Here is a 68,991-nt window from a genome sequence, read left to right on the forward strand (position 1 = left end):
ATGTTGCACCCAGAGCACTGGGGCCACCACTGCAGGCAGGTTGAAGAGCTGGACTAATTCCATCCATCAGAGGGGTCCATGATACATGACCAAGGATGGGACCTGCTGTACCCTGGCCAGAGCCTCCCCGCAGGTCTGAGAGGGGCATTTCTCTGCAGGAGCTGTGTGTGCCCAGACCCAGCATCCAAAATGAGGATCACCACGAGGTTTAGCTCCAGCTCCTTCCTGCTCCCTCCACAGCAGAGATGGACACTCCTCACCAGTGAAGAATAATGATCCCCCTTGTTGCTTTGCCAAGGGGACTCCATGGACAGCAAGAGGTGGTGAAGGAGCAGGTTGCAGTAAATGTGATTTGGGACAGCAAGCTCAGGAGCAGGGGAGCACTGCAGAGACAAGGGCACCACAGGAGCTCTGTGAGATACAACTGGCCTCTCCTTGCCATGGTCTCCACTGTGAGCGGTGCATTCCCAACTGCAAAGGTTAAATGAGGAGGACAGATACGGCTGGGGGTGTAGAAGGGCATCCCCGTGGCTCTGGCCACAGTAACCAAACAGCATCCAAGTTTTCCAGCAGAGGAACATGGGCTGGACATGACACCAGTAGCTCAGCTCCGGGGATGAACAAGGAACCGGGAACCCAACCCCAGCCCAGGCTGCCTCTCTTGGCCCCCAGCTGGGCCAGGAGCATGTGAGGCCAACCCAGCAGGGCCAGGAGCATTGACAGCTCCCTGGGATTTGTCCAGAAGTGTGGAAGGGGTTTGGGTTGAGGAAAGGAGGGATACAAACTGCTGACAGCAAGGAAGGCCACGGGAGCTATGGGCTGAGCCAGGCACAACAGGTTCAGGTAACTGGGAGGAAGAGGAAGAGCGCTGGGAAGAGCTGCACCATCACAACCAAGCTCCTGCCTTTGTCCCCCTGCGTATCAAGAATGCTTTTGATGGCAGGCACAGAGCAGCAGGCAAAGGAGAGAGGCTTGAATAATAAAGCTGTGCAGAAGCATGAATTGAGCAGAGTGAAGCAGCATCCTCATGTCTGAGACCCAGCTCACACCTCGGGCTACTCACAGTGACAGTACTTAGCACCTGTGCACCTCAGCCATGGTGTCACCAAACTGTGCGTGTGGGGAGGAACCTTCTTCCAGTTTTAACACGTTGATTCCAAATGGAATCAGAGAGAGGGCAGGGGCAGGTGGTGTCCAGCCCCTCCAGCCAGACCCTGGCTGCTCCATCTCCATCCTCCTGAAGGGAGAGCCAGTGCTCCCATCCCTCTCCTGTTGGACAGCAAAGAGAAGTGCCCAAGAGGGCCACTTGGACAAACCATGGCTTTGGGACACTGGACAGGCTGCACTGTGCTGGGTGTCAGCAGAAGTCAGCATCTCCTGTGGCCAGAGTAAAAACGTGCTTCACTTTGTCACACCCCAGCACGGTGCATCCCTGGGTTTGGCATGAAGAGGCACATGGATAAGCATCAGCAATGGATGAAAAAGCACAGCGTTTCTCTTAGAATAATTTATTAAATACAGCATTAAAATTTGTATTTCTGAATTCAATCATTAAAAACAAAACTTCATCTCATATATATATATATATATTCGGGGACAATGACAATCATTCTATCGCCAGCGGTGCGTGTTGTGCCAGCACTGCTCAGAACGGCACCTTCTCTATCCTTAAAGCAGTTCAACACTTAAAATGAACCAAACTAAAAGCATTTGCAAAGGAAGAGTGCAAAGCAGGCTTGTCCCCAGCTGCAGCGGGTGTGCGGGGCGGAGGGGAGGCTGTGCTGCTCCCCAGAGCTTTGTCCCATACTGCCCGGAGTGAGACCAGTGCTCAGAGGGGCCCAAGCTCTGCACCAGCCGTGCCCTGGGGTTGTGGTTTCCTCAGCCTGGGCAGTTGATACTAAAAAAGCTTAAAAAAGGAGGTGAGGAGAGAGAAGCATGGAAGAAAAAGGTTTCCATCCATCAGCTTCAGCCCTGACCTGCCGGGTCCAGGAGCGCAGCGCTTTCTGTTCCCTCTCCTCATCTAGCTCAGGAGGCAAGTGGTCAACCAGCACCCAGAGAGCAGTGCCAGGCCAAGCACCCTGGTGCCCTGGCTTGGCTGTGCTGGGTGCTCCTGTGAGACACCAGGCTGAGCCTCCAGGGAGGGTCATCCCAAAGGAAAGGGCTTCCATGGGCAGGGACTCAGAGGTAGCATCAGACAGGACTTTTCTAACTTGATCGTCATGGAGTTCTGGCCTGCTGAAGGCAGCTGGGATGGAGCAGGCACCCTGCAGGGTGGGAGATGGGACACGGGGATCTGGGGTGTCCCATCACTGCAGCCTGACGAGTGCTGCTCATCCCAAGTGATGCAGCCTGCAGCGAGCCAGGATGGATTGTCTCTTACAGGGCTTTCCAGAGGAGTCACCCTTTGCTGAGAAAGGCCAGAGGCTGGGTGATGGGCACCCAGGGTAACACTGGGCTCCCTCCACAGCTCCGCAGGGCCTCCTGGGTTAGGAGTGAGTGCCCCAGCCTGCTCTCCTCCCCTCACAGACTGTGAGAGGACCAAAGGCTGCAGGTCCCTCACCCCACAGCACAGGTACAGGGAGGACTTTTGGCTCTTGAAGAGTCCCTGACCTTCCAAACCTGCTCACTCCAAGAAACCTCCTGTTTCAGCTACCCTTAGGCCCTATGAGGACAGGGTTCTCAAAACCACTTCTGGAGAGCACACGGCCCCTAAAGACAAGAGGAAAGTCCACCCAGCCCAGCCTTCACCTACAGTGGAGACATGCCAAGTCAGGAGCATTTCAGATAAGGCATCGCAGGTGCTTTGATAGTAAAGCAGTTAGTGTTGACTACAGTACTTTAAACACAGGCTGCTGCAGAGGCCACCCCTGGGGCTAAACCAGTCCTCCAGCCCTTAGTGTAGCAGCAGGTGAGTTTCCCAGACCTCTCCTATGCACACACAGGCTGCTCCAGCTGCGCTTTTTGGTTTTCCTACCCCCCTCCCTAGAAAGAGACTTAAAAAGCCCAGGCTGGGCCCTGCCATTTACCCCACCAAGCAGCCAGAGAGATAGAGACGCCTCGTGCTGTACCAGACCTCGGTGTAGGCAGCTGAACCGTGGCACTGGGGTGGGCAGCACCAGCAGGACTCAGAGCAGGGGAGGTCAGTTGCCGTTGCTGATGCTGGAGTTGGCACTGCTGCAGCTCTGCTCATAGGATGGAGGTGCCTCTGCAGGGAGAAGAAGGAATAAAGTGGTTGTGGTGGGTGTTCGGGAGGTTCCCTTCACCCCGTGTGTGCTAACACGTGGCACAGGACTCTCTGACAGTAACTTCAAAGCTGTTAAATTCTGCCCTGTGAGGGTGCTGCGGCGCTGGCACAGGATGCCCAGAGAAGCTGTGGCTGCCCCATCCCTGGCAGTGTTCAAGGCCAGGTTGGACACAGGGGCTTGGAGCAAGCTGCTCTAGTGGAAGGTGTCCCTGCCCGTGGCAGGGGTTGGAACTTCATGAGCTTTAAGGTCCCTGCCAACCCAAACCACTCTGTGATTCTATGTAGTGCACAGGCAGGGTTTGAGTGAGGCAGCCCCATCCCTGTCCCGATGCCTGCAGGGGTTAAAAGCACCTCCAAGTCCTGTCTCTTCCCTCTTCTTCACAAGCATCCTCGCGTACCTCCATTACCTCCAGACCACAAGTGCCTCGTGCTCCCTGCACCCTGAGCCAGGGCTGAGGTGACCCATCTCATTCCCCCAGTGCTAACAGATGGGTTTATTCAGGTAGGACTGTGCTAACAGACACCGCCGGTCTCTTCCACCCCAGCTGCCTGGAGAAGCACAGCTCCAGGAATCCATCACGCTGGGATTTCCCAAGCTTTTCCAGCCTGGACAGTCTCGCAGCTCCCACCCTCACAGCTGCAGGCCCACTCCAGCTCAGACTGAAGATTCCAGTTACATCACTTTCCTGGCTCGGCTCCCACCAGCCTCACCACAAGCCAAGGAGTTTTTCTCTCAGTGGGAGGCTGGAAGCTCAGTTAAGAACAGGGAGATCCTCTCACAACAACGAGCCCAGGGCAGGCATGGGTACACATGTGGGAATGGACAGCAGTTTGACAGCTGTGAGAGGGGATTTCTCCAGAGGCTAAAGCAGGCAGAGAGATCCAGTGATCCCCTCTGCCATGACTGCAGGCTGACTGACATCCCTGTATCCCCCCCCAGCTCACAGCTAGCAGAGACTCTTGTGGCAGGAGATGTTTCCTAGCACACTGCCAGGCTGTCTGGATCCTCACCATAGGGGTAACCCCACGTGCTGTACTCCGGAGGCAAAATGAGGGAGCTGGCGGTGGGGACAGGCACCACGTTCCCCTCGGCATAGTAAGGGACAGTGGCCCCCGTTGACAGGCAGAGCGTGGGGTGGTTTGGGGAGCCCGTCTGCTCTGAGTCCACCCGTATCTCCTGGAAGCTCAGTCCTGGGGCGTAGCTAAAGGGCTGCTGCTGAGAATGGCTTTTGGTGGGGATGGAGACATTGTCCATGGAGTGGTAACCGCTGGCAGCCTCCTCTTCCTCCGGGGGGGCACTGGGTACCACTGCAGATGGGACATGCTGGATGGGCCGGGAGGGGCTCAGGGGCACCCTGTTCACAGCAATGTTACCGATGTAAATGGGGAGCGTGACTGAAACCTCTGGAGACTTGAGGGACACCTGGAAGAGAAGGAAAAACAGTGGTGTCCTCTTCATCATACATTGCACTGAGAAGGTTCACCTGGTGCAAGGGCCACCCACATCATCCACAGAGTTCAGCAGCTGAGCTCAACCCAGCCCACTGGGGCTCCCAGGAGCACCGATGGACTCACCTGGATGTAGTAATCGATATGGATGAGGCTACAGCCCTGCAGAATGGACTGGGGCAGCGCTGGAACGAGGATCTGCTCCTTCCACTCTGCACATTTCCAGGCTTTCACTCCTGAGCCTTCCACCTCTGCAATGGTCCTGAGGTCGTAAATCCAGCGCTTGGATTTATAAGCCACTTTCTGTACAGACAGGAGAAAACAGCAGAAAGATTGCAGGTGGTCTCAAGACAGACTGACAGCTGGGCTGGGTCAGCCTGGAGAAGAGAAGGCTCCTGAAGGGGAGACCTTAGAGCAGCTCCAGTGCCTAAAGGGGCTGCAGGAAACCTGGAGAGGGGCTTGGGACAAGGGCCTGTAGGGACAGGCCAAGGGGAATGGCTTTAACCTGCCAGGGCGGAGACTGAGCTGAGCTCTTAGGCAGAAGCTCTTCCCTGTGAGGGTGCTGAGGCGCTGGCACAGGGTGCCCAGAGAAGCTGTGGCTGCCCCATCCCTGGCAGTGTTCAAGGCCAGGTTGGACACAGGGGCTTGGAGCAAGCTGCTCTAGTGGAAGGGGTCCCTGCCCGTGGCAGGGGTTGGAGCTGGAGGAGCTTCAAGGTCCCTTCCAACACAAACCAGGCTGGGATTCTGTCTCCCACAAAAGTCAGGAAACAAAACCACCCAACTGCTGTCTAAAGCAGGAGCACAAACCTCACGTGCGTATTAGAGCAGAAATACCCATCATTACCTGACAGACTGAGTCGGTACAAGCAAGACAAGTTCTACCACCTCTTTCCTCAGTAAGGCAGGGAGAATCAGATGTAGCCAGGGGCCTGAACTCCTCACTGTCCCCTCCCAGCCACACGCAGCAGAGATGCACAGGGGTGAGGGTGAGAACTGCCCCAGTTTCCTAGAGACCTCGGGGCGTGCAGTGCCAGCACAAGCCCAGAACCAGCCTTTAGATGCTCACCTGGAGCAGACTGGCTACCACAGCCCCTGTGTCCCGGCCCGACTTGTTCTCGATGTCGGTGCGGAGCTGGATAGCCTGGCCCACGATGTACCCTTTCAGATCCGAGGTGGCAGTCAGGATGATGTTACCACTTTTCACAAGCTTGTAGTTGAACTTCTTGGTGATTGACATCGTGTTGGGCTGCTGCAGGACAGCGAAACAGAGATGTTGGCTCAAGAGACTCAGAGAGCCCCCAGAAAACAAGAGGTTGAAAACACACAAGCAGAAATATCTGGTCTAAAAGGATGCAAAGAACCACCACTACCACAGACAACAGCTCTCACTCCTCCATCTCCCCAGTTTTGCTATTAGTCCTATTAGTTGCTCTTCCCTCCAAAGCAAGTTCCCCAAAGAGGGTTCTTCACAAGCACCTGGTGCTGTTGGCCAACACCTCCCTCTGCGTGCTGAAAATTCACCTAAAGCTTTTAAAACAACAGATGGAAGACTGAAAAATCCCTTGGAGCAGGGACTGACATCAAGGTAGGAGGGATCAGGAGTCCCTGTCCTGCTCTTGCACAGTCAGGGAGTTGTCCAACCCCACAATTACTCTCCAGACAGCACACAGGACACACGACAAGTGCCGAAGCCTCGGCACGTCCCAGCCATGCTCCTTGTTCTTACCTCAATGTCAGGGATGTCATTCAAGTTCAGAGGGCAGAGAATGTAGAAAATCTTGCTGCACTTGTAGTCCTTGGAGAAGCGAGGTGTGTCTATCACAGCCTTCACCTGATGGAGGACCTTGCCGAAAGGCCCTTCAAAGGATGTAGGAGCAGAGGCTGGAGTCGAGAGGGAAAGAAGAGGATCATAAGGCTGAGCCAGGCCAAGTGTTTCTGGGCTGGAAGCACAGTCCCTTTAAGCAGCTTTTGTCCTCTCCTGAGCAGTTCTGCAAGGACCCAAGAGACAGAGCCCATGGGAAATCCCCCCAAAAGACTGGGGCTGAATGCTTGAGGTCACTTGGAGACCTTGATGCAACCTCCTTGCAAGAAGAGATCCTCTGCAAGTACAGGTGCCAGAGCACAGATCCTCTCTTCAAGCCACAGGCCAGGGCCCCAGTGCACAGCAGAGAGCCCACAGGGTCACGCTTGGAGAGGCATCAGCCACAGCTCAGACCTGGCTTTGCACCAACACAGAAGGTACCTGCTTGTCCAAGCTCCCTCTCGTGTCCCTGGGCCAAGCCACCTCTGCCATGCCCCCAGTCCTGCTCAGCACACCCCGAGAGGCTGCACAAGACAAGGCTCCCATGGAAGTGCCTTCAGCCCTTTATCTACATCATACCTGGCAGCAGGAACTGGAAGGGAAAGTTGTGCTCTCCAGCTGTCAGGACCCCTGTGGGAAACAAGAGTAGGAGGTCAGTGGGGCAGGCTGTGGCCATGGGATGGTGTCACCTGGTGAGGGAGGCCACCAGACAGGGACCACCACACAACTTGTTCTGCCTGCACCCACTGGGCAACTCCAGATCCAATGAGAGAGCCTGAGCCAACATGAGCCTCTGCGGCCACACACCCCTCCTGGGGATGGGAGATGTCTCCATTCCCAACGACTGATCTCCATTGATATCCTATAAATAAGGTAGTTTGGGGCAGGGTTTGAGGGATCCCAGCACCGTAGCACATGATTAGCCCACACTGCTGACACAGGGCATGGAGAAGGGATGCTGTGTGCTTATCTACCCTCAAGCAGGCTAAAGCCAGCTGGGAGAAAGGCAAGAAAGCACAGGCACTGTCTGAGGGTGGAAGGGAGGTCTGGTGGGCATCGAGCTGCCTTAGCCACCCACCCAGCTCTGTGCAGACTGCAGAGTGCTCAGGAGCTGGAACCAGAGGTCCATCTCCCAGAGCTAAACCCACTCCTGGTCCCAAGAAAGGACCTGCAATACCTCAGCCCAACAGAATCAGAGAATCCCAGCCTGGTTTGTGTTGGAAGGGACCTTAAAGCTCCTCCAGCTCCAACCCCTGCCACGGGCAGGGACACCTTCCACTGGAGCAGCTTGCTCCAAGCCCCTGTGTCCAACCTGGCCTTGAACACTGCCAGGGATGGGGCAGCCACAGCTTCTCTGGGCACCCTGTGCCAGCGCCTCAGCACCCTCACAGGGAAGAGCTTCTTTATCTCTAAGGACCTGAGGAGAAGATTTCCACAGCGTTAAAACCTCAGCACTGGTTTTCTTCAACCATACCCTGCTCTGCAATGGCAGCCTCAAGGGTGCAGACCATGCACCCCCAAGCCTCAGCCCATGGCTAAAACGACAGCTACAGACTCAGACACCCCAACCCCATCCACCCTCCAGCACTCCCATCTGGATTCCGATTCCCTCCCAGGGCAGTGTGATGGCTGAACTGGACCTGCACTGTGATCTGGTGACATCAGGCACCTCCCAGGGTTGCCTTCAGTAAGAAAAGCACCAAAGTTCACCCACATGTTTACGTGCAAAGAGGAATGGCAGTGCTGAGAGCAGACCTGGGCTCCCAGCCAGCCAGCCTGCGTTTATGCTGCTTTGTAAGACTATTGCTGGGGGAACCAAGACTCAATCCGGCCAGCTCTTGTGTAGAGGAGGCAGCTTGCTCCTCGGCAGCACTGGCACCACAGAGCTGACAGCACGTCCTGTTGTCAGGGGATAAAGTGACATGGGAAGGTGGGGGAAAAAGGAAGGTAAAGCCGTCCCATTGACACTGCTGCCCGGGGGAGCTGGTGTGTGACTCAGTGCATCCTTCACGTTATGGAGAGCTGCAGCTCTGCCCCTTGCTCGCTCAGCCATTCCTCAGGGACACCCCCGGCAGTGAGCACCCTGTCTGCAGGGCAAGGGCAAGGGCAGGCAAAGTATAAGCTTCAGGGCAGGGCTGCAGTCACCGTCCCTGCAAGTGTTCACACAGCGTGGAGACGAGGCCTCAGTGCCATGGGTTAGTGGTGGCCTTGGCAGTGCTGGGAACGGTTGGAGTGGATGGGCTTAAAGGGCTCCTCCAGCCTGGCTGGTTCTGGGCCAGGACAGACATCCCGCCGGGTACCGCTGCAAAGGCAACACAGGAGAGACCCGAGGCGCGCCTTCACGTGCTTTGTCCTGCCGGGAGGAGCGGGCTGCTCCCTGCACCCCCGCACCGCGCCCACCTCCCGCCCACCCCGGCCCCCAGGTAAACCCGGATTGCGGCGCCCACGCTGCAACGCCCGCTCTTGTCACCAGGTGGAGACACAGAGCCACCGCTGCCGCCCTGCCGGCGGCGCTGGGGACCTGCTCCCGGCCCCCGGCGGAAGCCCCGCTCCGTTAACGGCCTTCGCGTGTTGGGGACAGGGTAAAGCCTGGCCGCGATGCCTCAAGGGCACCTGCCTTTTATTGGGCACCATTCAGCGTTATCCTTACTGTTGGAAAGCGGACTGACACATCGGAGTGCACCAACTCTCCTGCGCAGCTTCTGCACTGCAGCGAGGGGACTCGCTCCATCTGGGAGGGAGAGGGAGCAAGTGCTGGTATTTGGGTGCAGAAGGGAGATGGGAGTCTCTGAGGGCAGGGGCCACTGAGTTTCCACTGACAGCTGGAGGCTTTCCAGCTCTCTGACCCGCAGATGGACACACAAACAGTGATTTCAAGCCTCCTGCTACGAGCATGAAACCTCACAGCCTTTCCAGGACCCTTAGGGTAAGTCCAGACTCCACAAAGTAGAATTCCCCCTTCTGCACTATAGACAGCACGATCCAAGAAGTCATTTTGGTTGAGATCCTGCCCAGCTCATGTGCACCAACAAAACCAGCTGGAAGTGAACCTGTGAGCACCTGGCATTCACGGTTTCTAACACCCTGCAGAAACCCAGGGGTTCTCAAGGTCTCTCCCAGCTGCAGCAAGCAAGGCACTCGATACGCTCTCCCAGCAATACATATGGCCAGCATCACTCACAGAGAATCCCAGCCTGGTTTGTGTTGGAAAGGACCTTAAAGCTCATCCAGTTCCAGCCCCTGCCACGGGCAGGGACCCCTTCCACTAGAGCAGCTTGCTCCAAGCCCCTGTGTCCAACCTGCCCTTGAACACTGCCAGGGATGGGGCAGCCACAGCTTCTCTGGGCACCCTGTGCCAGCGCCTCAGCACCCTCACAGGGAAGAGCTTCTGCCTCAGAGCTCATCTCAGTCTCCCCTCGGGCAGGTTAAAGCCATTCCCCTTGGCCTGTCCCTACAGGCCCTTGTCCCAAGCCCCTCTCCAGGTTTCCTGCAGCCCCTTCAGGCACTGGAGCTGCTCTAAGGTCTCCCCTTCAGGAGCCTTCTCTTCTCCAGGCTGACCCGGCCCAGCTCTCAGCCTGTTGGATGCAGTCTGACTGTTGGAGCCACCGTGTGACTCAGTGGCACTGATGCAGTTTCCACGCAGGTAGCCCAGCCTCTGACTAAGTCACCAGATGAGAACTGCCCACAGGACAGCACAGAGCACCCTAATAGCTCAGACCAAGCCTGAGCACCCCAAGACCATGCTCAGACCTGCTCTGACCCCATCTGCAGCCTACATATCCCTCCTGCAGCTCCTGCCTGCAACAAGCTGCCCACGAGGGCTGGAAAAGCCCATTCCTGCTCTTCACAGCCAGTGAGGAGTACCAAGAGCAGCTACTCCAGACTGCAGCCGTGCCCTCTCACAGCTCACACAGACCGAGGGTGCAGGAACAATGGCACTCAGCCCATGGCCATCAGAGCCCAGACTGCAGCCCTGTGCTGAGCCAGGGGAACGCAGCATGCTCTTGCTCTGTTCTTCACTCCATTGAGCAAAGAGATGCTGCAGGCAATAAGCAATAGCTCTTGTTTTCAGACCTACTCCTTCCAGCCCACAGTCTCATCCCAAAGGGAGAGAAGCATCTTTATGCCTCAAGATCCTCCACATACAGGGATTCTCCAGGAGGCTGGACCAAGCACCCAGATCCTACACACCGGTACAGATACCACTGCATAGGGGTTCGTTTGCTAGACAGCGGGCAAACAGGTTGGACTTGATGATCTTAAAGGTCTTTTCCAACCTGGTTGATTCTATGGTAACTCCCAGCTGAGCCCCTGCACTTCCTGCCCTTACTGCAAGCACAGAAGCTGTTGGGGAGGTCACTGGTGAAGGGGCTATCATGGGTGGCAGCATGCTCAGCCTGTGTCTGGCTGGGGACACCCTCAGCAGCCTGGAGTGGGCATTTCCAGAAGTCACTGGTGTGGAAGCAGAAAGCACCGGAGCTATTTATCACAGAATGGTTTGGGTTGGAAAGGACCTGAAGTTCCAACTCCCTGCCACAGAACAGGACATTTAATGTACCAACTGCACAAGCAAGTTGACTTTGCAACAGACAGTGGCTGGCAGCGGGCAGAGGTGAGATGGTTTCCTTTGATGGACACCCCAGCATGCCCAGGAGGAGCAGCCTTTGTGACAGCTCCTTTCCAAGCTGCTCCTCAACCAGCAGCTTTGCCAAACCAAGCCAGAGACTGCACGGGTGTGAGCAGGTCAGCATCACTCACGGGGGTCTCTACAGCCCCATGGACCAGGCTGGAAGGCTCCTGAGCCGTTTGTGAGCAACCACACTGTGAGGGGAATGGGCTGTGCCAGCCACTGCAGCCGCTCTGAGCCATTACCTCCCCATTCCCAGAAACCTGAACAAAGGCCACAGTGTGCTTGGCTGCAGAAAAGCTTTTCCTGAAGTTTACGTGCAGCTAAAAATACCTTGGGAAAGTCATTAGGCAGCAGAGGCGGCTGCACCAGCAGAGCGCTGCGGCGGGGCCGTACCTGCTGCAGCCTTTCCTCCGATAGGAGCCGAGCCAGCAGCCACCAGCGGCCCCCGCACGGCCTCTGGAAACATCCTCCCTACACGCTCCTGGAGGGAAAGGAGCTGCTGCCCTGGACAGGCTGGGAAACAAACCAAGCCAGGCAGCAGGAGCAGCAGCAGCAGCCAGCAGTGTGGAAAGAGCAGTCCTCGAGTGCACAGCGGAGAGAGTGACCTTGGAGATGTCCCTAAATCCGGTGGGGAAATCCAGCCTGGAAGCAAACAGACTCTCTCTTTCACAGCTCAGCTGCTCCCCTCCACACCGGGATGAGGGGTGGTTCTAGAGGGTACTAGAGGACATGAAAGAGGTCTGATCATGTACAGAAGAAACACCTTGATCCAGAGGGGTAACCCCAAGTCCTCTGCTGGGTCCCCAGGAGGTGAGCTGGTGATGCCAGGCCCAGGGGTGCTCTGCTCTGCAATCAGAGCCTGTAGAACGTCACCAGTAACGGGGAGCACAGCCCAGCCCAGCAAGAAACACCAGACCCCAGCAGTGCAGCACCATCCTGCAGCACTCGGGGCATCTGTGGTCACCCTCGTGTGCGGTGCAGGGACAGAAACACAGGGGTTTTCCCTAGGGTTTATGGGGTTTCTAGGCAAAGCTCAAGCTGGCCTTGCCCCTGAGCCCACCCAGGGCTGGATGCACCATCCTCTCCCTGCAGACAGCTCTGCTGCAACCCACAAAGGTTTCCCTGTGCTCATCTCACTGCAAACCGGCACACCACTGCTCAACCACAGGGAAAACATGACACCATCGTAACCCTGTGTGGGCGAGATGACCACGTCCCTGTTTACACTGTTAAATCCAAGTCGAGCTTACTCCACCACAGCTCAGGTGCTGAAAGACTTGGTTCTGAGCAGCACAGGCAGAGGAAGTGGCCAGCCCTTCAAAGCCATCATCTCTCCAAGAGCAAGGAGAAGCAGCTGAGGCTGGGCAAGGCCCTCTGGCAGCCTCTGCCCTGGCATGAGAGCAGGAACCTCCTGGGGCTCAGGAGGAACCAACCACACACGCACAAGGACGCTGAGCCCTACCTGCTGCATCCTGCCTGTGCTTCCCAGGGCTTGTCTGCAGCTTTCTCCTTTAGTGGCCCAAGCAAACAGGCCAGCCTTACCAGAGAGCCAGGTTCAAACCAGTGCCACCACAGGTGCCAAACACCTCGTCCCAGGCTGGCTCCTCCATCCCTGTGGAGCTGGAAGCCACAGGCAGTCACAAGCAGCTCTCCACAAGGCTGACCAGCACCATGACACAGCCAGGACCTCCAGGTTGGGGGCAGCAGGGGGAAGGCACTGGAGAGGATCCAGAGGAGGGTTGGGAGATGCCTTGATCACCGATGCACAAACGCAACAGGCTCAGCCGAGCCTTGTTACCCCTGTGAACTCACCCCCTGGTGTGCTGGGAGAGACAGCCCAGAGCTCTGAGCACGCAGCAGGCTGCAGGCCAGGCAACCACAGTGTGTGATACCACACACACCTCTGCCCACCAACCTTCATCCATGGCCAGACTAGGGCGAAAGAGATGCATATTCCATACACTGCTCCCCCTGTTCCCCAAAGAGGATACCATTTGTTCCATAACCACACCTAGGAGCCTGGAAGGTGACCCCGCACCGCAGGCACAGGAGCCAGGAGTGGCTGAAATCATAGAATCCCAGCCTGGTTTGGGTTGGAAGGGACCTTAAAGCTCACCCAGCTCCAACCCCTGCCATGGGCAGGGACACCTTCCACTAGAGCAGCTTGCTCCAAGCCCCTGTGTCCAACCTGGCCTTGAACACTGCCAGGGATGGGGCAGCCACAGCTTCTCTGGGCACCCTGTGCCAGCGCCTCAGCACCCTCCCAGGGAAGAGCTTCTGCCTAAGAGCTCATCTCAGTCTCCCCTCGGGCAGGTTAAAGCCATTCCCCCTTGGCCTGTTGCTACAGGCCCCTGTAATAGGGCTCCTGACCCAACCTCCACCCCTCCTGGCCAGTACCTGCCAAGCAGGGGGCAGTGGCTCTGCTCCCTGCTGCTGCACATGCGGATGCTGGAGCAGGAACAAGCTGTGCCTTTGGAGCACACATATTTTCTGGTTCTTCTAGCAGAGGAACAGCAGGCCAGGCCATATGGCATTTTCTCTCTGGCTACTTAGCAAGTGATGCATTAAGTGTGCTGGCCAAATCACGCAGTACAGGGAAGATACCTGCTGGTCCTCCTGCCACTGCCTGTAGCAGTACAGTCTTCCTGCTGCCTAAAATCAGCCCTCTGTCTCCCACGGGGAAGGTGAGTTCCTCTGAAGATGCTGAGAGTGATGCCAGTGTTGCTGATGCTGTTGCTCAGGTGCTCTTCTCTCACTGTCCAGGCAGAGAGCAGGAAAGCAGCAGGTTTGTGGCTTCCACTTCGAGGTGGAGAAACAGGCAGCCCTGCGCCCACACTGTGCCACAGGACAGTGGTCCCCCAGGTACAGGAAGCACCAGCACTCACTGCAGCCCTGGCCGCAGCACCCTGCTCCCCCTGCCCTCCTCATCCACCTTCACAACCCAGAAAATCGAATACTGGATGTAAAAGCAAGAAGGTCAGAGCTCTTGTAGCCCGCAAGAGGGTGGATCAGGGACGTCAGATGGGAAGCATGAATTTTGGCTGTGCCAGGGCATTCCAGGCAATGCCCGGCCATTGCAGCTTCAGAGCGAGGACTCCAGCTCAGCCTCGGGGGGATGAGGCGAACACAGGATTACAAACTGCAGCGAATGAGGGGAAATGCACACGCCTGCTTGTGCCATCCCTGCAGCAGGCACAGGGGCCTCACAGGGAGCCAGAATGTGCCCTGCCAGCGAGCACAGCCAAAGCTGCTGGGGAAGCCTCAGTGTTCAGCTCTGCTCAAACAAGAGCTGTCCTGCTCCCCAGCAGAGCTGGTGTCCAGCAGCAAGGGAGCAGTCCCCAGCTGGCTCCAAGCTCCTGTTCAAAGCAGCAGCTCAGAATCCCAGCATCACCTGTGATGGAAGGGACCTCTGGAGATGATCCAGTGCAACCCCCTGCCAGGGCAGGGCCACCCAGAGCAGGGCACATGGGAATGTGTCCATGGTGGGTTGGGGATGGCTCCAGAGAGGGAGACTCCACAACCCCCTGGGCAGCCTGTGCCAGGGCTCTGATACCCTCAATGGAAACAAGTTCTTGCTCATGTTGAGGTGAAACTTGTTTATGGCCATTGCTCCTCGGCCTGTCACTGGGCACCACTGGAAAGAGTCTGGCACCATCCTGCTGGCACCCATCTTTGAGATACTGATCTGCATGGATGGGATCCCCTCTCAGGCTGCTCTTCTCCAGACTAACCAGGCCCAGCTCCCGCAATCTCTCCTCATCAGAGATGCTCCAGACCCCTGAGCATCCTTGTGGCCTTCACTGGGCCCTCTCCAGCAGCTCCTTGTCTGTCTTGTACTGAGAAGCCCAGCACTGGATGCAGTTCTCCAGATGTGGCCTCACCAGGGTCAGCAGAGGGGGAGGAATCACCTCCCTTGATCTGCTGCCACACTGCTCCCCATGCACCCCAGGATCCTCTTGGCCCTACTACTCGCTCACACAGGATTTGCATTCACACCAACACGCAGTAGGTACAACCTTCAGTGCTCCAATGTGATTAATGCAGCAGACACAAACCTTTGTAACACAGGAGGTGCAGTGAAAGGAGGAAAACACCCCAGAAAGCCCAGCACTGAGCCTGGGGCTCTGCTGCTCAGAAATCCCTGTGCCAGCCGTTTCCAGGGCCATTTTTAGGGAATTAGCAGGATGTGGCAGTACAGCAACGCTGCAAAAATCCTCCAAGGATTAACACTGATCTATTCAGGCAAGAAACTGGGAAGTGCTGAGGAAGCTGCTGCGACCCAAGGCAACTGCAGCTCCTTCCACATGGTTTTCCTGGGCTCAACCTGCAGTTACTGCTGCTGTGGCCAGGAGCTGGCACCAGCGCATCCTTAACAGCGCAGCAGTGTCCGTGGGCACCCTCCAGCCCTCGCCATGGGCTGGGCAGGAGCATCCCTGCTGTCACCTCCACCGATCCCTGAGCACAGAACAACAGAGCACAGTCTCCCAGTGCCTGCTCTGTGGTCACTGAGCTTTCACAGTTCAGCTGCAAGCCAGGATCCTGACCCTGTGCCAGCTCTTGGCTGTGAAGGTGTTGTGCCAGGCCGGCACAGAACCACCCCAGGGAGGAGGTGATGCACATCTGCCCCTCTTTAGCTCTTTGTGCAAGAAATGTGTGAGTGGAGCAGCCAGGAATTCCCACTGAGGAACAAGCTGCCAGAGGTCAGGTCAGCTGGGAATTGCAGCCAGCTCCCTGCACAGCTCAGCTCAGGTGCAAGCAGGGTTTAAAGGGAATGAAAACCTTTGCATGCACAACCCATCCACAGGGCAGGAGCTGTGTGTGCAGGGATGCAGGGTGTACAAGGAGAGCAGCTCGTGTGGGTACCAGCACACGAAGGACTTGCTCCTCTGCCTGAATAAGGCTGTAGCTGCAGTAAGGGAGGGGAGAGGAGCAGGAGAGAGGCCCCACAGAGCTGAATTACTCCATTATATCGGATCAAAAGAGGCAGCTCTGTCAGAGAGCAGCACTGTGGGCACAAGCGGTGCTATTCTGTACTCAGTGCAACCGGTGCAGTACTGCACTGCTGACACCTACAGAAACCAACACCCCCCACACGTGCACGGTTCCCCAGCCCCTACTGCATTTCTTTGTAAAAGGGGAACCCAAGAGAAACCAGCATCAGGAACAGAGACTCAGAGCATGGTTTGTGCTGGAAGGGACCTTAAAGCTCACCCAGCTCCAACCCCTGCCACAGGCAGGGACACCTTCCACAGAGCAGCTTGCTCCAAGCCCCTGTGTCCAACCTGGCCTTGAACACTGCCAGGGATGGGGCAGCCACAGCTTCTCTGGGCACCCTGTGCCAGCGCCTCAGCACCCTCACAGGGAAGAGCTTCTGCCTAAGAGCTCATCTCAGTCTCCCCTCTGGCAGGTTAAAGCCATTCCCCTTGGCCTGTCCCTACATCCCTTGTCCCAAGCTCCTCTCCAGCTTTCCTGCAGCCCCTTCAGGCACTGGAGCTGCTCTCAGGTCTCCCCTTCAGGAGCCTTCTCATCTCCAGGCTGCCCCAGCCCAGCTCTCTCAGCCTGGCTCCAGAGCAGAGCTGCTCCAGCCCTCGCAGCATCTCCATGGCCTCCTCTGGCCTTGCTCCAGCAGCTCCACGTCCTTCTGGGGTGCAAGTACCCTCTGCTGCCTCACACTGAGCTTTCCATCACCCTCCACCCCCAAGTCCTTCTCCTCAGGGCTGCTCCACCCAGTCTCCCCCAGCCCGTGTTTGTGCTGGGGATTGCCCCGACCCAGGAGCAGCACCTTGCACTTGGCCTTGCTTTGCTCCAGGAGCTTTGCACTGTTCCAGCTCCCCGGCTGTCAAGTGGGAAAAGCAAATCACGCCTCAGCCTCCCCTGAGAGCTGTGTGACCTCCCTGCTGCCTCCAGCGCCTGCTCAGCCCCAGCCAGAGGCTTTCCCGGAGCACAGACACTGCTGTGCTCGAGCAGGGACAAGCACCAGGGACAAGCAGGGACACGAGCGGGGTTCTCTGCAGCGAAAGCACCCATCACCAACCTGCAGATGCTCAGAGCAAGGCCAAGTCCCCCTCACCACAGATGCTGCTCCGAGGTGGGGGATGAGAAGGGAAATTAAGGATGAGGCCAGTGCCTTAAATAAGTGCCTTATGTTGCAAAGCAGGCTGTATCTGGGTTATTTCAGGGCCTGCCTCCTTTCTCATACAGTGTACACCCCTAAAATACCCCAACCCAGTGTGTAATACAGCAACAGCTGATGCGACAGAGGACGAGGTGCCCCCTCACTTATTTCAGTGCAGAGGCACGTGGGTGAAGTACACAGTCATCCCTAGCTGCTTAAAGAGCAATCCAAGCCTCCCTAGCTCTGCAAACCCCCTCTCCCCTTCCCCTCTCGTGTCCTCAAAAGCACAGATCACTGATTTTCGGTTCCTGCTCAGGATGTGGGCAGGGAAGCAGCGAGGCGGGCTGTTTTCCAGGCTGAGCCTGCCTCCTGCACTCCTCCAGGTACCTGAGCCACGTGCCAGGGCAAGCCAGAGGTGCATTGGCTGCATGGCCTTGGGGAGACCAGGGCCTCCCCTAACATAAGGTGATGCTATCAGGCTGGATGAGGCCTCTGCAAGAGGGCTGGGGATGGTGCCACAGGGAGCCTGGCATCACCCTGCACCCCAGGGCACGGCCCTGCTGCCAGCTCCCTCCCAGCAGCTGCTGCTCCCCCTTGATGCACAGGTTCAGAAACAGAGGTAATAGCATTGCTGTAAGGGGGAACCAGGAACTGCAGAGTCCTCTGAGCTCTCCCCTTCCTCCGTTTTCCATTTGTGCTGCTGGGAGGTGACACTGGGCAGCCCTGTGAGGGTGCTGAGGCGCTGGCACAGGGTGCCCAGAGAAGCTGTGGCTGCCCCATCCCTGGCAGTGTTCAAGGCCAGGTTGGACACAGGGCCTTGGAGCAAGCTGCTCTAGTGGAAGATGTCCCTGTCATGGCAGGGGTTGGAGCTGGAGGAGCTTTAAGGTCCCTTCCAGCACACACTGGTCTGTGATTGTATCCCTTGATGGATGCTTTCACAGCGCTCCTCCACCTGACACATGGGGCCTCCCATGGTCCTGCCCTGCCTTCTGCCCCTCAAGGTGTGAGGGGGAAGGGTTGGCACAGCCAGCCCTCACCTGAGGAATGGGCACATATTCACCCCAGGGGGTGACAGCACTGTCCCATATACCACCACAGCACTTGTCCACTGTAATCTCTTCTTGTGATGCTGCTTTTCACTGGTGGCTGTCAAACGCTGGCCAGGGAAAGAGTCATGGCCTGGCCCCATGTTCTATGCTCAAAATGCTTCTGACTCCATTAACTCACCTGGGCTCCTGCGATCACCCATCAGGGAGCTCAACACCCTGAGCCCCAAGAGCCACGAGTGTTTCCTGCCTCAGTTTCCCCTGCCTGCCGGGTGTCAGACCTACAGGGAGGCACCCAGGGAGCATCCACGAGCACAGGGTGCAGGTCCCCAGAGGCAGCTCCCCTCAAACAGCTTCTCTGGCAGACACCAGAGCAGCTCGTCCCTGTGGAATGCTCCTGCCTGGAATCACAGGGAATGGGACAGCTTCGAGCAGAGCAGGCACCAAGGGAGGGTCTACCCGTCTGGAGCTGCTTCATACCGGTCAGGAAAGGCCAGAGCAGCTGAGAGCTATTCCAGGGGAGCCTAAAAATGCTGTGGCTGAGTCAGTGCTGAGCCCCTGACTGCACCGGGCCATTGCACGAGCCCCATAGCAAACCCCTGCCCTGCTGCTGCTGTGCCAAGCCAGGCACCACGCTGCCAGCAGCCCCCTTGGAGCAGGCAGGCAGGCAGAGCCAGGCACGTGTGGAGGCACGGACATGGAGAAGCAGCCTGGCTTCTTGCAGCCCCACCAGTCCAGACACGCACCAGTGTCAAGCCAGGCTGTGACAGCAGTTATCTTGCTCCCCATGCTACAGGCTGGGGCAGTGCCAGCGCCAAGGCTCTTGTTTCCACTCCCCACAGCCCAGTGTAACTGCAAGAGACAGCTTCAAATCCATCTCTGCTGGAAGACACAGGTCCAAAGGCAGATCCATGCTGTCCCCTACCATGTACATCCCACTACTCGCTCTGCTGGGATCAGCCAGATCCTGCCTGAAGACAGACATGGGACAAGCACTGCAAGTCCCGGACAACTCCTGCCCTTGGTTATAGTCCCATGCACAGACATGCCCACCCTGTCCGTAGCTGCATCCCTGCAATGGGAGCCAGAGGCTGGCTGGTCCCAGTGGCTGTGTCCCCTTTGACAGCAGAAGAGCACACACAGGTCAGTGACCAGGTACCTGGTACAGTGCCCCGGATTGATTGCTGGTAGCTGGGACCAGGCTTTTCTCCATAATTACACTGTAGGTTTGCAACACCAGACAGTAACCACAGTACAACACACCTCAGCTTTCAAGCACAGGACTCTACAGTCCTAAAGGACACGTTTTCCCTTCAATTCATTACATCTCTGATAAGTCACAACAGAATAACAATGATTTGCGTTGGACCTTAAAGCTCACTCAGCTCCAACCCCTGCCACGGGCAGGGACACCTTCCACTAGAGCAGCTTGCTCCAAGCCCCTGTGTCCAACCTGGCCTTGAACACTGCCAGGGATGGGGCAGCCACAGCTTCTCTGGGCACCCTGTGCCAGCGCCTCAGCACCCTCACAGGGAAGAGCTTCTGCCTAAGAGCTCAGCTCAGTCTCCCCTCTGGCAGGTTAAAGCCATTCCCCTCATCCCTTACATGTCCTTACAAGTCCTCCACTGCCGTTTCTCTCCTCACTGGCCTGGAGCTGTGACAGCTCTGGAAGCCCTCAGCCAGCCCGGTCTGTCCCATCACACCCCTGGCACCGAGCTGGGCAGCTCCAGGAGCAGCTCCAGCACAGAGCTCAGCCCTGCCCTGGGCACCCGTTCAAGTCTCAGGCTGGCAGTCTGTAACAGTGGCAGTTCACAGATAGCAGCACTGCACCGGGTGATACACAGAGCCTCGGGCCAGAAATTAACAGCTAAAAGACTAGGGCTGCCCATGAACTGGAAAACCAGCTGGGAATACCAGCTTTAGGCTGTCTGTGGAATTCAGAGCCATGAAAGGGTGTAGCCATTAATGTATTTCCCTTGCATCCTTCCACACTGGCCCTAGTTGTCAAGGGGATAGCTCCCAAGGGCCGCTTCACAAGACCTGACTATCAAACTCTCCCAGGGCTGCCCAGCCAACGAACAGCACATCCACCCTTCCCACTCCTACCTCCTGCTTGGCTTTTGCCACTGCTCAGCTTTACCAGCACAGAACCAACCACAGCATCACAGCTCTCCCTTGGATCTTTAAATCCTAGAAACAAAAGCTGGCAGGTGGGGTTTTCAGTGCAGTTCAGGTTTAAACCTCTCCAGAACACCACAATCATCCGCAGCCTGCAGCTCCCACCTCAGCTCGGTGGCCTGCAGCACCTTATATCCTCTGGGACTTTGCTACCCTGACATTCACAGCTGGGCTCTCTGCCTGTGCTCAGCACCACAACCAGACCCAGGCAGGAAGGTTTCTCATTGCCCTCCCTGGCAGTTCACCTCCAGCTGCAGCCCCTGGGCTATGAGCCAGGCACAGGGCTGTCTCCCTTCCCCAGCCCTGGGAGCAAGCAGTGCTCCTGCCACTTGCTGTGAGGATGAGGTCAGTCTCCCCTCAATGCTAAAGCTCTACTTGGAAAACTGCTGAGCCAGCAGGAACTGCCACTTCAGGTTTACCCATTTCCTGTTACGAGATAAACCAGCAGTGCAGGGCTGAGCTCCTGCCACCCTTGGCTTTTGCCATGGCTCAGTTACTGCTACAGCCACTGCCTTTGGCAGGTGAACACTGGCCCGTCTTGATTTCAACAGGAGCCAGAGCACAGCATGAATTATTTGTGGTGAGCTGACCTATTTACCAGCAGAAAGACAGCATTCATTCCAGGCCAGAGTCCCCAGAGCCTGCTGGTGTCGATTTACCCCACAGGATAACACAACCCCACTGCTATCTCTGGGCATCTCACCTCGTGGGGGTAACTTGTCCTAGGCTGTTCCTGCCATGTCTCTTGGAGGACAAGCAACAGCTCCGCAGCCCTTTCAGTGCAAACTGCTCCTGGCCTGCAAGCGGGCTCTGCTGACCAGCTCTGATCAGTGTTTTGTGACCACCACAGCCAACACACATAGAAAGCAGAGCAGAGTGAGCCCAAAAGGCCTTGAAACAGTGGAGAAGTGACTGCTGGCAGCTCAGTTTCAGGCAGAGCAGGGCCAGAGCATGGGAGCAGTGTTAGCGGGGTGGCTGCCAAGTTCTGCAGCTACTCAGGATGCTTCTCTGCACAGCTCCTTCTAAGCTATTCTCATCTCTAATACTGGCTCCCATCCTCTGTGCACAGTCCTAGGCAGCCTGTGAAGGGGTACTGCACATCGAGAAGATGCTGAAATCTTGGCAATTCATTCCTGTTGAGCATCTCAGAATCACAGATCACCACATCGCTGTGGACCTTACCTTTGTCTGCCAGCGACAGCGTGCTGTTAAAGTACTGCTCCTCCACGGTCCATGCTGTGTCATTGATCTTGTTAGATACCCCACAGGATCCAACGCAGCTCACCTTGATGGCTGTGGAGAGAAAGCACGCCCGTAAGCTCTGGGAGAAAGCAAAACCTCAAGTTCAGACTTGCTTCAGGTACTTGTGCAGGAGCAGGGCCTCATGAAACACACACAAGGTGCAAACACAGAGCAAAGGAATCGGGTCATGTTTTCATTCCATTTCAGAAGCATGTTTTCCCTTTACTCTCAACACTATTGCATGCTCCCTGCTACTCCAGTGCTATTCCCAGACGTTATCACCTTAAGTCCTGGCCTCCTTGCACTGTGAAACCCTTAGCAGCACTGATTCCAGCTCTCCAAGAGATAACCCTCTTAGTTCGCTCCCAGATGAAGCAACATGCACGTCAGCCTCAGCACTCAGGCTCACAGCAAAGACTGTGGCTTCTTCCTCCTGTTAGAGACTCAGGACTCACAGCAAAGCCACACAGCAAGGTCTGGGAGCACCGGAGATGCCATCTGATGGTCCCAAAGCAAGGAGGGTAAAACTGAGCTATGCTTGTGCCTTGCCTTGGGAAAGCCACCCCAGAGCCCACCCTGCAGAATGGCATTCAGAAGAGGTACCCACAGTACCTCTTCAGTTAGCCTTGGCCAGTTCACAGCAGGCTGAAATCAAGCTCTGATGTTAACACTGGACCACAGAGACAAATGTGATGGCCTGGCCTTGTTTCACAGCAGATAATCTGCAGCCTGCCCCCATGCAGGGGGGATGCAGACAGACCGGTCACAGCACAAACCGGGCCTTCAGCTTTCTCCCAGCTGAACATCTCCTGTCCTCATTGTCACTGGGTTCTGCAGCAGCTTCAATGGATCCCACAGAACTCCCTCACTGGATTTGCTGTGCGACTGCTTCTCCTGGCAGGAGCTACCAGACAGACTCTTCTCCTGTTTCACCCATCTGCTCTCCTCTATCCAAGCCGTGTCTCACAGGAAGCATCACCCTGGGAGGCAGGAGGCCAATCCATGTTGGCTTCAGAGCTCTCCCCTTCCCCACGCCTCCTCAGCCGTGCGCCTCCCCAGACACCAAGGGCTGTGTGATGCTGCACACAACCACCCCAAAAGCTCTCTAGAGCTCCTGCCTGGCTGGTATGACCTTGTTCCCCACCCTGACTGAGGACAGGGCAGAAAGAAACCCAAACCCAGGCTTCTCTGCAGGGGGAATGGGTTGTTCTTACCCCAGTGCCCTACTGGCGCTTTGCTGCATGCATTCAGGTGAAACGGGCTCCTCAGCGCTTGAAGTCTCTCATCCCACAATGAAGAACAGCCTCCCCCCATCAGATCTCCTATTGTACCTTCCCAGCCTGATCACGACTCTGAACACCAGAGCCTGTTGCAGTCAAAGCGCTGTTTTATACTCAAGGGCAATGGATAAACAGCTCCAGATGCCAACTCTCATTAACACACAGCAACAGAGCAGCAATGCTGACTCAGCAGCTCACCTGTGTGTGTCTGGGATGTGCACTGCCACTTCCAAGGCACTTCCAGGGGAGCGTGGCCTCCAACTGGAGCTGCCCACATCACAGCATGTGGTCTGAGCAGACACCAGTCCCCTCTCACCCCAAACCCCTCTGCAGGTCTGGGACATCCAACCCTCTCTTCTGCCAGATGGCAGAGCCAAAACCATGCAGGGCCTTCTGCATCCAAAGGAGCAGGGAATGGTACCCACACATTGGTACCAGCTCACGTGTTTCCGCCTCAGACACACTGCCACATCTCTGGATTCACAACAAGCCTGTCCCACTTCAGGTTAGCCCAGAACTTGGATGGCTTAAGTCAAATCAAGCCCAGACTCAACTGCTCCACTCCCACATTTTCACACAGGAGATGAGAGCAAGAAAAACCCAACCAAGAACTGGAGAACATCCACAGAACATTCACATCCTTCAGGAGCAACAGGCTCCCCCTCAGGCTCCCTTCACCACAGGAGTTTATAGATCACCACCATCTGCTGCAACGCCCAGATACAGGGATGATGGTCCTGAATGTGAGCTTGCTGCATTGCGGTGCTGAGGCATTCCTGCTCCTGGGAGGCAGGTGGGAGGAATGTTCAGGCACATACATGTTAGAGACCATCTCCCTTCCCGCAGCAGACAGGCTCAGTGAGCAAAGGCAGTGGGTTTGCAGTAGGACATGCAGAGCCAGCCTTTGCCTGGTGGCCCCTGCTGTGATGATGGAAGCCCTGTAACCAGCATCAGGGCTGCACTTAACTGTGTCTCAAGGTCTCACTGTGTGTAGTAAGGAGTTGTCCATCACAGGCACAGGAGTTGTCAGCTCCAGAGCTTCTCAACAACCAGCATCCCAAACTGGTGTGGTCGCAGCCAGCCTCTGCCTATGGAAGAGGGACAGGTCTTGGAGGAAGGAGAGGTCTGGGGCTCTTGGGGGTCCCAGTCCTGCTGCCCTCTCCAGTGGCATTCCTGACCATCACAGACCCTGGGCCTGCCAGCCCAGATGCAAGGGGACAAGCAAAGAGCCAGACAGCAACATCTCAGGCTGAAAAGCTTGAAGGCAGTTTTTCACACTAATGGAGAAACCCTCCCCTTTATGCTCTCCAGAGCTGCCAGTGTAACGTTACCAGGCACACCGAGTCACTAGGTATAGGGCAAGCCTCGGAGCAGTTCAGGTGGCAGAGGATTTGCTATGGAGCATCTTCTCCAATCTATTTCAGAAGCATGAGCTTCTTGCACGTCACTGGGGGAGAAATGGGGTGGACAACGTCTGCATTGCTCCATGGCTGAGACAGGCGCTGTGGCTGGATACAGGGATCACCCCACAGCTCATCCCACAGGCTCCTGGAGGAGGCAGCAGATCCCCAGCTCTCCCCAGGGTGGGCAAAGCAGGGGGACAGCAGATCCAGGGCAGCCCGAAAGCCCCCACATTTCATTGCCACAACCACAGAGCAAGCAAGCAGGAAAGCCTGGCAGCTACAGGGCTCTTGTTCCTCCAGGTTATCTTGAGAGGTGCCAGGTTCCACAGGTCAGATCAGCAGCTCTGCTCTGGAGCCAGGCTGAGAGAGCTGGGCTGGGTCAGCCTGGAGAAGAGAAGGCTCCTGAAGGGGAGACCTTAGAGCAGCTCCAGTGCCTGAAGGGGCTGCAGGAAACCTGGAGAGAGGCTTGGGACAAGGGCCTGTAGGGACAGGCCAAGGGGAATGGCTTTAACCTGCCAGAGGGGAGACTGAGATGAGCTCTTAGGCAGAAGCTTTTCCCTGTGAGGGTGCTGAGGCGCTGACACAGGGTGCCCAGAGAAGCTGTGGCTGCCCCATCCCTGGCAGTGTTCAAGGCCAGGTTGGACACAGGGGCTTGGAGCAAGCTGCTCTAGTGGAAGGTGTCCCTGCCCGTGGCAGGGGTTGGAGCTGGAGGAGCTTTAAGGTCCCTTCCAACACAAACCAGGCTGGGATTCTATATCTCTAAGCAGGTTTTGGAGCAGCCTCACCATGAAATCCACAAGCATCCCACAGGCAGAGGAAGATACTGGGGACTTTCCTGGCAATCCGTATGGGCTCCTGCCCACAGGCAGGAGGAGGGATGGGGGCAGCTGATGGCCACAGCTCAGGCAGGTGGAGCTGGGGCAGCTGCAAGCTAAAAAGGGACAGTGGGACAGCTCTGGGAAACCAGCACCACCAGAGCTGCAACTGGAGCCACCTGAGGGGCAAAGCTGCTCAGCATCACTGTCAGGAAGCAGAATGCACAGCCTGAACCTTCCCAAGGAAACCTCTGTGCCAAGCTGCAGACAAAGCAAACGAGACGTTTCTACAACAGAACAGGCCGGTTCCAGTTAAAAGGAACCCATAAATGCCTCTGGAATCCAGTGCTACCAGTGCCCAGGTTACCATGCTCCTGCTCCCTGTGCACCCAGGCTGCTCTGAATAAATAGAGAAGGGAAGTGGAGGGAGGAGGCAAAGAGCAGCAAGCAGAGAAGAAATGAATTATGAAGCCTTGCACCCTGCAGTCCCGCAGGGATTTGGGAAGTGGGCAGCTTCACATCCAGCCAGATACATCCTTAGCAACATACTATGTGCCATAGGCTGGAAATAAAAGGAGACAGTTGAGACCTATCCATCTCTGCAGGAAGTAAAAATAGAGATGCCAGGAGCTGGGCATGTCTGCCGCCTTCCAAGGTGATTTGAGAGCAGTCTTAGACCTCAAGTTACTGCTGCTGGTGACCCAGTGAGATGCCCTCCTCGGGAGAGCTGGTATTGCAGCTGCTGGACGTGCACATCCCTGCTTCCAAAACCCAGCCATGTGCTGAGCAAGCAGAGTGTCACCAGCACAGTGAATGGGGCAGCAGGACCAGCCCTGTCCAGCTTCAAGTCCCATCCACGTCACACACCCACTGCAGCAGGCAGTGGAAGAGGGAAGGAGGCACCACCAGCCTCGGTGTGGGGGCTCTGGGGTGGGGAGGGGAGCAGCAGAAGTCGAGGGTGGTGGTTGTTGCACTGAGCAGCAGTTTACACAGGACAAACAGACCAACCCGTCATTCGAGTGTGAGGTGTCCCTGCCCATGGCAGGGGGTTGGAACTGGATGACCTTACGGTCCTTTCCAACCCAAACCATCCTATGATTGCCCTTCCACTGCAAGGACAGCCAAAGAGCTGGTGCTGAGCTCTGGACCAGCGCCTGCAGCCAGTCCTGGGGTTTCACAAGCTGAAGCCCACTCGGATGTGGCCTCAGCTGTGTCTGTTGGACAGAGGCTCCAGCGCCATGAGCATGGGATGAGTGGGATGGCACAAAGCCACCCTTTTCCTGTGCCATGACCTCCTGCAGGACCGGGATGTGTATTCCCAATGGGCTCAGAGGTACCTGCAGACATGAGAGGTGCTTTGGAAAACATGCTCACCTGGAGCAGATGAGGGAGCAGAGGGAGAAAGTGCTGGGGAGACAAGTGACTGTGCACTGGAGACTTACTCCCATAGAAACCAGAGCCCCCTTCCTCCTCCCTGTCCATCAGAGCCGGAGCAGGCAGGATCACCACAATGTAATTAGATTGCCTCAAGCTGCTGTGTGCATGCACAGAGCTGCAGGGACTCAGCACCTCGTGAGCTAGGAACGGGATGCATTTCCCTGCCCCAGCCCTGCATGTCTCAGGGGCCAGAAACAGCCCCAGGAGAAGGGTGCCCAGTGCCCATTGCCCAGAGCCCCAGCCAGTGCCCAGTGCCCTTCACAGAGCGATGGCTGGCACAGCAGCAGGGCCAGCTCAGCACACAGCACCGCAGCTCCACCCTGCAGTGAAACCTGGCTTCAGAGATGGCACCTTTTGGTACACCCTCAGAGCTCCGGGCCCGGGAAGTCCCTGCCCTCGATGTGATGGAGATGATGTGTTTGGGGTTACACACAGAGCCAACAAAGCAGGACCAGATGGTGCTGGGAAAAGGGAAAGCCCATAGACAGAGGGAGTTACTGTGAACCAGTTGAGGAGACTGGGGGATTCCTAGAAAAGCTCCATGAGCAGTGGATGCTGAGGAAGACAAAACCCCACAGAGGGGGCAGGATGAGGCCTTTGTACTGACGGCCTTTACACAGAAACACCCCAGCACCACCTCAGACACAAAGGGCTCACATCTGCTAAGCAGGAAGGCTGGAAGCTCCCAAGATCTGCTACTCCCTCAGCGCCCAGCCCGCACGCACGAGTACTGTGACACTACTTCATAATACTAAATACTAACACTGTGACACTACCAATTAAACCAACAGCTCCCCTAATTCACTCTCAGCTGGCCCCATCCTTCCGGGGCCATCCTGTCAGCTCCTGAGACACAAAGAGTCACGAGCCAGTGAGGCAAGAGCAGAGCTTACACCGGCTGCTGGAGGCAGCGGAGGGTTCAGTGCAAGGTTAAGGATTGTCTGGGGAGGATTTTATCCTCTTCCTTCCCAAGAGCCCAGCACAGGGGCAGGGAGGGCTCCCGGCCTCTAGTGTGGAAGGCAAGGAGTTGTCGAGAGTAGTTCACGCTTTCCAGCTCAAGTCAAACCCAAGCCTGCAGCCAGGCCCCCCGGAGGTGACTTGCCTGGACCTGACACACACTGAGCACATCTCCCAGCCCAGCAGCAGCCTCCAGCACACCAGGACTTGCCTGCTGCTCCCTGTGACCCAGAGGGGACATCCCACCTCCCCCAGTCCATCACACAAAGTCACCCCAATGCAGCTCTGCTCAGAGGCTCCAGTGAACCACCACTGAAACACTGCTACGGTTTGACCGGTCTGTGCCCCTGTGCTGCTGCCCATGGGCAATGCTGCTGCCATGCACAAGCCCAGCTGGGGCTCAGGACCACCCCTCTGCAGTGCACAAGCTTTAGCACCATTTAGTGTCCAGGAGCAAGAGATGCTCAGCCATTCCTTCCCGAGGTTTGCACTGGCCCCCTGCACCCTGCAAGAAGAATCACTCACACCATGGAAGAGCCAGTCCCTTCCTAGCCCTGACCTTCCAGCAAAGCAAGCCCAAGCCCAGCAGCACCCATCCTAAGCACCACCAGTGCCTGTTCTCCCTGGCTACAGGACAGGGCTGTATTTGCTGCTGCCAGGCTAAGGCAGGGGGACCCAGCCCCACACAACCTACAGGAAGCCCAGACCCACCCAACACAGCCTCACACTGGGGGAAGGCTGGACACAGCCTGTAGCAACAAGGCAGTGCCAGCTCTGCCACAGGGACAGTGACCCACAGCCATTATTTTGTCTGCACATGAGTTATTTTAGCCAGAGCCCACACCAGCATGGGGAGGGCATGTCCATGTAGGCAGGATCGACACAGGGAGGATGTTCTAGCAGATGCTGAAGTCTGAACAAAAGCAGAGCAGCAAATTGCCTCCGAGTCCATCCCCAGGCAGGTTGGTCCTGCCCCTCTGCAACCACTTTCTTCCATCGAGCTGAGCCTAACAAGTTAACCTACATTTTCCATTTTCTCCCCAAAAGCAGGGGTCAACACACATCCCAGGGGAAGCAAGCAGGCTCTTGGGCTCCTCTTCGGAGCAACGTCCTGTTTAAACCGAAAGCTTCTCTCCCCTGTAGAGCTGGCAGGTTTATTTATAGCAGCCCGGTGTTTCATCGCAGTGTGCTGATAGAACAGTGGCTGCCCTCGGAGGCAGGGGTCACCTCAAACATGTGCGATGAAAACCCGGGCTGAGCGTCTTTAACAAGCCCGGCTCTGCAGGTGTCAGGCTGCAGGGGCAAAACCCACCAGTGAACAAGGCCACAGGGGCCGTGGGAGGGGGGCAGCCACACGCCACAAAGCCTTGGATCTGCCACTCCTGCTGCCAAAGGCAACCGCAGCTCCTTAGCAACAGGCAAGGAAGGAGGCAGCATCCACATGCAGGGCATCGCGATGGGCTGCACCCAACCCAGTCCCCACCATGCTGCTGATGCCACAACCCCCTCTCTGCTCACCAAACATGCTCCAAAAGGGCTGCCCCAGCACCATCCCCTTTCTCCAGAACTGCCTTTTACAAAAAAAAAAGGTGAGTTTGGCTGGGTTTGTGGGGTTTTTTAGCTCCAGATGGATCTTGGGCTGGTTCAGCCTGGAGAAGGCTCAAGGGGAGACCTTAGAGCAGCTCCAGTGCCTAAAGGGGCTGCAGGAAAGCTGGAGAGGGGCTTGGGACAAGGGCCTGTAGGGACAGGCCAAGGGGAATGGCTTTAACCTGCCAGAGGGGAGACTGAGATGAGCTCTTAGGCAGAAGCTCTTCCCTGTGAGGGTGCTGAGGTGCTGGCACAGGGTGCCCAGAGAAGCTGTGGCTGCCCCATCCCTGGCAGAGTTCAAGGCCAGGTTGGACACAGGGCTTGGAGCAAGCTGCTCTAGTGGAAGGTGTCCCTGCCTGTGGCAGGGGTTGGAGCTGGAGGAGCTTTAAGGTCCCTTCCAGCAAAAACCAGTCTGGGATTCTATGTTTTCTCCTGTGACACCGAGGGATGGATATCAGGAGAGGAGGCTGAGTGCTGGCAGTGCAGCTGAGGTGGGTGGCTGGCACAGAGATATTCCTAGTGAGTGTGAGATCCGCCTCTGCCAGTTACTCCCCAGTACAGATGGGACCGAGCTCCCATCAGAGCTTGCAGCAAGAGTCCCACACTGGCCCCAGAAGCTCTCAGCTCCCAGTGCTCTCAAGTGCAAAGCAGCAGATGCTGCCAGCTTGGTACAGAAACATCTCGTATTTAGGATCTCAGTGAGGTCCAGGAGAGTTTTACTCACAACCTCTTAAGACAGATCCTAATTTCCTGCCACCCTTCTTAGGGGACCTGGGCAACTTAAACTCACTTGTCAGCCTTGGACAACCCGAATTTAAGCAAGTTATTCTCTTCAAAACAGCATAAGGCTGCATACATAAGCACTCAATATCATCTGCAGTGTTTGGTTCCTAGAAGAGCCCTGTGGGAGGGGAATGCAAGTCCAGATGCCCATAAAGCAGCCAGGCAAGCGGAGCAGAGCCAGCCACTCGCCCCGGCACACAGGAATGCTGACAGACACCAGGACCTGCCAGGACTCGGCACCGCAGCCAGCCAGGGACCACAGCCACCCTTCAGCAGCACTCAGACAGCAGGGGAACCTCGTTTTTTATAGCTTGCCCATACCAAACTAGGTTTCCACCCTGCACTTAGCAATACTTCAGGCCACAGCAGTGGAGATATTCCAGTACACTTGGGTGGTTAAAAAAGAACTGGGCAAGAAACCCCACCGCAGCCGACCACACAGTGCTGCAGGTCACTGGGTGCTGCAAGACCAGTCCACGCTGCAACAAACTGCCCCTTTAAACCTATTAACAAACTGGATTGTTCTTCGCCAGCAAGTGCAGAGCCTCCTCCCAGCTCGCTGGCACAACAAGCCATGATGGAGGGGCAGGCTGAGCTCCCTGCTGTGCTGGGAACACACCTCTGCGCTGCTTGCCACCTCCACCAGCTCCGCTCCCGCACACCGGAGCAGGTTCAGCGGGCTCTGCCCCCCCCGACAGCCCCTCTGCAGGAGCATCACCCCTAGTGCAGGCAGATAAACAGCGACTGATCAGGTTTCTCTGCTTAACCACAAAGAGGTTGATTCACCAGAGCCTACTCCCTTTTCAGGCTCTCTCGAAATAAAGGCTTCAAAGAGTTCTGGAAATTCATGCTTAACAGGCTTACTGTAATACCCAGGCTCCTGTGGGCCAGACACTGCTGCGGGACTGAGTCAGGCTCCTTTTCTCCTGGGACTCTCGGATACACTTGTCTGGGAGTTAAGGTTTGGACAAGTCCTGTTGGCCGATGCTCACGTTGGCAGATCCTCACTGCCACCCACAACACAGCGCTCCTGGTCTCCTCAGCAACAGCCAGCTCTGCAGATGCTCAGGAAAGGGGGTGATGCTCCTCCAGCCCCTCCTGGGCATGAGCCCCCCAGCACCCACTGCTTGTCCTCAGAGAGGAATCACAAGGCACTCATAGAATGGGCTGGGTTGGAAGGGACCTTAAAGCTCATCCAGTTCCAACTCCTGCCACAGGCAGGGACACCTTCCACTAGAGCAGCTTGCTCCAAGCCTGACCAACCTGGCCTTGAGCACTCACCAAGTCAGCTCAGCACCCAACTGACCAGGAAAAGGCCTGTTACAGGCTGGACACCCCCCACCACATGCGTCTGGGGCACACACAGTACTGCCATAACCAGGCACCCTGAGCAAGCCTCCGCCTCCAAGGCACCAAGGACTAAAGCAGCAGGCTGAGTGCTCTGGAAACAACAGTCCTGATGTGAGGAGTCAGAGCCTGCATATGAGGGGAGGACACAAGAGCACAGGGGACAAGCAACTGTGCATAGCTGCACTGAGGCCCATCACCCTGCTGCTCTAATCCCGGCGCTGAACTCGCAAGTCAGCAGCTAGAATTTGCTGAGACACCTCCAAATGATTTAATGCTGCTGCAGCCCCCAACACGAGCCCAGAGCCAGCTCACCCCTCCTAGCAGGTGAGGTTTCAAATGTCTTTTCCTTAGGAGCCTTATTTACAAGCAGTAAAACCACCCTGCATTTAGTGACTTTTTTCTAGTCTGCATACCAGCTTCTCCAGCGGAGAGGCAGGAGGTGCAGTGTGGCACAGCACAATGGGAGAACCCAGCCACATCCCCTCCCTTGCTCTCCACTGAACACGTCACATGCCACATCGAGCTCTCAAGCGTTGCTTTCACACATCAGTTGTCAAGAAACCCCTCTGCCCCAGCATCCTCAAAGAAAGCAGCTAGAATCCACTTCATTCTGCATTAGAGCTGCTCCTATGATTTTCTCTGATGCCATTCAATACAAGCAGCTGGATTCTCTATTTATAGCAAGATCATCAGTTTGGAAAGACAACTTATGTTCTTGTTATTACCAGAGCAGCAGACAGATGAATCCCTGCTATGCTAGGAGTACTACCAGACGTTCTTCATGGTCAGGCTGGACACCTGCAAAGGTCGGAGCAGAGAGAAAATGAAGCATTTGGGACCAAGACCTAAACCCCTGGACCTGATATTCAGTCCCATGTCGACACTCCCCATCAAAGCAGCACCACCCGATACCCACACACTGAGCTTTCCTTCCTGGAATGTTGCCTTCCGAGCCAATTTCATTCAAGTCTTACTGCAGGAAGCATTTGGGATTCAGCTCAGGAGGGATGGACAGCAAGCTGTTACCTCTGGCCAGAGCTGCTGGAGCCGGAACGACCGAGAGCACAGCTCCTCAGCAAGAACAAAGGATTGGAAGTTCCAAGCATTAGTGTTCCAGAAATGATTCATGCTTCTTGGAAACAGCCTTTTTGCTGCAGATATCTGGTAAGATCTGGTTTTTAATCAATAAGGTGCTCAGAGGTCAGGGTGTTTTCAAACTAGGTCTCCAAACAATCCCAGGCTGGCACTCAGCCTGACACCCTCATTTCGCCAAGGGGGTCAAAAGCAGCATCCACTCTCACCTCAGGACACCCCATATGCTCTTCACTTGACACTGGCACCCCATCAGCTCATTTTAACTGGCCATCAGGAGGCATTTGGGCTTGTAGAGTTGCTGTTCAAAAGCCATCACGAGGAGACAGAAGCCTGCCCATCTCTGTGGTCTGAAGCCATTTCACCTCCTGTATCAGATCCTGGACATGACCCAGGGACTCAGAGCACACACAGGAACAACTGTGCATAAGGGAAAAATCCTGCTGACTGGCAGCACTCTGGTCCTTTCTCATTTTCTCCTCTCCTAAGCAGTCTGCTCTTCTACACAAGAGATTTGAAGAGTGACAGGTTTTAAGAGCAGCACAAAGAGGTAATTAACTTCCGCAGCAATCCCTATTGCCAGACTTCAGAGGTCACAACAGTAGCCTAAAGGCTGTACATTGGTTATCTGGGCAATCAGCCCTCAAGAAAAGAGGCACCAAACTAAACCCCAGCCCCTGGTGCGCTTGCCAGGCTGACCCAGGAGCAGCTGCCCTGAGCAGGAGGAGGAAAGACCTGCCCCAATGCCAGGCAGAGCACCTTCCTAGAGAGGCTGCCCATAGCAGCCTTGCAGCACAACCCAACTCACCCACTGACCTCCTTCTCTTGGAAGAGCCTGAGCATTCTCTTCTCCAGACAGCAGAGGACAATCTCCATGTCCATTGTACTCTTCCTGGCCAAGACTTCACCAAGTCAAGTGACAGCTACATGTCCTTTAAGATGTACTTCCTCCTCTTTCCCAAGAATGACTTTCAGCAATAGGCATTCCCTGACACACCAGAGCAGAACATGCCCATCCATGCACCCACACCACCCTTGGCAGAGGGGCTGCCCCAACCATCACCTTCCCTGGCTGCTCCAGCTCACCCAGCCCTGCCTGTGGGGCCATGCTAGGGATGGGGACTTGCCTCCAGAGGGGAGGGATGGGAACACACAGACTTCATCCTCCCAGCCAAGGAGCCTCCCTGCTGCCTACCTGACTCCAGCCCTGAAAGACAACCTACGTCTCCGACAGCTCTGCGCTGCTCCGGGGAAGGGATAAGCACTCACACCCCATTTGTCACACTTGGAAGCAAATCAGACAGACAGAACTCTGCTCCACTTGTTCTCCCATTGTGTTAACAAGAGATGTGAGGCCGCGGCATGTCTCCTGGCCACAGAAAGCAGCAAACGAGGTTTCTGGATGAGCACAAGTGGTGTACAAGTGGGGGAGCAGCAGAGAGAGGCACACACTGCAAAGACAGGAGACACAACAATCTCGTGATTAGTTATTGACTCCAGAGGACTTGGAGCTCTAGCAGCAAGCCAGCCAGGAGAGCAGAAATCCCTCTTTTGTTCCCCAGCCTCAGACAGACTTGGCCACACAGCTCCCTGCTGTCTCACTCCAGACAATGAGAAAAGAAAGTTAATCCACTTCCCCGGCAGCAGGAGCCATCCAGCCTGCCGGGGAGATGCTGCAGAATACATGAGCATTCCTGTGCATCAGCACCAGCCTCATCCCAGCACCCACCGCTGCCAGGGAATGCCAGACGGCTGGAGGACCCCACCAGGCACTGCCAGCATTCCCAAGGACAGGGACAGCTTTGGATCTGCTCCTGCCTTCTGAACCCTTTGGGCCCTGATCAGCTCTGCACTGCAGGCACCGCTCCCTTGCCACGCAGCACCCAGAGCAGAGACCAGCTGTGGGGTCCCTCCTGCCCCAGTGATGTCCAGATGAGCACAGCAATGTCAAACCCACCTTTACAGAAGGCAGACTTCCGACCTGGGATAGAGCAAGCTTCAGCCTGCTAACAGAGACTGAATCCATCCTTTCACCATCGCTTTCCCAAGCAGCCCAAGCCACAGCCCTTCTGCTGGAACAACGTTTTCCTCTGTATCAAGTGGCAGAGAGGATCGCGACCAACAAAGTCCTTTTGTGTCACCTCTTCCCCTCAGGAAGGGCACAGGTTACTCACACATCAGACCCACCGTGCATGTGAACCAACCCCAAACTTCTCCCTGCTGCCCTTCTAGGGAAACAGAGGTCATCTTTTACTTTGGGCTCATGCCTCAGGATTTGAGTCACCTGCTTTTCAACCCCCTTCTCACCACCAGCTCAGTTCTCCACGTGAGAAGTGAGGATGTTTACTACATTGAAGATGAAAGAAGGCAATCAGGATTCAGCGGCACTCTGCTCTGCAGAGGGAATGTGGTACCCGGGTACTTCTAGAGCACAAACAGACATCAGTACTTGTGTCGGGAGCTTTGTAGGTCAAGGGAGTGATTTTCAAAGTCATCGTGGCATAAACTTGAACAGCTAAATACCAGAGAACAGCAAAGTGCTGAAACCTGCTCCGGAAGGCACTTGCCGTTTCTTTTACCAGCGACACAGGAGAGGGCTGGTGCTTTACCATTGCACTTCCGGACACGAGAGCCTGGCAGCGGGGCTGGAATAATCTGCACTGGCCCTGGAAGCCACAGAGCTGGGAGGAAAGTGCTCCAGCACCCCCAAGCAGCTCAAGCCTTTGTTCCAGCACACTCCCGCCAGCGGCCAGGGCTGCCAGCCCTGCTCCGAGCACACTTCTCTCCCTCCTCCCCCCAAATCACCTCCATCTCCAGCTGTCCCAGTGCCAGCTTCCTGTTTGGATTAATTATTCTTTGTGCACCCGTGTTTGACGATTTACCCAGCGAGCCAGGCACACACAACATGAGGAATTCTGCCTTCCCATTAGCGCCCTCCCCTGAGGCTCACAAGTTCTCCGGGAAGGACCTGCACCCTGGCACAGCCAAGTGTGCCTCCCCAGAAGGTCTGCTGGGCCACCACAGGCCATTTGTGACGCTGCTGCAGAAGGTGTGCTCCTGAGCAGCCTTTCCTGCTAGTCAGCAGGGCTGGCACGGAAGCTGGCGTAGGTGGGAGCGCTTGCGATCCCGAAAGGTGCGTCTCCAGTGAGGTTTTCCTATGACCCAAGATTTCCAGCGTGTTTAGCCAGGCAGAACAGAGCTTTGTTTGTAGTGTCTGCCTTTCAGAAGGTGCAATTTTCAAGAGCCATCAAAGGAGTTACCGTGCGAAGCGCTCGTCTACAGACTTGTTTGCATCTGTGATCTCAGAAAGCCACAATGCTGAGAGAAGCCACCACACGGGCTGGTCCAGCTCAGGCAATGGAAAGCACCAAGCCTCAGTGCTGGGGACCAGACCTGCAATGGGGGAGGACTTGGTGTCTCCTCCTGGGAGCCGTTTCCTAGTCTGAGAAGTGATAGCTGATCACAGAAGGTGTAGGTGTACATACCAGATAAGGGGATGCCACCCACCTCTCCCCACACTCCACCAGAAAGCCACAGCACGCCAGGGTTGTCTGATTCCTTTGCTGCTGAGCCCATGGAGCTCTCAACAGGACTGAGCAGCCCTTTTAAGACCTCTTGCCAGCAGGTAGCTGCCTGCTGTCACACCAAGAAGGATGTTTCAGCAGCTACATGAGACTCCTCCTCCTCTGAGGGTGAGGCATTTCCTTCAGCCAGAAGGAAGAGGATGCCCATCTGGGAGATCCCCAGCCCCAGTGTGGAGGGATTAAACACCAGAGACTAAGGTACAGAGCAGCAGGGAGGAGAGGTAGCAAAGAGCAAAGAGCTCTGCAGATGCTGGTGTCCCAGCCCAACGTGACTTATTTGGGTAGATTCACTTATAAGTTACAGGAAGTTTCCACCCCAGCTGGTGAACCAATGTACAGGGATCTCAGCCCAAAACAGCAGCTCAGGTCACCTCTGCACAGAAGCAAAAGGAAGAGCTACACATGGCCCACCTCGCATTCCAGCTGGATGCTTCTGCCAGCACTCCTAGAGCCTTGCTCAGCTGCTCCTGCCTCTTACCAAGATCAAACACCAACAGCAAACCCCCTCCTGGCTTCAGGACCAATCCTTACACTGGGCCCCAACGTTTCACAGGGTCAAAGCAATGAGGAAGCAGAAAGACGGTCTGGAACAAAGAGACACATTCCTCCTGCCCCACCACAACCAGCTGCAGCACACCAGGAAGCAAAGGAGATCTGGTGTGAAGGAGAACGTGCAGTTCCTCTCCAACATGGGAGTCGTAGAGGCAACAGCAAGGGGGAACCATGGCCAGCATAACCGAGCCCTCGGAAACCAAACACTCGCCTTGCCCAAGAGGCGTCTTCAGGAACAGGCGTGGAAGTGAACGGGATGGGCTGAGGATGGAAGTCAGCCACGCTCTGTTAACATCTTTGCTGGAAGAAGCATGTTTGGGAGTACCCTCCGAAACATGCAACTGTTTTGCTCCAACAGGAGTTGAACAGGCTGCAAGTCTGCACTTGTCCAGGATACTGTTTTCCTCGGGAAGCTTCCAAAAAGCCCTCGCAGACAACTGGGAATGGTGCTCACAAAAGCAAGACATAGACAAGCATAGGCACCACCATCCAGGCTGGCGTCTCTGTTCAAGAGAGACTTTGCATTTCGCATTCTTTGGTCTTTCTTCCCCATAATAATTTGTTACAAAGGCAGAGCCAAGACAACCTCAGGGAAAACAGCAGCCTGCATTTCCACAGCACTGAGCACAACAACTAACTTGTAATGCAAATGACTTCTCCGGGCTGGGGGAGCAAAGTTCCTGGTTTGGAAGGTCTGAACCAGCTGCTCATCATCCCCCCAGCCCATCCCTGTCCCTCTGCCCCGAGGGACCGCAGCAGTCCCCATGGGGGCCCGGGGCTCACCTGGAGCAACCCCGATACCTCCTTCACCATGAGCTCAGTGGTGGCTGCTGCTGCTGCCTGCCCCACCGCGGGCACCCTCTCCCCAACACGCACAGGACCACAGGCACAGCCTGGACGCCTCCAAACCGGTGCTTCCACAACTCAAAACGCCCAAGTTCATTCCAGATGGAATAGAACGGACGCTCGCCTCGGACTGTGGTTGCAAACGGGCGGGCATCCTTCCTGCTGGGGCATGGCACAGGGCACCCTCCCCGCTGGGGTATCACCCCCTAGCTCCCCCCATGGCCCTGCCATACAGATCACACACTCCAGCGCAGGGGCCCGCTGTTGAGGGACCGCTGGCACCGCGATGCCGCAGCCCAGGGAGGCCGCAGGGCGCCGGGGGAGGCTGGACACGGAGCGCGGCTCCTCCGGCCGCCTCCCGGTGCCACTAACCGGGGCACCGCCGGGTGCTGTGAAACGAGCGTGCACCGCCAGGGTTTGCTGGGGTTTTAGGGGGTGTGGGGCTGCTTGCTTATGGGATGGGAGCAGAAAGTACGAGGAAGCGGAGGAGGAAATAATTCAGCAGGTTGCTGCTGCCGCCGCTCCCCTGCCCGCAGCGCCCGCTCCCCAGCGCCGGAGAACCGGCTCCTCCGCGCCCCCCCCGCCCCGCCACCAGCCCCACGGGTGAGGGCAGGCCCCGGGGACACCCCATGAGGGGAGCGGCGGGCAGGCCGCGGGCTCACCTCGGTACTGCAGCGAGCCCGAGAGCCGCACGGTGACGGTGCCCGCCAGCGGCTCGCCGGGGCCGTACACGACGCGGCTGTCGCCCAGGCGGATCTCGAAGAGCTGCACCTTCCCCATGGCCCCGCCGGCCCCCGCCGACCGGCCCTGCGCGCTCCGCCGGCAGCGGTACCTGCGCCCTCCGCCGCGCCGACCCGCGATGGCCCTGCCCCGCCGGGCCGCCCCCTTCCCGCCCCGCCCCGCCCCTTCCCGCCCCAGCCCCACAGCGCGGCCGAGCCGGGGCGGGCCCGCAGGGACGGGGCGGTTTGTGAGGGGCGGGCTGTGAGGGAAGGGGGCGGTAGTGTGTGTGGGGTGTGAGGGAAGGCGCCGGTTGTGGGGCCGGCTGTGGGTCTGGGGTGTGAGGGAAGGCGCCGGTTGTGGGTCTGGGGTGTGAGGGAAGGCGCCGGTTGTGGGTCTGGGGTGTGAGGGGAGGCGCTGGCTGTCCCAGCATGGGGCCATATTTTCTCCTGGTGATCCCTGCTCCCTCTAATCCGATCTGCCCCCTGTAATTCCCTGGCCCAGCTGTCACCTCTCTCCCTCCTATTTTTATAACCCCAATCGCTTTAAGTGCCCGGTGAGAAGCAAATACAGGCGACCCGCCGCGTCCTGGGGCTGAGGGGTGAGCGACGGCCCCACGCTCCCCATGGATCAGTGGGGTGAAGGTGTCTGAGCCAGGCGGGGGTGAGCAGCGGGCTCCCCCGCCCCGCTCTACATCATGGAATAAACCACACCTGCAAAACCCGCAGGAAGGCAGCGCCGGGGAAGGCCCCGCTGCGAGCACAGGCAGCAGGAGCACGTGTGGAAGGAAGGGCTGTTTATCTGCAGAGCACACCCAGCCCGGACCCGGCCCCACACACACACACACACATCCGTCCTGCCGTGGCCCTGCAGCGACACCAGCGCGGGCATGCGGGAGACATGACCCCTCCATGCTGCCTTAGGGTGGGTGCTGCGATGCCAAACCCTTCACAGAGCACCAGAGGAGTTGGGGTGCCTAGCGCACAGGGCTCCTGCCGGGCACTGCCTCCCCTGGTGCTGCAAGCTACCTCGTTTCCAGCCTGTGTGTAGTCACAGGCAATACAAACCTCGTTCCATGGGCTCCAGCAGCTCATCTCCTTGTACCCCACGCACGTCTCGCCTTGCGCTGCCCTTCGCTTTTGTTTTGCCAGGCTACATGCACTGATTTTCTCCAGTCTCTGGTGTTGTAACGCCAGCCTGAAGCAGCTTCCATCAGTCCCTGTTTAGCTCTGACCCAACAAACTGGAGAGGGGCTCTTCATCAGGGACTGTAGCGATAGGACAAGGGGTGATGGGTTCAAACTGGAACAGGGGAAGCTGAGGTTGGATGTAAGGCAGAAGCTCTTCCCTGTGAGGGTGCTGAGGCGCTGGCACAGGGTGCCCAGAGAAGCTGTGGCTGCCCCATCCCTGGCAGTGTTCAAGGCCAGGTTGGACACAGGGGCTTGGAGCAAGCTGCTCTAGTGGAAGGTGTCCCTGCCCGTGGCAGGGGTTGGAGCTGGGTGAGCTTTTGGGTCCCTTCCAACCCAAACCAGGCTGGGATTCTATGATATTACTAAGCACCCTTTCCCCATGGAAAGTGGCCAAAGACTCAGGGCTTCATGCACTGCTGGAGCTACCCCAGAGGGACACCGCATGTGCAACAGCTCAGGGTGAATAAAACCCTTCGCCAGGCTCCTCTCTCCTGATACAAAGGGGTTTGTGCACCTTGTTTGCAAAAAAAAGTTGACTTTAAGCATGGTAAAAGTTGCTCACCCAAGGTCACAACGTGAGTGAAAAGGATTCCTGTGCCAGGAGCTGAACAAAGGCGCTGGGCTCCAGCCACGCATGCTGTGGCATGGCTGCAGCACGGCGGGGCAGGCACTGTGTGCTTCACACAGGCACGGGAGCCCTTCTTGTGACATGACCGGTGATGCCACAGCGTTAGTCCATCACCCAGACCACGGCTATGGTGTGCATGGCAGCTTGTAAGGCATAACTAGGTGGGTATAGAATAATAGAATCCCAGCCTGGTTTGTGTTGGAAGGGATCTTAAAGCTCATTCAGCTCCAACCCCTGCCATGGGTGTTTGGGAAACTGCAAAAGATCCACTTTCATGTCATTTTGGATCATTGTTTTGCTTTAAATTGCTTTGAAGGGTTTGATGTGGTGGGAAATCTCACTTCTGCCTGCTCTCCCATCCTTTTTCCCTTAGTAAAAGGGAAATTTCTAAAGAGAAAACTGTCAACCCTGGGTTTAGAGTAAAATTTTCCTATCACATATCATCACGTTCCCCTCACTTCAAGGAATATGACATTTCTTGACAAAGAACATGGTAGTTATTAAAAAACCACAACATGTATCAGTACCCCACGCACTGTCACCTGAGTGTGCCCTGCCTGCAGCAGACATGAGCTTCAACCATGGGCCCTGGGAGAGCGGCCGTGGGTGCCCGCACACAGGGATCGGCTGTAGCTGCATGCTGTGCACTCCCCTCACATGTATGGTTATAGCAAACCTCCAAAGTTGAGTCACGGGCGCTGTCTTGTGACTTAAATTTGTTCCTCTTTTGGCCTCAGATGTTGTCCTGCAGCTGCGCCTGGTGACAAGCTGGTGGCACAGCCCCACCTGACCGTGCCTCAGTTTCCCCATGCAGGACACCATGATCCTGCCTGGCAGCGCCTGTGCTGAGCCAGGAGCCGGGTGTCCTGAGGGAGAGGCACTGCGGAAATGCCCGAGCATAGCCCAGCTGTGACTGGCAGAGGCTGAGCGATGGGAATGCTTCCAGGTGAGGCTCAGCACGGTACCCCTGGGGCAGGGAGGAGCTGGCACCATCGTTCCACCCACTCGGTGCTCTCGGACACCCCTGTGGCTGCTGGGGAGAGGAGCCAGCCTCGCACCCAGCACCCTGGGGACACCCTGGTCTCCTCTGTCACAGGGGATGAGGAGCCCTTCTCTCAAAAATCAAGTTTTCTTGCTTCTGCTGTTCCAACCTCTCCCCCATCCTCCTGATGGGAGGACACGATGGGGGCTTTACTGCTGGCTGGGTGAGCTCCCTGCACCCCATGAGGCTGTGGCAGAGGAAGAGAGGAAGCAGCACAGCCACAGCAAGTGGCCATCAGGTTTGTCTGGACATGAGGGACACATTTTACAATGAGGGTGGTAAAACACTGGCACACGTTGCCCAGAAAGGTGGTGGATGCTCCATCCCTGGAGACATTCAAGGCCAGGCTGGATGTAGTTCTGGGCAACCTGATCTAGTTGAAGATGTCCCTGTTCATTGCAGGGGGTTGGAATACATGAGCTTTGAAGGTGCCTTCCAACCCAAATCATTCTCTGATTCTGAAGCTTCCCTTGGACTCACACACTTTCATCAATGAGCCCATGGAAGGTTCACTGCTAATATATACATCTAACTATTCTATATACCTATATATGTATAGAAAATCCATATTGATATATTTATGTTACATTTGTTCTTTCCAGATCACTTCCCTGCCTCGCTCGGTGCCTCCCTGCTCCTCAGCTGATTCCGTGGCCATTCAACCACGTCATCTGATACGACAGCAGCAACCATTACTCATTTGTTCCAGGCTGACACCTCTCACCAGCTCACCTGGGTCTGGTGGCTTTCAGCCGCGCCTTCCTGCACAGCCATCCTTCACCCCGCAGGAGGCCACAAACCAAGGTCCCCAGCAACCTCCTATGGGTTCACGGGCTTGGCTGTGGGCAGCCGAGGCAGCTTCCCGAGGGCACGTGCTGGGATTGGAGCCAAGTGTCCCATCAGCGGTGGATGAAGCTCTGGGATCTCAAATTCCAGAGCATTGCAGCAGCTCCTTGAACTAGCATCTGCCTGATACCCCCGTGGTTGCACCAGCTCTCCCACAGTCCCACTCCTTGGGATGATGAGAGATCAGGATCAGCCACACAGCAGAGCCAGGCTCTGTGAGGAGCCAGGGGCAGCTTTGGGCTTCATCCCAGGGATGCTTCATGACCCTGTATCCTGAGACAGTGTCCCAGGCCTCGTTTGTAGGCTCATGGAATGATTTGTGTTGGAAGAGTCCCAACCCCTGCCACGGGCAGGGACACCTTCCACTAGAGCAGCTTGCTCCAAGCCCCTGTGTCCAACCTGCCCTTGAACACTGCCAGGGATGGGGCAGCCACAGCTTCTCTGGGCACCCTGTGCCAGCGCCTCAGCACCCTCACAGGGAAGAGCTTCTGCCTAAGAGCTCATCTCAGTCTCCCCTCTGGCAGGTTAAAGCCATTCCCCTTGGCCTGTCCCTACAGGCCCTTGGCCAAAGCCCCTCTCCAGAGAATAAAAAACTCGAAGGGGCTGTAACAGCGTAATAAATACCATCCCCTTACCCTCATACCATGTGCCTGACTGTAGAATAACCTCACTGAGCCATCTCCACCAGACTTCCCTTCCGCAAGGGACAAACCCTATGTGGCCCTGGGCAGTTTGCTTCTGCTGACAACCTCTTTGCTGCTAACACCCACACTTGCCTTTTAGTCCAGCTTTGGCAGGCTTCAGCCACTGGTTCTTGTCCTGGCTTTCTCCGACATTAAAGAGTCCTTGAGTGCCAAGTAATTTCCCCTTGAAGTGGTACTTACACACCAGAATCAAGGCACCTCTCCATTTCTGTGATAAGCTGAGCTTGTCAGGCCCCTCTCTGCATGGTGCTTTATCCAGCCTTTGTGTTCCTGCGCTGGTTTGTGCCTCTGCAAACCCACGTTCTGGCATTTGTGCGTGGATGGGAATCTGTGTGCGGGAGCAGCCTCCCCCCCACACACACACGTGCACACACAGGAGCTGAGGCATTAATTTATCCCCAAATGTACATGGGGTACGCGCAAGCCCTTTAGATCACATCATGAGGGACCAGGTGAGCACCCACAGGTAACACACAGGCTGCTCCTGACCTGTTCTCCCACATACGTTAACCCTCACCCCTGGGGAAGGGCTGATTCAGGGCCATTCCTCCCAAGCCGTCTCCTCCCTTTCAGTCTTCCCCCCAAGCCATGAAGGAAGATGAAGGCAGGGAGAGCCCCTACCTGAGCCAGTGTAGCCTGTGACCCAGCTGGCACCCGTCCCCTTCTCGTGGGTGCTACTGCTTTAATCTCCTAATGCCAGCCAGCACTTGGCGAGCCTCACCGAGTCCTTCGAGAGAGGCAAGGCATCCATTACTGTTATCATTCACATCCTACTGCCTGGATTTCTGATCTCCTCCCCTGCTGGAGGAGCCTCTTGCTCAGTGCAGGACTGGGGAGGAGGATCTGGTGGCAGGATTCACGTCTTCCCTTCCCCACAGCATCCATGCACAGGCAGAGTGGCGAGGATGGTTTGCTGCGCTCACCTACAGGCTCTGGGAGCAGGAGGATTCGCTCACTCAGCCCCAGTGATCCCAGCAGGGCCTCACCTGAGAAAAGGGCCAAATTGAACCCAAAACCTGACTCTCGTGCCCCCAGCACCAGGCAGAATTTTGCAGCTCTCCCTCACTGCAAAGCTACACAGAGTTGGGGTCAGGTTCACACAACACCAGGGCAGGCAGCAGTTGCTGTTCAACACATGTGAGCAGGATGAGGTTCCCCCAGGCTCATGGGGACCCTTTTCAGAGCTGTGCTGCAGGCAGTACCCAGTGCCTGCTTCCCAGGAGATGCCCTGGGCAAGCAGAGGGTCCAACAGCAGCAGCATCACTCACCCTGCCTGATCCCCACCTGAGGTGCAAGACATTTGGATCCTGTATTTGCCCTGGCTCTACTTCTTTTTCCCCTACACAGGTTCCTCTAACACCACAGCCTGGCTGCCCAGGACAGCAGCCCCATGCAATGCAGCCATCAGCTCTTTGACACTGGTGATGTTTGATACCCTTCCTCACAGTGGGGATCGCTGCCCCACCACAGGCTCACCACTGGGGATGCAATGTCCCATCAGCCACTCCCATGCAAGGGCCCCAATCACACCTGCAGCGCTTCCACCTAAATCCACTGGATTTCCCCCAGAAACGGGAGGGGAGCACTTCCATGTTTGGATGTGGAGATAGCTCCCAGCAAAGAGGCAGTGACAAATATCCATGGACAGAAGGCAGCAGTGGTGATATCCAAGACCATACCACAGCTGCTACCTAGAGGAGTGGATTGCCATGCTGCTCAGAAGGCGGCTCGGGTTAATTTGCCCAACCAGCCCAGGTGTCCCTCTTCCAGCTGATAAAAAGCTGTGGAGCGGACCCTGTCCTAGATGCCATGGCCTGAAATCAAATTCCCCAACCCTCCAGGAAGCTCATGAGGAGGGTCTGGGGAGAGATCATGCACCAAGGGTCATGCACCCAGCTTGAGAGCCCTGGGGTGCAGCCCAGCACCTGGTGAGAGAGCTCCCTTCTGAGCAAACCCCACCTCCATAGCGTGAGCCCCTTCCCTACCACCAGGGCCTGGGTAAGGGGCAGGACATCACACCAGCAGTGCTGATCCCAAGGACACCTCATGGGCTGGGCCAGAAACCACCCAGACCCAGGCGAGCAGGGGAAGGAGTTAATGCCTCGGCACAAGCTGCGGCAGCAGCAGCAGCACTGCCCGAGGGCACCATCAGCACTGAAGGGTTTTCTCTGTGAAGCAGTGCTTTCCAAAAGCATTTGCTGGCTGGCTGCATCCGGGTGGATGCCGTGTGGAAAGTAGTGGGGAAACAGGCATCCCATATCACTGTACCTGGCTGTTCTTTACCCCTGCTCATCCAAGCTCCCTTGCCCATGGCTAAGATATCCCGGGATTGGCCCTCATCAGCTCTCCCTTCCCCTAGTCATTATTGATCTGGGGTTCTATGACCCAGAGGTCACTGGTCCAAGGCCAGCCGGATGTGTCACACAGCAGCTGAGTCACATCCGACAGCCCTGCCTTGGCCAGAGCAGGAGTCATTAAAGAGCCCTTCACCGCCACACCATGAGCAATGCCTGCCCCAGCCACACATGGATACGATGCTGCTGACACAAGGAGCTGATGGAGGCTCTGCCCGCACTACAACCTGGACAGCTGCCAAATGAGCTGGTGGCAAGTAGAGTCTACAACCCATTTACACCAGGCAACGACGCTGCTTGTGCAGGCAGTTACACCTGGGTGTGCAAATGCCCTGGGGAAGCAGCCAGCACCTCCCACCATGGGATAAGAGAAGGCAGAGAGCTGTCTGCCTCCACACCTCTCGCAACAGTGGGAGCTGAGCATGATGAGCTTCTGCGTGTCCGTGTCTGCTACCCCTACACTGCCTCTGCAGGGCAACCTGCCGAGCTACTGCCACCCAGTGTACCCGCTGGGACAGCAGGAGCTGAAGGCACTGTGCCACCCCAGGGACCTGTCCTGGCACAGGGCCTCGAAGGGGCTGGGGCAAGCAGCACAACAGAGGCTGCAGTAAGAGCCTCCAGCACCAGGGGTGGTACAAGGGTGCAGTCCGGCAGGGAAGAAGCACAGAAGGGCAGAGCACATCCCTTGGAGTTTAGACTGCAAGCCAACAGCAGGTCAGTGTGTTACAGCAGCGCAGCTGGTCAGGAAGCACTGCAAGGCAGCTCAGGGCAGACCAGCAGTGAGCTGGGGACAGACCTGTTAGCATTTCCCTTCCACAAAAGCCTGAGGAGGTGGGAGAAGGACATGCTGGGCACTGAGGAGCTGGTGCAACAAACCATGGGGCCCTTGTCTGAGGGCCAGGAGGGACGAGACGTGGTATGCCTGATTTAACCCAGCTAGGATGGCTGTTAAGTGTGCTTCGGGTCCCTGTGAGCGCATGGGGGAGGTGGAAACATCCCAGGCACAGTGTGGGTCCGTGTCCTGGATTAAGCTCCATGAAGACAGTTATCCAAGCTAAACCAATCCAGATTGATCTTATTTCATCTTCCTCCTCGGGGTGTTTCTCTTACAGATCAGCTGCTGCCAGACCTGCCAAAGCCTCCTGTACTTCCCTGCACTGTAACATCACATGTGTCTTCCCTCACCCTCCCTGTATTCTGTGAGTTTGAGCTGGTTTAGGATGAAACCAGTTCTTTCACTTGCAGCTCTGGTTCCCGACAGCACCACCTTCACACACTCCTCCCATGGGCAAATATTCCAAGCCCAGCCTTATCTACAGCTATTTTCGGAGTCCTCCTAAAACTTGCCTTGCATTGACATTTCAGCCCCTGAAAACACCTACTGTGATGTGAATCGAGGCCAACAAATGCGCTGCGTGTGTTACCACAGCTATCAGGCTAGAGCAGCACCACAAGAAATCGCTTCATTTGGGTTTGAATCATGTCTCCACCAGCCACGTCTGACTGCAGCACAGCTACAGCTCAGCCTGCCCCTGCTTCTCTTAGCAAGCTCTGCCATTACAGCTTCACCATTTACCTTCCTTGCAACAACCCAAGGACCTGCAGGAACTTAAATAGGCTTGAAAAAGAGAAAGGCATTATAGGAGAGGGGCTTTGGCCAAGGGCCTGCAGGGACAGGTCAAGGGAAATGGCTTTAACCTGCCAGAGGGGAGACTGAGATGAGCTCTTAGGCAGAAGCTCTTCCCTGGGAGGGTGCTGAGGCGCTGGCACAGGATGCCCAGAGAAGCTGTGGCTGCCCCATCCCTGGCAGTGTTCAAGGCCAGGTTGGACACGGGCTTGGAGCAAGCTGCTCTAGTGGAAGGTGTCCCTGCCCGTGGCAAGGGTTGGAGGTAGGTGAGGTCCCTTCCAGCACAAACCAGGCTGAGATGATTCTATGGTTATGTCAGTACCATCTCACCATCCTCCACAGGCACATCCCTGCCCATGGCATCCCACCACCACCATCGTTTCTCAGCAGCTGCAGGAAATAAGGATTGAAGAAGAAATTGAATTCTCCAGGCCCAGTTTGCTACCCCCTGCCCCCATGCACAGCGAAGGGACTTCCTTGGTGTGAACACTTCATAATAGCCAAGTCTCTGTTTCCCAGCTCCTCACACGGGTGCCTGTGCACAAGGTAACTCCGTGGGGGAGCTGACTCTGCCTATTTCAGCGTATGTTTCAAAAGGCAGCACAACAGAGACAGATACCAGTGAGGAACCTGGTCCTGCACCCACAAATACAACATCTGTATCCCCCCATCAGCCTGAGGAACCAGCTCCACAGCTCAACCCCTCCTCACAGCATCACCTCCCTCCTCTGCACCAGGCACCCAGCCATGGGTACCACCAGCCTCCAAGGAGCTCACACAGCAGAAACATTGGCTAAGACTGGAAGGGACACCACAGGGGAGATTGTCCTACCCCATCCCTGCACATATCCCACACAGCCCCCCTCTCTCCCAACTGTATTTTCTCCTGTAGCCCTTTCTACAACCACTACCACCCACCAGGGTACAGCAAGGGCCAGGAGCACCCAAAGGTCCAAGAAGCCAGAAGAAACACCACAATTACAGGCAGGGTCTCCCCAGCAATGGCCTTGTCCCTCTGCTCCCAGGCAGAACAGACCTAGACATGATAGAAACATACAATCAGGAGTGAAGAGCACGAGGAAAGGTCCCCGTGAGGGAGATCTAAAAGCCAGAAAGTCAACCTGCAGTTCAGGATCAGTGAAGGCAACCAAGGGGAGACAGAGCCTGGTGATCTTCTGGCAGGCCTACAGTGGTGAGACACAGCAAGCTGGGCAGTGAGCTCATGGTTAGAGGCTGGATGATCACAAGAGAAGACCAGTACTCCTCAATACAGCTCAGGCAGGGCCTGACCCCTCTGGCAGAGCTTAAATGGACCCATGGGCTGGGGGTCCAGGTGAAGCTGGGCAGAGCCATTAAAGCCTATTAGCGCCTTGACACCCTGTGTAGGTCCTGCCCCCGTGCAGCCCCCAGCCTGCAGTAGGGAGCTTTTGATGGCTCATCTGGCCTTGTTCACCCACCATAGGCCTGGGTGCTCAGGAGTGGGGCTGGGCCCTGGGGTGGCCGCTGTGGGACATTGAGGACTCGTTTGTGAAGGCTGCTCTAGGGGCACCTGCAAGAGGGGGATTCCTTGCAGACCTTTCTCAAGCCATCCATCAGCCCTGCTGTGGCTTCACAGCTCTGCTCTATGAGTCTTGACTGGGCAAAGCAGCAGCCCCACTGCAGCAGGGAGCACAAGGAAGACCCTGTCCTATCCTCACCAGGGTACCAGGGAGTCTTTGCCCATCCCAGCGTGGCTGGGATGGACAGTGCAGGGCTGATGGGAACAGGCAGCAGATCTACTGAGTTGCTCCATCCTCTGCTGCTTTCTCTGCCAGGAGTAGGAGTGCAGACCCATGGGCTCCTCTTACACCTGGGTGCAAGCTCCAGCTCAGCACTCACTCATCCTTCCCCAGTGCTCCTACAAACACCCCCCTGGACTCTGGATGCTGCCACTGACCATCACATCACCCATGACTGCTCGGTGTTGCACCATCCAGGCACAGAGCAGGCAGGAGGCGAAGCTGCAGCTGCTGGGCCCTGCCATGGGAACAGGCTTTCCTGGGAAGTCTCCTTGCTCTATCTGCCCAGCAGTGAGTGGGCAGCAGGTCCCCAGCAGCCGGCATGGCCCCTTCCCCACGCCATGTGGGTTGGTCACACAGATGGGAAAACCCACCCTGCATTGCAGGTTATTGGCTGTGTCACCCTCAGCAAGACGCTGCTCAGCCAGGGTGTCCTGGGGGCTCCCCAAACACCCCACCTGCAGCTCAGGTTGGGCTGCTGGGGCTCTTCCATCCCATACTTTTAGGGACTAAGCTGAAAGCAGCCTCTGCAAACCCAGCACCAGCCCAGTGGAGGCTGACCTGATAGCCAGGCTCCCAGGAGCAAGGCTTGGACCAGGAATGCTGCACAGGGCTGGTGGGGGACCAAGCACTCCCCAGCCAAACCTCTCTCTACCTCATCTTCTGGCCCGTTGGGTGCTGCTATTGTGCCTGTCCCTCTCCAGTTGTGGCTGCATTTCAGCAGCAGTGAATTGCTGGTAATGAGCCTTTGAGACCAAAGATGCTCATATCCAAACCCAGAATGTGGTCACTGGCCTTTAAAGGCCAGACTAAGCTTCTGAGGGAACAGAACTTCAATTTTCTGTAGATCTAATTTGAAACCACTTTAATGCTCATTAAGATAGAGAGACCCGAGCAGCTTGTGCAGGCTGGGGGACAGCGAGGGGAAGAAAGAAGTTATTGACATTTCAGTTTAGGTCTTTATTCTACCCAGAGCTCCCCACTTCTGGCCAGCAGCTTTGAGTAATGCTATTGTTAGCACCAGGATTGTAATTCTAATGTCCTTTTTATAGCTGGTTTGGGAAAAAAAAATCCTGAAGGCCTCGAATGATTTCAAAGTAATGGAATTTATAGTGATAAAAAGGGACCTGAACACAGAGAAACCTGCAAGCTCCTCTGCCGTTGCTCCCTGTCATGGGGTGATCACAATGCTCGCCCGCCCTGGGTGTTCCCCTCTGCAGCAGGGTGCTCAACGGTGGGGGACGAAGGAAGGGACCACAGCGGATGCCTGCTGCTTGTGTGCCCCAGCTCAGCAGCCCACTGGAGCCATCTGCCAGAACCACTTGGCCATCAGTCAGGTCACAGCCCTGGGAATGACTGCCCCGAGGGATAACACACCCCTGGGCAGCTCCGTGCCCCTGGCCGAGGGGTGGTGTGGGTATGGAAAAGAGCCCAAAGTCTCATGAGACCCCCCCTGCAGCCCTGATCCAGCTCTGGGACAGCAGCACAAGAGGGACGTGGAGCTGTTGGAGAGAGGCCAGAGGAGGCCATGGGGATGCTGCGAGGGCTGGAGCAGCTCTGCTCTGGAGCCAGGCTGAGAGAGCTGGGCTGGGGCAGCCTGGAGAAGAGAAGGCTCCTGAAGGGGAGACCTGAGAGCAGCTCCAGTGCCTAAAGGGGCTGCAGGAAAGCTGGAGAGGGGCTTGGGACAAGGGATGTAGGGACAGGCCAAGGGGAATGGCTTTAACCTGCCAGAGGGGAGACTGAGATGAGCTCTTAGGCAGAAGCTCTTCCCTGTGAGGGTGCTGAGGCGCTGGCACAGGGTGCCCAGAGAAGCTGTGGCTGCCCCATCCCTGGCAGTGTTCAAGGCCAGGTTGGACACAGGGGCTTGGAGCAAGCTGCTCTAGTGGAAGGTGTCCCTGCCCGTGGCAGGGGTTGGAGCTGGAGGAGCTTTAAGGTCTCTTCCAACACAAACCAGGCTCTATTCTATGATTTGCCGCTGTCTGTGAGCGCTCGTGTGGGAGCAGAGGCTCGGGTGAAGGTGGGTGCGTCTGTGCAGCGGGCGAGGGCTCAGGGTGGTCCTGGGGCAGGTGGGGGTTTAGAGCCCCCAGCGCCGTTCCCCCAAAGCTCCTTTCGGAACCAGCCGTCACCCGCCTCGCCCGCTCGCTGTCACTCGCGGCTGCGCCTGCGGAGGGCAGCAATCCCCAGGGAAGCGCCTCCAGCTCCCGATCCCTTCTCGCTCCCAGCGCCATCTCCCTGCGGTGCTTCCCCGGGAAAGCCCTGCGGGTGGTTGGTTACCTGCAGCGGCTCCGGATGGAGCGGATGCCACCGAGGGTCCCACCGCTGCTCCCACCCATCCTGGTTGAGCCTGGAGCACTGGAGAACCTCCTCCCGGCACTGTGCAACCCTCGGATGGGGATGGATGCACTGTCCCCTCACCATGGTCTCAAGCCCCAGCCTGAAGGCTGGCTGACCCCAACAACCCACCTTCAACAGGGGTGAACACAGCAAGACTATAAGCAAAGCTGTTGTGGGAAGTTGCTGGTGTCCTCATTTCCCCTGTGCTGCAGGTCCCGGGGATGGGAATCACTCCTGCTTTAGGAAAAAGAAACCCAGGACATATGGTTTCTGGCCTGTTTTGACCTCAAAGTACAAGCAAGAGGATTTTTGTTCTGGCAAAGGAGAGGATGAGAATGTCCAAGCACGCAGCAGCTCCAGGGAGTGGGCAGCAGCATCCCCAGAGAACAGTGGCCAGGTCCTGGATCTCCCCTGGAGCCCCACTCATTCCCTGAAGAGGAGGGTCCTTCCTCAGAGGGGAATTGCAGGGTGAGATCCAGGAACGGGTACAAAGTGTTTGGAGGTACCACGGTGCTGTGTCTGGTCAAAGATGTTTGCAGTGTGGATTCACACGATCCCCCAGATTTAGCAGTGGCTGCACAACACAGTATGATGAAAGCTGAAGTCCTTTAAGCCACTGGTACAGCCCAGCAAACAAACATGCATCTTCCTGCTCCAGATTTAGTGCTTTATTGATTTTCCAGCTGCATCCATCAGTCATTGTCCCATGGCTCAAATTACCCATTAAAGACATCATAGAAATGAGAGGAGAAGAAGACTGTTGTGGTTTTGATGAAAAACATTAAACATCTCAAACAGCAATTTATGGAAGGAAAATGTGTCCTTCTTAGGGAGGGGATGGCTTACCTTTGTTCTTGAACAGCTCAGAGACACCGAGGGCTCCTGGATGCTTGCAGCACAGCTCCCAGCCCCTACTCCCTGCTCCACTGGCAGCACCATGACCCACAGGAGGGACTTGGAGATCTGCATTTCAGCTTGTCACCTGCTTCAGATCGAGAGATAAACATCAAACCAGTTTCTAAATCCTCATGACTGCACTGGAGTGGACAAACGAGTCCAGAGGAGGCCATGGAGATGCTGCGAGGGCTGGAGCAGCTCTGCTCTGGAGCCAGGCTGAGAGAGCTGGGCTGGGGCAGCCTGGAGAAGAGAAGGCTCCTGAAGGGGAGACCTTAGGGCAGCTCCACTGCCTAAAGGGGCTGCAGGAAACCTGGAGAAGGGCTTGGGACAAGGGCCTGTAGGGACAGGCCAAGGGGAATGGCTTTAACCTGCCCGAGGGGAGACTGAGATGAGCTCTTAGGCAGAAGCTCTTCCCTGGGAGGGTGCTGAGGCTCTGGCACAGGGTACCCAGAGAAGCTGTGGCTGCCCCATCCCTGGCAGTGCTCAAGGCCAGGCTGGACACAGGGGCTTGGAGCAAGATGCTCTAGTGGAAGGTGTCCCTGCCCGTGGCAGGGGTTGGAGCTGGAGGAGCTTTAAGGTCCCTCCCAGCACAAACCAAGCTGGGATTCCATGAAGCTGTTCCCTGTCCATGCTGCTCCTTCCCTTCACCTGCAGGTAACCCCTCATGGCTACTTCCTGCTCAAGGTGTCCCTGCCATCAGAGCTGTCCGCTGTGATTGCAGCTAGCTCCTCCACACAGCTGTAGCATGGAGGGTCCCGAAGGACCAGGCCATTGGAGATGCTGTTGACACCGCATCTTCATGCAAATGCCCTACCTGGAGGCTTGACTCCATGAATACAACCTAAGACCCCTCCTGCAAAGAGAATCCCACCCCAGGAGCTGCACCGTGTGTCTCTCTTCAGCACAGCATCACTCAGGGTGCAGCAGGAAGTATCCCAGGCTCTCCTCCCTCACCCAAAGGTGTCTCCAGAGGGAAAGGCTGCTGCTCACCGTGCCCAGCGCTGGATGTGCTGACTCAGCAGCGCACACCCTATGTAAACCCAGCCAGCTGCTGCCCCTGTTTGCTCAGCCTGCGCCTCTCTGTTTGCTTTCAGGGATCACGATGGAAGGAGATGGCCTTTCAGCGCCGGGAAATGGGGAAAGGCAGCTCCAGGCAGCTTCCCCAAGGATCCTCCAGCAAGACCCAAACGCAATCCCCCCTGGAGCTCAAGGAGCTATAGAACAATGCACCCATTACAGCACAACCCGGCTGCCAAGAGCCAGGAGATTTATTACCATTTCCTTGCAACAGAGAGATGCAATAAAGCACCAGCCCTCCCCAGGTGCCACCAGCAGCAGCCGCAGCTTCCACATAGGGATCTCTGCACATCCCAGCGTAAAGTCCATTGGGAAAAATCTCAATCCAAGTTTAAAAAACCCCTCCCCACATACAACCTAAAACCAGGAACCAGAAAAAAAAAAAAAGGTGGTTGAGAAAATAGGTTGCCCCCTCCCTCCTGCTATAAAATATTTATATATTTATATATTCCTAAGGCGACGTTTCACAAGACCAGAAGCAAGGCTCCGAAAAGGCTGAGCTTGCAGCCCAGGACACCGCAGAGCACACATCCCACATGAGAAGCTAGTGTAGAAACCAAAGCCTCCACCCGCCCCGTGCCTCAGTGGTCAGCATAGTCCTTGGTCTCCACCCCGGTCTCGTTGAGCACCGTGGTCCTCATGATGGCCTCGGTGACCGCGTAGGGGTCGCAGTTGGCCGCCGGCCGCCGGTCCTCGAAGTATCCGTACCCATCCTGGCCGACCTGGCGCGGGATGCGGATGCTGGCGCCTCGGTTGGCCACGCCGGCGGAGAACTCGAAGATGTTGGAGGTCTCGTGGTGGCCGGTGAGGCGCCGGGAGTTGTCCCTGCCGCCCCGCGGGTCGTACACACAGATGTGGTAGTCGTGCCGCTTGCTCAGCTTCTCGATGGCAGCTTCGATGTGTCTGTGGGAGAGGAGAACAGGGATGGGTTTGTCAGCTGGTCCGTTTGGGGGGTGTTCCTATGGGCATGAAGGCTGGTACCCCCTCCTCGGTGCACCTCTGTCATGAGGACACCCCAGGGGACAATCTGACATGACCCAGGCATGGTCTAGGGTGAGGTGTCCCTGCCCATGGCAGGGGTTGGAACTGGATGATCTTAAGGTTCTTTCCAACCCAAACCATTCCATGGTCCTATGACAGGCCCAGCCCTGCCTGGTGCAGCCACCCAGGCACAGAGACTTACACTCTACAGAGCCAAGGACACCCCAAACCTCCCAGGGACCCCCCAGGACTCACTTGAGGCCCCCCTCTCTCCGCATCTCCTCGGTGCTGTAGTTGGTGTGACAGCCGGCGCCGTTCCAGTTCCCGGTCATTGGTTTGGGGTCCAGAGTAGCCACAACCCCAAAGTCCTCACAGACGCGGTGCAGGATGAACCGAGCCATCCAGAGGTGATCCCCCATCTCAATGCCTTCACACGGGCCCACCTGGAATTCCCACTGGAAGGAGCAAGCAAGTACTAGTGAGGATGGGCAGGTTTGTGCCTCCCCATCCATCACACCCCTAACAACCCCTCAGGGAGAGCTGCCAGCCTGGGCAACAGCTGAGCTTTACCCTTGGGTATCAGCAACAGGGATGGGAAGCATGGAGTTAAGCAACAGGACAGCTTTGGCATGCAAAAAACTAGGAATAACCAGCTAAAACGAGAGCAAATCAGAAGGGTTTTAATAAAAAGGAGGTAAACAAACACGACTCCTGCCTTCAAGGCTGCTGCTGGAGCTGCTGGCATGAAGAATCCCCCAACCCACACTGCAGAGGGCAGGGGACCAAGGAGGAGCCCATGAGTCCCCCCCAGGGCTGTTCTGTCCCGGCTGTGGATGGGGTTGCGCCATCCACAGTGACTAAGCAGCGGGTGACGCATTCATGGCTGCTGCCATGGCCCGGCCAGATGGAGCCCGGGATGCAGGAAGCAGCCAAGAAGGACCCTGGAGAAGCCCAGGCAAACAGCAGGGTCGTTAGTCCTGGCCCAGATAAGCCCCTGCTTATCACCACCACATCAGGAGAGCCTGCGGGGCCACAGCGCGTCCCTCAGTCTGGCCACCCACCTAATGCAATCAGGGGCTCCTCCAGCTAACTCCTGACTGACCCCAGGTCCCCCCCAGCTGCTTCCCAAGGCCACGTCCCACCCTAGTTTCCCAGCTCCCGGGATGGAGGAGCAGGATGCACCCACTGCTCCATGTGCTGCTCCCATAGCCCGTCCTGGCTCCCACTGTCGCCCACAGCCCTGCTCTGTGGTGAAGGAGAGCACCCAGGGAAGCAGCCAGCTCCACACTGGCTGCCACCTCTGTGAGGAGCTTGCCCCCACTTTGCCCCAGCTGTGATTTCCCTTGCCTGTCCCAAAAAGCAGGGATTTGCATATCAGGATGAGTTAGGAGGACATCAAACACAGACATTTTCATCCTATCACCCATGCAACTGCTCCCATCTAGACAAAACCCACGTGGGGAGTCACTGGATTTGGCATACCAGAGGAGCTGCTGGGTTATTTCAGCCTCACAGTAACTCATATCCATCACCATAGAGAGGAGCTGCACAGGGCCAGCCACACGTACCTGGGAGGGCATCACCTCTGCATTGGTGCCACAGATCTTCACCCCTGCGTAGAGACATGCCTTGTAGTGGGACTCCACGATGTCACGCCCATACACCTTGTCTGCTCCAACCCCACAGTAATAGGGACCTGGAAAGGAAGGAGTCACCATCAAAGTAAAGCTTTTGGCACCACCAGCAGCACCGCAGCATAATCCCCCAGCTCCCAGGTACCAGCCATCATCTGCAGAGGATTTATGGGAATTAAACAGTGTTTCCCCTCCATGGTGCATCAAGCCACTGACCCCTACTCCAAGAGTGTGAGCAATTCATCTCTGCAACCTCAGCCTTATCTAGGCAGTTAAACAGGACTTGTAATGCATCAACCAGGAGGTGGCCGGGAGATAAGGGCAGCTTGGTCTGCCCCGCAGCCCTCGGGACCCTCTGAGCACATCAAGCAGCCGAGATTGTTTTGACAACAGCCCACACTGCTCATGGCTGCGGTTTTGTGCAGCTCCTCAAGCAGGTCAGGCCCAGATCTCCTCCCCGCCTGCGGCAAGGGAGATGTTGAAAGCGGCCGGTCCCCACAACAGGCTGCTGATGCGGGTTGGGAAACCCCTGGCCCTGTCCCAGGCGGCAGCAGAGGCGCTGGGGCTCGCTCCGGAGGGCTCCATGAGCCGGCCCTTGCCGAGCAGCCACGGGAGGAGTTGGCTTTCCCAGCCCCTGCCAAACAAGTGGTGCCGCTGGGCTGAGCTGGTCGTGCTCCGCGGGGAGCCCGGCAGGAGCAGCCCTGCTGCGCGGCTCACCTGAGCCAAGGGCTCCCTGCTAACCCCATCCCAGCGCCAGGCACCATGGGGAAGCTGCACCGAGGATGGGGATGGGATGCTCACAGCCAGGCAGCAGGCTGGGAGCCAAGGGGAGCGCTGGGGTTGGGGAAGGGATGAACACTCACCTTGTGGGCCAGGGAAGCCGTTGTCGGGCCAGCCATAGGGGTGGCCGTTGATGCCCAGCAGTGTGTACTCCTGCTCCATCCCAAACCAGGGGTGGCTGTCCTTAACCAAGTCCATGATCTTCTTGCATGTGTGTCTCAGGTTGGTCTCTGGGAGCAGAGAGGGCTGGGTTAGACCTGTGCCGTGGGCAGGCACGCACCATGCTCTGCTCCATCCTACCTCGCTCCACCACTGCCAAGTGCTTCCCACAGAAGCCTTAAGAGAACCAGTGAGGAAATCCCCTTTTCCTGCAAAGCTCCCTGCTCACCCAGCCCCTTCTTGCAGAGCTACTCCATCACCACAGCATCAGGCCATGGACCAAGAGTGTGTAATTAGCCTGCTCCCCAAACCACCAATGGTCCATGAACATCCTCCCCCTCTTACACACCAAGAGATCAGGAGCTATCCCCCAGCCCTGTCCTACAGGCATCTAGCAGATCTGGGAACAGGGACTATACATCTCCCATCACTACTTCACCCCCAGCTTAATCATCCTTCTCTTTCTCCAGCTCCAGGCTGGCTGGTGGAGCTCAGGGCAATCAGAGCTTCGCCAGGAAAGATAGCAGAGAACCATCCTAACACGGGCAACATGCCAGGATAGGGGAATGAGGACTCAGACTAAAACTGTGAGGGAAAACACAGCTGAAAAACTGTTGTGACAGGGACAGGCAGCCTCCAGGCTGCAAATTCTGCCTTTAAATCACAGTAAAAGACCCCAAAGCAGCTACAACACATGCCCATAGCGTGGGGCTGGAGAAGAGCAGCGACATCCCCCTTGCACTGATGGGAGAAGGGGGAAGGAAGTTATCACCCACCCAGAGCCCACAGAGTCCTTAATGTCCATGGAGACCCCCCTGGGAAGAGCTGGAGGGTGCACCCCTTATCTGTGGGGCTCTGGGCTGAGCTCTCTGCCTTGGCTCCAGCCCCAGGAGCTCCAGGGCCTGGGGGTCTCTTTACAAAGAGCTGCCATGGAGGAACTGCCGGGCAGGAATCTCAACCAAGACTGAAAGCCATGGTGCTGTCTGAGGAGGAACCAGCTCTGTCTTTCACCATCGCTGCCCGCAGCCTCTCCTCTGCATCACCCCGCAGATGCTGCCTCCCTCCCTGACGCACCCACCACAGACATGGCCCCGCTTCACTGGTAAATAACCAGTTGGTTGCTGACAGAACCCCCTCTGGGAGCCCCTCAGCACGTCCCTGCACACCGTCTGCTTGTCCTGTCTGGGGCTTTATCAGGGGAACAAGACAGACACTGGGACTGCCGGCTTCTGCCTGCGGTGATAAGAGACCAAGAGCCAGCGTGCTCCAGGGCTGCTTGCGAAAGGTCAGCACCTTCTGCCTCCTTCTCTACAGCTGCCCATCAGCAAGGAAAGCAGCCACAAACCTGGCACTCTACAACTCCCACCGCTCCCCGGGTTAACCCCAGCCCCAGGGCTGGATGTGCTCGGGCTCAAAAGCCAGGTGACGCCTTCAGCACACTTGAGCTGGCAAGCACCATGACCTCCACAGCTCCCTGCTCTTCTCTTCGCCCTGCACCTCCAGAACAGGTTCCTGCAAGCAACCGCCACCACCAGCACTTGAATTTCAGAGCCTCAGGCCAAGCACCCAGTGCTGAGCTGCTCCCCAGGACCAGCGGTGCAGAGCGAGCAGCGCCTCGGAGGGATGGCACCCGAAACAGTAAGTGGGTAACCCGTGGAAGCCGGGGCGCGTGCTGGAGGTGCTCACCTGCGGGTTTCCTGTTGTACTTCAGCACTTCGCAGAGCACCAGCTTGTTGGGGTCCAGGCAGAAAGGGTCCCTGAACATGCGGACGGGCACCAGGAACATGTCGCTGTTGGAGCCCTCTGCCTGTGCCGTGCTGGAGCCATCGAAATTCCATTCAGGGACATCTACGAGGCAGGAGGGAGACAGAGGAGTGGGATTGCGAAAAGGTATCTCACATAGGGATTGTGCCAAGTGTTGGTGGTTTAGACCCAGGATGGAGAACCCAGTGGGCACTGAGTGCTGTGGGATGAGGATGGCCAAAAGGTTTTCCTGCCCAGCAGTGCTCCTCAGCATCGGTGTGTTCACCCCCCCCAGCATGACGAGGGGCAGGCAGGATCAGCCTCAGCCACTTCACCCGCCCCCAAACCCCATCCAGATGCTGACACATCTCCATGCCTGTTTCCCTGGTGGAGAGGGGTGAGGATCTCATCCTCCCCTTCCCACCCAATGCTACTGGCACAGATTAAGCAAACCACAGCAACACGCTTGATACAACCCCGTGAGATAACTAAAGTGAGTATCACCAGTACCACACAACCAGGGAGAGCAAGTGCCAGCTCCCAGAGCACCCCAGAACTTTCCCCCAGCCCTGCACGCAGAGGGACAAGCAGCCGCCTTACCTTCGATGCTCTTGGGCTCCTTGTCGAGGGTCCTGCTCTTGCAGCGCACGCCCTCGCCGCTGCCGTCGATCCAGACGTAGGTGACCTGCACCAGCCCGTCCTGGGGCAGCCGCACGTACTGCTCCCGCACCAGCTTGTTCAGCCTGGAGCTGTGCGACACCGACATGGCGACGGCCCTGCGGGAGCGTGCAGGTGAGCGCGGCATCACCCCCGGCCCGGCCCCCACCCGTTAAAGAGCCTCCAAACAAACCCCCGGAACGAACCGCCCCGAACGGAGCCCGGGCAGCACCCCCCCACCGACCGTCCCCGCGCGGGCATCGAACCCGCAGCCCCGCCGCTCACCGGCCCCAGCGCTGCCCGCGCCCGCGCCCGCCGCGCTTTATACGCGCCCGCGGCCGGAGAGCAGGGGGCGGGGGCGGCTCCGCCCCGGGAGCAGCCTTCGGTGCGCGCTGCGCTTCCCATCCACACACGGGAAACAGCGGGAAAGCTCTGCCCTGGGAGGGTGCTGAGGCGCTGGCACAGGGTGCCCAGAGAAGCTGTGGCTGCCCCATCCCTGGCAGTGTTCAAGGGCAGGTTGGACACAGGGGCTTGGAGCAAGCTGCTCTAGTGGAAGGTGTCCCTGCCCGTGGCAGGGGTTGGAGCTGGAGGAGCTTTAAGGTCCCTTCCAACATAAACCGGTCTGGGATCCTTTGATTACTTATTAAAGCAATAACTCATGGTGAAAATCTCTATTGATCAACAAGTTCTTGGCGAATAACTTGTTATTAAACACCATGTATTATTCAGTGAAAATATAATTTACAGCCTCCTGCTCCCTCGCTGCCGCATCCCCCCTCCTGACACGTTGTTTTTGTAGGGTCAGCTCCTGCATGCCAGCGGGAACTCTGCCCGGTGAGGCTGGCTCAGTGCATGCCCCCCTTGAAAGTCCCCCAAAAGCCTCAACGGGCCTATGCCCTGTGGATGCCTCAGAGTGGAGTAAGGTGTCTGGCTGGCCCTGGAGACAGAGGCATCCACATCCCTGGGCCATGGGCATCCACATCCCTGGGGACAGCGGCAATTGGGTCCCTGGGGATGTGGGTACCCACATCCCTGGAGACAGGGACATCTGCATCCCTGGGGACAGGGATAACCACATCCCTGGCAGCCCTACCAGCACCCATGTCCCCCCTACCCAACCCTGGACGCCCCCAGGACAACTCCTGCCCACTCACTCCAGCCCCTCGCTGCTGCAGGGCTGCATTTGCCTCCTGGGTGTCTGTGCTTTGAAAGAACAAGAAACACAGGAGCAGAAACCAGCTGCAGCCCCTCGCTACCGTACAGTGTTGAGCTGAAGTACAACTTTCGCATTTGTAAGCACTGGGACACGGTTAAATACCCTTAAACCCAAATGCTCTCCACGCTCAGCAATGGCTCTGATCTGGTTTACACTCAACACCCCTCAGCCGACAGCTGGGAATTGGAAGAGGTTATTTCAATCCAGCCCCCCCGTGCAGCTCTGCAGGCGGTCCCAAAGCTCTCTCGGGTTAAACGGGGCGCTGCCTTCCCTGCTTTCCATCGGTGCGCCCCGGGGCCCGCGGCTGCTGGAGCAGACGGATCCACACCGCGCCCGCGCACAGCCCAGCGCAGCGCAAACAGCCGGCGCCTCCCGGCTGTTATCACAAAGACTCCGGTGTTTTCCTTCTGGGAGGAGGCAGGAGCCAAACAACCCCCAGCAAACGCGGCCGGGTGAGTGCACCACGACCCTTCAGCCCCGGTCCGTGAGCAGTTTCCCAACGCTGCAGATGAGAAAAGGCTTTAAAGCACAACCAGGCTCTGGGTTTTGCCGATTCCCCTGGTCATTGAGGCAGACTCATGCTTGTGGCTGCCTGACTCACCCCCAGGAATGTTTTTCTGCAAAACAGTAAAACATCTGCATTGGGGCAGCGCAAAAATCCCCTTGACAGTCAATGTCCCCCCATCAGGACACCTCCTTGCTAGGCACAGACCTACAAACTGCCCCCATTGCGCCTCCTCACCGGGCACTGACCCCAAACCTCCACCCCTGTTTTCCTTCTGAAGGTGTTTTGGTCCCACGGGCAGATCAAGAACCCGGAAGAAACCCGAAAGCATCTGGGATTGCACAAGAACCAGGAAATGAGATTGGCAGAGAGAGAAGCAAAACTTAATGAGCAATTTTGGTCCCGGGGTGCTGACATCAGTGGCAGTGGGCTGCGGGCAGGCTGGACGTCACCATCACCAGCCCCACTGCCCCTGCCTGCTGCCTCCAGCTCTCGTGCCAAGGAGGTGGCACCCAGGGATGTGCCCGAGGTTCCCCAGAGCAGCAGTGGCAGAGCCATGTGTATCTCCTCTGTGTCACCCTTGTGCCACCCAGGGCTCCTGTAGCTGGAGCTGGGGTGCAGCTCAGAAACAGCCACCTCCCTCTCCGGGGTATTTTAGGGTCACATCCATGAGTGCAGTTGCGGAGCTCACTGTTTCCTCATTCCTGTTTGGAAATCATCCCAGCACAGGAGGAAGTGTACCCCTGGGTGTGCAGCCCAGCAGCAGTGCTTCCCAGAGCCGTTGCAACACGAGTGATGGAGCATCAGCAGCTCTGCCAGGTCTCTTGGCCTGGTGCACACATCCCTGTCCTGCTGGAGTTCATGGGACTGGCCTCAGGGCTGATGGAGCAGTGCTGATGGTGAGCTTTCATGGAAAGCAGGAAGGATGGAGACAGACCTGCATCCCCTGGGGAGCATCACAAACCCAACTGGGGGAGAGCTGAGCCATCTCTCTGGAGCCTGATGGGTTCCATCCTTCCAGCAGACAGCAGGGCCAGCACCAGTGTGTTCATGTGAGATGCGAGGGTTCACATCCCTGAGCTGGGTATGGGAGAGCCTCTTTTTATTGCCAGTGAAAGCCCCAGTTTCCCTCCTGGAATCACCCAGCTGGGCAGAAACACCCCAAAGCATGAGCGGGCTCAGACCCATGGAGAAACCAAGCAAGCTTCAGGCTGTGTTAACACTCACTGGTAACTGGGTTGGGGAGCAGAGCTCCTCTTTGAGTGACTGAAACCACCGAGCACCAAAGTACCCAAATGGGGCAGTCAGAGCAAACACGATAATCCCTCACCTGGTCAAAGCCCATCCGGCTCCAGGAGGACAAACATGGGCTGTTTATGGCTGTTTGGGGACCAGCCCGCGGGTGCATGGCCACATCCCATCCCTGCCCCAGCCCTGCAGCCGAGCAGCTCACCAGGTATGTGCTTGATGCCAAATTGTTTCATGTCAAGAGGGATTTCAGGGAGCACAAAAGGATTTCTGCCATGGAGTGCTGGAAATCTGCTCATTCAGGTTTTCTTGGGATCAGGACTTGCCTCTCCTCAGTCTAATTCCAACTGTTTCTATAGCATCAACTCTATGTTACACCAGTAACACCGGACACAATCCACGCCTGGATCCTTGAGCTCCTCAACAACATTTCATCCCCCAAGCCAGCCCATGCTCTGCAATCAGCAGGTTCCTGCCTGCTCCCCTCCGCACCAGGTACAGTAAATATTAACCATCACAAGGCATCCGACTCGGAATCAGTGACTGGCCCAAGGTCAGCAGCCGGAGGAGATGGAGGCAGAAGGGAGCAGCGACGTCCTTGTAGAAGTAAAAAGTGACACATTAAATCTCCAGAGGCCTTTGATGAAGCCCATTCAGAGCTGTAGCACAGTGCTGGAGATAGCACATGGCAGGAAGAGAAGCTGGTTCTGCTTCATTGCTGCAGCACAGCCCAACCATCACCTCCACCACGGTGAAGGAGATGCCATCCAGTGCCCACCGATATCACCCAGCAGCTGCAGATGATGCTGCAGGATGCAGCAGGGCTGTTCCCTTTCCCAGCACTGTTGTTTGGGGTGATGGCCATGGACCTGCAGCCAGATGCCCACAGAGCTCTCCTGGGGAGACCTGGCCAAGGCCTAAACATTTTCAGTTCTTATCTCTCTGACTTTGAGACTTTATCAGCACAAGTGTTCTCCAGCCGTGCCAGAATACACCAAAGATGTTATTAAAGCCTTTGCTTTAATAGTAATAAAAGCCTTAGGAAATTTGCCAGGTTGAAACACTTCAGTAACACAACACGCTTTACCAAGAAAGGGTTAAACAGGGGCTAACTTACCTGCTGTGGTTAAACAGGGATTAACTTGCCTCCTGGGGTGACTTTTAACACCTTCACCCCAGCTACAACAAGGCAGGGATTGAGCTGGGGACCCTGCAGCCTTGGCTCTCAGATCCCACCCCACACCAGCCTGGAGGCATCACTGGAGGGATCACCCCTGGGCACAGCACAAAGCAGAGCTGTTGGGATGCAGAGCTTGTGTCCTACTCCAGATCACCCTCCAGGGCTCAGGATGTGGCTCAGAGCCGAGGTTGTTAAAGCCCAGGAGCATCCCCCGGAGCCCTGGGTACCACGGAGCCCGGGCAGGAGCGTTTACTCTCGCAGGTTCAGTGGGATCAGCCCGTGTCTGTGTCCTGCCCAGGCTGTTTGGTGGTGAGATTAGAGGGGAGGCAAAGAGCAGGGTCGGTGCAAACACCATAAAGGGATTAGAGAGGCCGGGGGGAGTGGGGAGGGGAATGTTCCTGAGCGCTGCTGGGAGGAGGCAGTTTCAGAGCTGAGGAAACGCTGTGAAGAAAGGGCCTGTGGGGCAGCAGTGCCAAGGTGAGGGGCCGGGGGTGCTGCTGGGGTGCAGCAGGAGAGGACCAAGGTGGAGCAGGCCAGTGCTGGAGCGGAGACCACCCAGCCCCGTGCTCAGGGAGGGCTGTGCTGGCGTTTCCCTGTCCCAAATACACCCTCACTTTTACACCTTTCCTACAAAACAGCTGAACTGACAGTTTCCCTTTACAGTTGAGACATATTTAAGCAACAGCAAATCTCCTTATGTCTACATGTTTGCACCCAAACCACTTCCTCTTCATTCAAAGAGAATGATAGATCTTTTTATGTACACACACACACACACGTCATAAAATCATAGAATCCCAGCCTGCTTTGGGTTGGAAGGGACCTGAAAGCTCCTCCAGCTCCAACCCCTGCCACGGGGCTGCTCCTACCCCGAGGGGAGCCCAGGAGACCGCAGACCCCGATTTTCCTCCTCTACTCACCCTGGCTCAGCTGGGTGGGGAGGATGCTTCCCCCCAACTCCTCTTCCCAGCCTCCCCTGTGCAACATGGAAATAACCCCTTGGAACAGCTCCTGGCGGGGGGGAGTGAGAACCTGCTCCAGGTCTCAGAGCAACCCCACTGTGAAGCCAGCGACTCCCCTCCAGCCTCGCAGCTCCGGTGTGGGCTGCCCAAAGGAGCCCAGGCTTCCCCGCAGCACAGGCTGTGCACTGGGGGCTGGCTGCAGGAAGCTCAGCTCCAGGAGTAAGGGGTAAGCTTGGGGTAAGGTTGATCTGAAGAGGCAGCAGAAAGGGCTCACAGAGCAGCAGCACTGGGTAAGAGCTGCCCTGAGCATCCCCATAGAGCCCCAGAGCTCCCCCACTCCTCCAGACCCCAGGCAGAATAAATCTGGGGATCAACCCTGAGCTGTGTTCATAGAACCCCAGCCTGGTTAGCGTTGGAAAGGACCTTCAGATCATCCGGTTCCAGCCCCCCTGCCATGGGCAGGGACACCTCACACTAAACCGTGGCACCCAGGGCTCTGCCCAACCTGGCCTTGAGGGTTTCCTCCGCAAGGATTTGGGTTGAATTTACCTTTAATCCCCCGGCAGTCACTTCAGGCTGCAGGGAAAGCGGCTGGGGGGATGAAAGGGGACGTGCGGCACCCGCCTGACCTCGGGAAGCCAACGGGACAGGAGCCAACAGCGCAGGAGCAGGAGCACAAAACCCCTTAGCGAGGAGCAGGGCTGGGCTCAGCTCCCCTCAGGGTCACCACAGCCCAGGGCTGATGAGGGCAGGCTGCTGCACGGGGCCTGAGGGGTGCCTGGCCATGGAGAGGGACCAGTTCCCTGGGTGGGCTCTGAACCACGGGGGGAGTTTCTTCTCATCTCTTTCGAGGAAGAAATCACGACTCAGATCCACCCAGATCCATCCCTGTCCCACAAGGATCTCACCCAGCTCCCAGCTTTTCCTGCAGCCCTTCGCTTCAGGGACAGGAGCAAAGGTCCCATTGCCACCGGGCTCCAGCCAGGCTCCTGGGATGTAAAACTCCATCTGAAACGCATCCAAACTCCCATAGCACAAAGGGCTCCGAGCAGGGACCCGCCAGAGGTGAACCTCCACATGTGGCGGATGGGACGAGAAGCACCAGCAAGCGATGCACCCAAGCAGGAGGGCAGCTGGCCACGGCCTCCTCACCCAGCTGGTTTCCCGGCCCTATATCCTGTTTGGCAACCCGACTTTGTACTCAACACACATGCAAAAGCTTTTTCACTTATCTTGCTCGCATCCAGCCCGGGCATTCAAACCCATGAGGCTTCCTTGGCTGGAGCCAAAGGAGGGGGTTCCTGTGATGCCGGTGCTTTCCCAAAAGCAGTGCTTTTCTCTGCAGCAGCATTGTCATCTCCTTGCAATCGCGTGCTTCCAAGAGCTGGAACTTTGAAGCAATTCAGCATTTTTAAGGCAATTCCTACAGCTGCAGGGTTTGGCTTTAGATGCCCAGAATAAGGCTGCCTTGGGCAGGTGCTGTGCAGGCTGAGGCCATTGGTGCAGCTGGGGAGACATCTGGGGGCAGAAGCTTTGGTTTTTAAAGGAAAACACCTTCTTGCCAGCTCGTTGGAGCCTTTTGCACAAAGGAAATCCTTTGCTCAGCAGGGTTGGAGCTTGCAGTCTGTAGCTCATTTCATATCCTACAAAGGGAAAACCAGGAGGACCTTTATGTGAACTTAAACCAAACCTGCCAGATTAAGAAACTCCCTTGTTCTGGGGGAAAAGGCCCTCTAAGCCCTTCATTTTTGGTCTCATTTAACCCATTTTGGAAGTAGATTGATACAAAAGGAATTACTTCTCTTCCCTAGCAGAGCATCCCATCCACGAGGGCTGTCACACCCTCCCAGCAGAGCTTAAACTGATCCAAGTGTGGTCTTCTGAAATACCACCCACCACCTGGAGTCATCACCCTATGGCAGTGCTCATCTCGTGCCCCACAACGTGAACCCCATCCAAGCACGCTGGAGACCAGAACGGCTTCTTTCATTCCCAAAATCTTCAGAGCCTCTTCCAGCATGGCCATGGGGTGGGCTGGGGATGCAGCCCCTGGTGCTCACTTTGACTTCGAGGAGAGATCAGAGAGACCATTGGGTTCAGGCTGTTTCCTGAGGGCTTGCCAGGGGAGGATCTTGTGTTGATGGTGTAGGAAGGGAAGAAAACAAAAGCTGCCTTCTCCCCATCTCCTGCTTCTCTGCTCACCCTTCCCTCCCAGCTCCACTGGCCCTGAGGTGTCTGGTGGGAGAGGGGATGAGATCCAAGCCTTGAGCCATGGCTGCTGCATGGGGTGTGGAGCATCCCAAAGCTGTTCAAGCCACCGAGAGCTCTGTGATCTCACTCTGTGTCTTTTGCTGGGCTCCCCAGGACAAGAGAGGGACATGGGCATCCTTGGACCATAGGAGCTCCAGAGGCCCCATCCCACCTCAACCACTCTGGAAGAAGAAGGAAGCTTTCACAACGGCATCGAGCCAAGGCAGCAGCCACTGAATGCCTTCGGAGGGGGATGAGCCGAGCTTTGGCACGGCACGTTCATTTAGGCTGTGGTTAGATTTTGTCGTGTCATAAACAGGAAGCACGTTTCCAAGTCACCAGCTAAAAATGTGGGTAAGTGGCCGTGGTTCTTGCTGGGCAAGCAGGCTCTGTCAGCACGGGCTGCCCACGCACCGCATCGGTGCTGCCAGGATGCCAGTGCTGTGGATGAAATAGATCCTCAGCCCTGCACAGCGGGGAGAAGCTGAGGGCTTTCCCCAGGCCTGTGTCAGCAACGCTTCCTCCCGGGGGTGACCACTGGAGATGCTCAGAAGGGCTCTGATATCATGAGAAAAACCTCTCACTATGGCTCATTATCCATCGTAATCCATCATCTTAACATGCAAATAGGCTGATATTCCCCTGGGGGAGGAAGGGCTCTGGGAAATCCAGGGAATCTGCGGGATGAGGTGTTTGCACCCAGGGTGAGAGCTTTCTGCTGAAGCACTGAGGAATGGATCTCCATCCCCTGGGACCCATCCATAGCACCCCTGCTCCCATGTGTGCCGTGTGCTGCAGCACCATAGAATCACAGAATCCCAGCCTGGTTTGTGCTGGAAGGGATCTTCAAGCTCACCCAGCTCCAACCCCTGCCACGGGCAGGGACACCTTCCACTAGAGCAGCTTGCTCCAAGCCCCTGTGTCCAACCTGGCCTTGAACACTGCCAGGGATGGGGCAGCCACAGCTTCTCTGGGCACCCTGTGCCAGCGCCTCAGCACCCTCATAATAAGGAATTTCTTATCTCCAACCTGAACATCCCCTGTTTCAGTTTGAACCCATCACCTCTTGTTCTGTTGCTAAAGCCCCTGATGAAGAGCCCCTCTCCAGCATCCCTGTAGGTCCCCTTCAGATACTGGAAGTGCACAGGGTGCAAACCTCAATGCAATGCTCCACACAGCACTAAAGCACACAGTGCAAACCCCGATAGAACACTGCTGTACTTCACAAAGCCTGACACATGCTTTGGCTTTGGTGGCATCTGGAAAGAAACCACTGGCTTAACCCAAACCTTGAACCCAGCTTCACCATGGGCAGGCACCATCTGCCCGACCCCAAGGCTCTTCCACCATTTACAGTCTTTTACCAAGCTTCTCCCCCCCAGCACCACCTCTGCTGTGCTCAGTACCACAAGGCATCATCACAGCACCAGGACCTCCACGCTGCCAGGTCATAGAGGGGGACTTGGTGCCATGGTCTAACCCTTTCCAGCCCTGATCAGGCGATGATTCCATGGTGAGGTTTTGGGCCTGGGCTCCCCAGGGCTGCTCCAGAAGTTCACAATGCTCCACAGAAAACCAGCTCAGATCAGACTCCTGGTTATTTGCCTGTCACTTGTGAGGGCAAGGACCCAGGCCACTGATGGGACACTGCAGATGCTCCTGCAGTGGGCTCCCAGCCCGAGCCCAGCTGAGGTCCATCACAGCACCACCAACAGCCATTCTCTACATGGTCAAGAGGACTTAGGACACCAGTAACAGGGTTATAAAGCCCATTCCCCTGGTCATCACTGTTCACAAGAGCTCAGCCAGTGACCAAGCCCCTTACAGCCTGCCCCATTAAAGCCTGTATGTGCACCAGGAGTGAGGACCTGATGGCTCCTCCCTCACCCAGACAGAATCCCTCTCTAGGGAACATTACTGGAAATCACAGGCTGCTTCCGTGCTTTTTTTAGCGCAAGGGGATCTCACCTGATGGCGCTGTGAGAGGGTCAGCAGCCCCTGCAGTGCTCACACAGCCCCTGCAGCGCTCACACAGCCCCTGCAGCGCTCACACAGCCCCGTCTGTGCAGAGCAGGTGATCCCTATTCACCTCCTTGGGTGGGTGAGGGATCGGTCAGCCCTGGAATAGCCATTTCCATGTGTAAACCCACCCGGCGATGGGTGCCCGACACCAGCCACAGCCTGTAATGTTCCTGAAACGTTCCTGTAATGTTCCTGAAACGTTCCTGCTGCCTTCCCTCTCCCCTCTGCCCAGGCTCAGGCGATTCCCGTTTCCCAGTCTCAGCCCTCAGTTGCTCTTGGGGGTGAACCAGAGCTTGGGGCTGAGGAGGGACCAAAGTCAGTTTAAATCAAGCTGGAAAAGGTGGTGCCAGGAGCTGGGAGCCTGCAAGTGGCCACCCAAAGCCATTGGTGACTTCGTCTTTGCCCACAGCTGGGGATCAACTGTGTTGTTTGCCTTGTGAGCCTTTAGCACTAGTGCTCTGCCTGGTTCCTCCATGGTGAGGGGCCAGATGCAGTGAAGACGCAGCCATGGGGCAGTGATAAACTGGGTTGGACCAAGGAACGGTATGGACATGCTCCTTATAAATGCACGAGTTCGTCTCAGGCATAAGAAAATCACCTTTAAACAGAAAAGGTTCGCAACCATTTTCCTCACAGCAAGTGAAAAGGGACCATATTCCCAAAAGGGTTTTTTCAAACCAAACATGTCAGGAATGGGGTGACTTTACTGGATTTACTGAATACTCAGGACCACTCAAACCAAGGAAGGGCAATGGGATTTGTGGTGTTGCTTAGGGTCAGTTTGAGGTTTAAAATGTAGGATGAGATACAGTCCTTTGCAGGACTGAAGATACATTTTAGTTCTTGATTATTTGCCCCATCTGTTTTCGAACTATGGGATGTAAAGCTGGGGGTCCAGGTGAATTACTGGCAGTTAGGTAAGAGCAGATGGGTGAATGTTGACCTGCAGAAGGGCTTAGCATCAAAATCATGACAGTTATGCTCCCTGGTGGAATAAAGGGGCATTATCCTCACCGCTTCCTCCCCATCACTCGCTTCCCTGCGTTCAGAAAGATCAGGCTTCATCTTTT

The 68,991-nt window shown here is 56.6% G+C and overlaps 2 protein-coding genes and 1 long non-coding RNA gene across 6 annotated transcripts; 1 reads left to right on the plus strand and 2 right to left on the minus strand.

Moving 5' to 3' along the window:
* Window positions 1-1,492: 1,492 nt before the first annotated feature.
* Window positions 1,493-38,273, minus strand: ARRDC1 (arrestin domain containing 1). Of its 2 annotated transcripts, XR_009968852.1 has the most exons (9): window positions 38,054-38,273; window positions 21,646-21,756; window positions 7,074-7,124; window positions 6,420-6,574; window positions 5,760-5,942; window positions 4,820-4,996; window positions 4,256-4,667; window positions 2,561-3,205; window positions 1,493-2,519 (listed from the first exon to the last, which is right to left on the minus strand). XR_009968852.1 is itself a non-coding variant. In XM_062640344.1 (8 exons), exons 1-8 carry the CDS (start codon window positions 38,169-38,171, stop codon window positions 3,141-3,143), a joined length of 1,272 nt encoding a protein of 423 aa, XP_062496328.1. In that variant the 5' UTR covers window positions 38,172-38,273; the 3' UTR covers window positions 1,493-3,140. The 2 variants fall into 2 exon arrangements, 1 of the variants encoding a protein (XP_062496328.1); XM_062640344.1 differs by having other exon boundaries at window positions 1,493-3,205.
* A 2,055-nt stretch (window positions 38,274-40,328) lies between these two features.
* Window positions 40,329-42,453, plus strand: LOC134174937 (uncharacterized). Its single transcript, XR_009968846.1, has 2 exons — window positions 40,329-40,871; window positions 41,570-42,453. It is a non-coding gene; the product is annotated as an uncharacterized LOC134174937 (long non-coding RNA).
* Window positions 42,454-52,740: 10,287 nt separating this feature from the next.
* LOC134174909 (glutamine synthetase) lies at window positions 52,741-58,866 on the minus strand. Of its 3 annotated transcripts, none has more exons than XM_062640257.1 (7): window positions 58,824-58,866; window positions 58,482-58,657; window positions 57,825-57,986; window positions 56,063-56,209; window positions 55,134-55,261; window positions 53,821-54,020; window positions 52,741-53,487 (listed from the first exon to the last, which is right to left on the minus strand). In XM_062640257.1, the coding sequence occupies exons 2-7, from the start codon at window positions 58,645-58,647 to the stop codon at window positions 53,166-53,168; spliced, it is 1,125 nt and encodes a 374-aa protein (XP_062496241.1). In that variant the 5' UTR covers window positions 58,648-58,657; window positions 58,824-58,866; the 3' UTR covers window positions 52,741-53,165. The 3 variants fall into 3 exon arrangements, with proteins under 3 accessions (XP_062496241.1, XP_062496240.1, XP_062496239.1); XM_062640256.1 differs by lacking the exon at window positions 58,824-58,866 and adding an exon at window positions 58,805-58,823; XM_062640255.1 differs by lacking the exon at window positions 58,824-58,866 and having other exon boundaries at window positions 58,482-58,686.
* Between the last annotated feature and the right edge of the window lie 10,125 nt (window positions 58,867-68,991).

This window comes from Pezoporus occidentalis, unplaced genomic scaffold (genome assembly GCF_034315485.1).
Source record: "Pezoporus occidentalis ecotype Australia unplaced genomic scaffold, CSIRO_AGI_Poc_V1 ctg64, whole genome shotgun sequence".
NCBI classification, from domain to species: domain Eukaryota; kingdom Metazoa; phylum Chordata; class Aves; order Psittaciformes; family Psittacidae; genus Pezoporus; species Pezoporus occidentalis.

Excerpts from the sequence above, each read along its gene's own strand:
- ARRDC1 (XM_062640344.1), bottom strand. The coding sequence starts at position 38,171 with ATGGGGAAGGTGCAGCTCTTCGAGATCCGCCTGGGCGACAGCCGCGTC. Across the intron at positions 7,125-21,645 it reads GCTGTCGCTGGCAGACAAAG|GGGTCCTGACAGCTGGAGAG; the intron begins GTAAGGTCCACA and ends TGTTTCCCACAG. Across the intron at positions 6,575-7,073 it reads CTTCCAGTTCCTGCTGCCAG|CCTCTGCTCCTACATCCTTT; the intron begins GTATGATGTAGA and ends TCTCGACTCCAG.
- LOC134174909 (XM_062640255.1), bottom strand. The coding sequence starts at position 58,686 with ATGCCGCGCTCACCTGCACGCTCCCGCAGGGCCGTCGCCATGTCGGTG. Across the intron at positions 57,987-58,481 it reads GGAGCCCAAGAGCATCGAAG|ATGTCCCTGAATGGAATTTC; the intron begins GTAAGGCGGCTG and ends CCTGCCTCGTAG. Across the intron at positions 53,488-53,820 it reads CGGAGAGAGGGGGGCCTCAA|ACACATCGAAGCTGCCATCG; the intron begins GTGAGTCCTGGG and ends CCTCTCCCACAG.